Source organism: Canis aureus, chromosome 1 (assembly GCF_053574225.1).
Source record: "Canis aureus isolate CA01 chromosome 1, VMU_Caureus_v.1.0, whole genome shotgun sequence".
Taxonomy (NCBI): domain Eukaryota; kingdom Metazoa; phylum Chordata; class Mammalia; order Carnivora; family Canidae; genus Canis; species Canis aureus.
Window position 1 is genome coordinate 7,311,233 of NC_135611.1, and position 72,089 is coordinate 7,383,321.

At 34.9% G+C, this 72,089-nt stretch overlaps 1 pseudogene; it reads left to right on the plus strand.

Annotated features, from left to right (window-relative positions):
- Positions 1–22,233: 22,233 nt before the first annotated feature.
- Positions 22,234–48,284, plus strand: LOC144296357 (high mobility group protein B1 pseudogene; annotated as a pseudogene).
- Positions 48,285–72,089: the final 23,805 nt, after the last annotated feature.

A 72,089-nucleotide genomic window follows, 5' to 3' on the forward strand; every position in this document is an offset into this window, starting at 1 on the left:
GAGGAAGACATAGACATGGCCAACATGCACATGAGAAAATGCTCTGCATCACTTGCCATCAGGGAAATACAAATCAAAACCACAATGAGATACCACCTCACACCAGTGAGAATGGGGAAAATTAACAAGGCAGGAAACTACAAATGTTGGAGAGGATGCGGAGAAAAGGGAACCCCCTTACACTGTTGGTGGGAATGTGAACTGGTGCAGCCACTCTGGAAAACTGTGTGGAGATTCCTCAAAGAGTTAAAAATAGACCTGCCCTACGACCCAGACCCAGCAATTGGACTGTTGGGGATTTACCCCAAAGATACAGATGCAATGAAACGCAGGGACACCTGCACCCCGATGTTTATAGCAGCAATGGCCACGATAGCCAAACTGTGGAAGGAGCCTCGGTGTCCATCGAAAGATGAATGGATAAAGAAGATGTGGTTTATGTATACAATGGAATATTGCTCAGCCATTAGAAACGACAAATACCCACCATTTGCTTCAACGTGGATGGAACTGGAGGGTATTATGCTGAGTGAAGTAAGTCAATCGGAGAAGGACAAACATTATATGTTCTCATTCATTTGGGGAATATAAATAATAGTGAAAGGGAATATAAGGGAAGGGAGAAGAAATGTGTGGGAAATATCAGAAAGGGAGACAGAACGTAAAGACTGCTAACTCTGGGAAACGAACTAGAGGTGGTAGAAGGGGAGGAGGGCGGGGGGTGGGAGTGAATGGGTGACGGGCACTGGGGGTTATTCTGTATGTTGGTAAATTGAACACCAATAAAAAATAAATTAAAAAAAAAAGAAAGAAAGTACTAATTGGTAGCCTCAAGTAAATTTAGGTATTAAACAAAAGCATCAGGAAAACAATTACGATTATCTAATTCCAAAATCAAGATACCAGCCTAAATCACCTGAGTAATTATCAAAATTTTTTCTTGAGTCCTTGACTATATTTTGCCTACATGGAAGTGACAAGAATAACCTGATAAATAAATAGCAATTATATCTATAGAACAATGATTTATTAACAGCCTGAACTGTGAAAATCAGGATCTTTTGGATGGCTCATCTGGAATAGAGTTGATTTTAATTTGAGTTACCATTAAGACCCACTAGGACAACTGGATTTATTTTTGCTTACTGCTATCCCAAATTCACATACTTCCAACTCTGCCTAAAGCACTAATGAATACTACAGTTGCTGTTTCTCACCTTCAGAACTCAGAAAAAAAAAATATGAAGAGAGAGTTCAGAGAAATAAATTTAAGTTGACTCTAATTTTTTGGTACCTGATAAACTAAAGACTACTATATAATTATCGAAAACGATATAACCATCCTATATTTAGAAAGCATGGACTATCTAGCAGGTTTCCTAATCCCTTTAAAAATAAGAATGGTACACTGCACTATTTAAATTCAACTCTTGTAATATGCTACTTTTTTTTTTTTTTTTTTAATTCGAAAAGAATGAACTCAGAGAGGTCTAAACTGTGGGGGAAGGGGTGCTTTTTGGGAAGGACATGAGAACATGAGCTTCTCTTAATACAACAGCATTCTCAATTTTCTTTTTATAATACCTGATTGTTTTCATTAAAATTCCAGAAAGAAAATGATGAAAGTAAAAGCAACATTTATAGACTGTCTACTATGTTTCAGACATGGTGTTTGTTCTTTCCATGTAAAATCTGCTTAAGTGTTCTCCCTCACTTTCTGTGTTAGCAGGCACGGCTTTAGTTTTCATATGTGAAACAGATTCAGAAAGGTTATATAATTTGCTGAAGGTCACAGAGAGTACATTTGCTTATGAGAGTAAGTTTTGTCAACCGGGAATTCAATCTAATTTTTTTAAATTGTAAAACTCATGTTCTTTTTAAACAAACTATGCATCCCGCCTCTGATCACTCCTAATGAGAGTAAAATTTAAATTATTTTATAAATTTTAAATTTCTATGAAACTAAAAAAATAACAGACTAAGGAATCAATTCATCTCAACCATTCCATAACTAAAGTTAGAATCTTGAACACTTTTTTTTCAGATATTTGCCCCTTATTAGGCACAGGAGAATTTCAAATTATAAATCATTACCACATCAAAAGTTGAAATATTTAAGATTTTTTTTGTATTTATTTGTTGAATAAAGTAGTCAGCTGCCATAAATAGAAAAGTTCTATGAGAAAAAAAAAATTTCTATGAGAAAGATATGTCATAAAACAAATCAAGAAAATTTCAAGTGTGGACAAAAGACTTAAAAAAAGTAATCATACAAAGATGCTTTGCTTTTAGAGCTGAATAGTTTCATGTGAAGAGAATGAATATATATTAAGAAACTCTGTTATGTTATTGGGGGAAGCAGAGCTGAAATGGTTCTCCTGTGGGTGTGACAGTGTAGAGATGAAGCCTTTGCATTTTTCAGAGAAGGTGGGGGTAACTCCATATGCCTGCCTGTTCATACTGGGATGCCAGAGCTTGGACAGAACTTTGTCTTGTTGACAACCATGCAGTTGTGTGTACACTCACAAGTCTCTTAAGTATAAAATCTCTATCCTGAATCTCTGAAGCTGTTGGTTAGTGGCACTCAGGAATGGTGGTATGTCTTTATAGTGATAACACTATATTCTTTCTAATTGTCTCCTTCATTAGGAAAGTCATGACAATTGAGAAAATAACCAGGATGTGTTCACTGCTTTCTTTTCACTTACCCAAATATAGTACCCACTGAGCTGTTCATAACTCCCTCCTTTCAGAGACATGTTGGGATTGGATTTCCCATCAGATTGTTGAAGTTCCGGGAGGCCATAGCTACCGTGGCCAATGAAATATTAACAGAAGTGTCAGATATCACATTTAGATGGAGGAAATTAAGAGCCAACATGGATTCATCGTGTACACTCCCCTCACCCTCATAAACATAAAAGCATATGTCAAGATAGAACTTCTATAACTTAGTTCTCTGAAAATAGAAAAAAAAAAACCCTGCATTTTTGCGTTAAGCTAATGAGATTTTGGCACTATTTGGTTTTGTAGCACACCTAGCTTATCCTGATTAATACAGTAATACAATAAAGATAGGACACCAAAGCAACAGTAAAAGAAATGTTAACATTTTGCTTTACATCTTCTCTTTGATTGTAACACACTGCCATCATTTTGAAACTATTTTTCAATATATTTATTTGTATTTACATGCATATAAATATATATAATTTCATATGTTTAATATATATATATATATATATATATATATATATATATATACTGCAAATTAAAAGGGCATTCAACTGGTTGACCTAAAAACTTGTAAATTCTAACTGGTGGTATAAGATGAGTCACAAGCACATTTTCCACCTGGTGATATGTGTTTTTCACATCTGAGGGCCTTCTCAGAGTAATATAGTATGTGAGTTTGGCACCTTGATTGGATATATTATGCCCTACACATCTGATATTTTTTTGTAATATATTTGTGTGATGCTTCCTAGACAATTAAGACCGTATATCTATAGAATAAGGGAATATTTTTTGAAATGTTTCATTCTAAAAACCATCTAGGATTTAATCAACATGTGATTTTATATTATATAAAAATATAGGTGATCCCTGGGTGGCTCAGTGGTTTAATGCCTGCCTTTCGCCCAGGGTGCGATCCTGGAGACCCAGAATCGAGTCCCACGTCGGGCTCCCTGCATGGAGCCTGCTTCTCCCTCTGCCTGTGTCTCTGCCTCTCTCTCTCTCTCTCTATGTCTATCATGAATAAATAAATAAAATCTTAAAATATATATATAATATATTATTTATAATTCACAATTCTGCTGTTATCTTTAATTACTTTACAGCCTCTGAAGATTGCTGAAGATTGTGTTTTCAGCTTTAAAATGGGAATGAATAGGGCAGCCTGGACGGCCCAGCGGTTTAGCGTTGCCTTGGGCCCAGGGCATGATCCTGGAGACCTGGGGTTGAGTCCCACGTCAGGCTCCCTACATGGAGCCTGCTTCTCCCTCTGCTTGTGTCTCTGCCTCTCTCTGTGTGTGTCTCTGATGAATAAATAAACAAAATCTTTTTAAAAAAATAGGTATGAATATTTGCTTTTAACCTACCTACTTCCCAAGAAAAGTGAGCGGATAGAAGTTCCGGTACCATTCTTTCAGCAAGGCATCTCTCATGATACATTGTTGTATAGTACAAGCTCAGAAACCATGGGAGGATTTTTAAGCAGCACAAATCTATCAACAAGTACATTACCTACTAAATGAAGCATAAAATGAACAGATAGTCTTGAGTCTGTTATCCATATCATTGTTGCTAATACAGTCAGCATGATAATGAAGAGTACATGGCTGAGCTACATATACACTAGATAATATGAAAAAAAAAGAAAGAAAAAAAAATAAATCTAAGGAAATGTTGCTGCCAATGATTTACTCATTTAGACAAAAGCCAAAATCTTGAGAGGATAAATAGTCTCACATATTCTCCAAGAGCACATAATGGCACAAAACAGAGCCACTATTGATCTTTTTTAACTTGAAAAGGAGAAAAAAAAGGAGCATGAAATAAAGTCTACTCATCAACCAGCAGGTGGAACTTGGGCAGGGAATATACAGGATGAGCCAGAAGCATCTTGTAGTGCCAGAAAGTGAGGAATTTCTAACACACACAGACATACACACACACAATAGAAGTATGTTAGGAGCATAAGAACTCACCTAAAGACCTTCCAGTAGCCATATCTGAAATAATTAGAGAACGGATTAAATAAAGTGGTATTGGTTTATAAACCCCAAAGTACAAAATTAATATTCATTGATCCATATTGATATAAATTACTAATTGAATCAATAAATAGAAAAGAGAAAAATATCCCAGGAAAATTCCAAATAACATTAATAATAATAAATATTAATTTTTTTTTTATTTATGATAGTCACACACAGAGAGAGAGAGAGAGAGAGGCAGAGACATAGGTAGAGGGAGAAGCAGGCCCCATGCACCAGAAGCCCGACATGGGATTGGATCCCGGGTCTCCAGGATCGCGCCCTGGGCTAAAGGCAGGCGCTAAACCACTGTGCCACCCAGGGATCCCAATAATAATAAATATTATACAGCATATATTCTTAATTCATAAAAATATATTTAAAAAGAAAAGGATAACAAGGCAACTCTTATACATGTATATACAGGAATACAATGGGAAGAATGAGGGTAAGATCATTTAATTCATTCCTCAGCTACTAATGGCCCACATTTTTGTGGTGATGATAATATTTGCTATTAAAACTCTAAAGGAGGGGGATCTGGGTGGCTCAGTGGTTGAGAGTTTGCCTTTGACTCTGGTTGTGATCCTGGAGTCCTGGGATTGAGTCCTGCATCAGGTTCCCCACAGGGAGCCTGCTTCTCCCTCTGTCTGTGCCTCTGCTTCTCTCTCTGTATCTTTCATGAATAAATAAATAAAATCTTTTAAAAATAAAAATAAAATAAAATAAAATAAAATTCAAAAAGAATTTTTTTTTTAAAGATTTTATTTATTTATTCATGAGAGACACAGAGAGAGAGGCAGAGACACAGGCAGAGGGAGAAGCAGGCTCCATGCAGGGAGCTCGATGTGGGACTCGATCCCAGGACTCTGGGATCACACCCTGGGCCGAAGGCAGGCACTCAACCACTGAGCCACCCAGGGATCCCCAAAAGGAAATTTCTTTGGGCATACTATCCTAGGAATATGACTTGGAAGTCATATGTCTACCTGTAAAAAGTTAAAAAAATATACACTTGAACTATTAGAGAAGCAGTGGAGACTAGAACTATGGACTGGAGACTTGCTAAAGGCAGATGTTTCCAAAGCAATTTTTATTGAAATTGAAGATGGTTTAAATAACACTACAACTAAAAAGGAAATATTAATGTTTAAGTTCTGTATCCATTTCAAATATACATATATATATATGTATGTATATATACTGAGATAAAATATACAGAAGTCTAATTTCTAGTACAGATAAATTCCTCCTGTCATATATTTTTGGCATTGCCATTTGAAATGTAGATCTCGGACTACGCTCTCACAGCAATTTTTTTTTTTTTTTTTTTTAATGAAAAAGACATCACAAAATAATTAGTTTGGGGTTTTACAGAATCAGGAATCTAGATTTCATTTCAAATGGAGATCTTAACCAAACAGATTTATTTCAGATAAAACTTACTAGGAGATCTGTGGATTCATGATAGATTCACATATGTCTATTATTCAGGGACTATATTTCTAAAGCTTTTTGAACATAAAAATAGGACACATTTATTGGAGTACTGCAAGTCAACGTTTTGGCAGGAAAATACAGTGTACCAACTTGATTCAGAGTCAATAGAGCAAAGATGAATTATGTTTAAAAGTGTTGCTTCATTGCACAGAACAATTTATTTGTGGTACAAAAAACTATTTAAATGAATGAGTTTTCAAATGATATTTGAATAACTGTAATATTAATAGTTTTTAAATGACAGGAAAATCATCTAGGGACTTACATAATCCTTGGTAAATCTCCCCAAGAAATACATGGGAATTGAGAACATTAAATGTACTGCACATTTTCCTTAGTTGTCACGTATATTAAACTCAAAGAAGTATTTTGCTTAATTCAGAAACAAACAGTACACATAAATTCCTCAATAGAATAAACATTAGTAATGGTCTAACCCCATGATATTGGCTTTTAAGAGTCATCAAAATATTAAGAAACTTTTTGAATAAAATGGCCTTAAAAATAAAATTTATTCACATACACATTTTTTTAAAGTATGCGAGTCATTTCTCAAAAGCTATATTTACAATTTTCTATTGCAGACTGAGTTTGTATATAGTGATCATTTTTAGGTGGAAAGATTCAGGAAGAGAATGCAGTTTTATAGGTGATAAATTATCTTCAAATTCATAACATTTTAATCATCATATTCAGTGATTCATAACCTCCATATATATCTAAAAGGAGCCCCAATTGTGAAGTAATATTTTCAAAAAGATTTCCCAGTGCTTTTGGATTCTTGCCAGATGTTCATAAAAAGGACCCAGATGAGCACAGAGTTAGACCACAGAGATTTTATATGTATGTTAGAATGTAAGTCATGCGCCTGGTGGAAGAGGAAAAGAATCACAAGAAGCAATCACGTTCAAAGAGGCTTGGGAAGCAAACATGGCAACTCCATGTGGTCCCTTCTACAGCATCAGGGAGGATGTAATCCCAGGCATCAACAGAACACTCGGTCAATATCACAGCTAGAAATTCTAAACATCTATTTGCTAAACTAGTCATTCTTGTGCAGCCTTACAGAGCTCCAGTAACAGAAATTCACCCATCTCCGTGTGTGATACCAGCTGCCATATGTTATCATTATCATGAATTTCCTCTGAAAGGCCATATGGATTTTTTTTTTTTTTAATGAGAGCAGTTTTTAGAAGAAAAAAATTTGATAGGTTAAAATAAAATCCTAATTTTTGACTTTTTATCTACTATGATAAGTCTGTCATGTACAAAATCAAGTCTCTATTTTAAAATGCAGCAGTTGGGTCTGCAGTTGGGTCTGTGGCCAATGTGACTCAGAATCCCCTAGTAGGAGAACTAACACAGCAATGAGGGAGGGGGATTGCATTTTTATCAGTTTACACTAAAATCATTCAGATGGGGTGAAAAATAGAAAAGATCAAAGTCTATGATATCTCTAATGAATACTTTTTAAATTAAATATTAGACCATTTGAAGTAGGGAAAATGTCAAGTTCACTTTCAAAGAATTATATTTTGAGACTAAATAAAGTTTTGCCTTAGAATAGCATATAAAACATCCTTCCTTAAAAACAAAACAAAACAAAACAAAACAAACAAACAAACAAAAATACCCGCTGGGGAATTCCATACTCAGAAAGAGTGGTAAGATCTTCCTTCCATCTGCTCATGATCTTGTAATCACTTCCATCTTTCTCTCAAAACTGTTGTCTAAATAAGGACTAAGTTCTCCTCATCAACTTTGACATTGCTGTGACTCTCAGGACCTCCTTTGCTTTCATTTCTGATATGGAAATAAATAGACCAAACCCAAATAAGAGTATACAGAAATCATTTACTCTTGAGCTTTCCATGACAAGGGCAAGGTACACTATCACTTTGCACTTGGCAGATAGCCTTAGAAAGCTTTATAATGAAAAGAAGGAAAGTCTTCTTGCATCTCCTGAGAAATTCAGACTCAGTGGTGGTGGTGTGCTCACTGGAAGCAGATGCTGACATGGAGATTTGTCTTCAGGTGATTTTTAGGATTGCTCCCAGAGGTGGCGTGAGAGACGATGGTGCAAAGGTGAGAAAGCTGATCCAGGAATGTGATCTCAGAGAAGGAGAGCTGTGGTGTGGTCTACTACTGAGAAGGTGTACAGATAAACTGCACCTACTGAGAAGGTGTGCAGATAAACTGCACCTCAGAACTTTCCAGGTTGACACAAAGGTGAGAGTGAGGCTTTAAACCTCCTTGTCAGTCAGTTACTAGAGAAGCATTGCTCCCGAGAGGGTATAGTCTATGGAGTGGGGCTGTCCTCTTTCTGCCAAGGGCCTGTCTAGAGAAGAGATGATTTGTCAGCAGTCCAGGACAATTGCAGCAGCTGGGGGATGGGTGTGCCAACATGTGAAGGGTTGGGGGGGGTACCAGCCCCATCTTCCACAAGAACCCCTTGCAGTCATCTGAACCCCTAGCTCAACTTTCATAGCTCTGATTACTTGCTATGAAATAACCATCATTTACTACAATCTCTTTACCATTTTGATAGCAATTAATTTCTGTGGCTTAGCTCTAGCCCACATCCCTATTTGTTTTGTTTTGTTTTAAAGATTGTATTTATTTATTTGACAGAGACAGAGCATAAGCAGGGGGAGAAGCAGAAGGAGAGAGAGAAGCAGAACAGGAAGCTCTGGGATGTGGGACTTGATCTCAGGACCCTGAGACCATGACCTGAGCCGAAGGCAGAAGCTTTAAAGGACTGAGTCATCCAGGTGCCCCTATTTTGGCTTGTTTTTAATAATTTAGATCCAATTCCATTTTTTCCCCCCGCTCTGCCTTTCATTGTAACGATTGGCTTATATAAATAACACCACTAGCCAACACATTCTACTAAATTAAACTTACTAATACAGAAAATGCTGTGTTCAAAATGCAATTTACCTTTACCAGTATCTGCAATAACAAAAGTGGTAGAAAAATTAATGCTCATCTCATGGTTTTCAAGGTCATTATTGGTTAAAGCATTCCTAGCACCTACTATTTTACTCATTGTGTCTATATCACATGCCAAAAAACCAGAGTACTCCTCATTTGTCAAATATAGACAATTTTTTAAAACAAATTGTTGATCTATATTTTTATGGTCTTTGCATATTCTATATTAAATTAATGTAGCCATGTATTTAATAACCTCTAAAAGCATATTAAGTATTGTTTGTGATTGCATGTCAAAATAAGTTCTCCAATATCTATGCTACCCTATCAGTTTCTATGAACAATTTTTTTAGCATTGATTTAGCATTGATTGCGTATGATACATGTAATATACATGTATACATGTATACATGTCTTATATTTTAACTATGTTATAATATCTTGGAAAATAAGGGAAATATCTAGGCTCCATTTTTAGTCTCCAAAATAGAAAAACAACACTAACTAATAAGCTCTCTGAGTACTTAATTAAATTAAATTAAACTTTCATTAAAAATTATATCACCATTGAGTTAATACAGCGAACAAAATACAGAAAGGTAGGAGTCAAGGGTGGTAAATTAATAAATACTATAACTATGATAAATATTAATAGTGTAAGGCAATAGGGCAACAGCAAATATAAATATGTGAAATATTTTAGAGGTGGAATGTGCTGAGTTAAATACTACCATTTCCCCTATTTGTTTAATGTGCCTGTTTGAATGACTTTACCTTAATTTAGCAAATGCAAAAGATTAAAAAAAAGTCACTTTTTTAATGCAAGAGTGGACTCCTACTGAGATCAGTATAAATATGGAAAGATTTATCAGAGAGAGATCCATTTTTGGGAACAAAGTCATATGTATACTTAAAAATTGCATTTTCATGCATTACATTCTACCAAGGCTGGCTTGAAACTGTATTGTTTAAGGAATCCTATAAGACTCCTCCAGAAGCTAGCTTTTACCATAGTTAAAATCTCAGGTTAACCAGAAATTTCATGTTATTTTACTATGAAACTGAGTAAGAGCATCCAGCGTAACGAAACTAAAAAAAAAAAAAAAAAAAAAAAAAGAAAGAAAAGAAAAAGAAAAAGAAAAAATCCACCTGCAATTCTATCATTCTTTGTGCTGAAATTCCTTTTTGCCAACCTCTGTATTTAACTTTGTTTTAGTTTTAATATAGAGATGTGCATGATTCCAAACTGTTTTTGTAGCAACTCAAAGAAAATAGATCTGAAATTGACAGGGACCCCATATGCTCATCTTTATTGAATGCAGACAGACCTTTTTCCTTTGCTAGTTATGCATGAGAGAAGAAACAAAAAGGATACCTCTAATATAATATTCTCAAAAACTTGCTATGGAAAAGATTACCAGCTAGTAGAATAATTTTCAACGGTGAAAAGCTGATCATAAAATAACATCATTCTCTGTTTCTCTCAGCATCCCAATAAAACTTGCATTTTCATGCATTACATTTTACCAAGGGTAGCTTGAAACTGTATTGTTTAAGGAATCCTCTAAGACTCCTCCAGATGCTACTTTTACCATGGTTACCTTGAGATTTCATGTTATTTTACTATGAAACTGAGTAAAAGCATACAGCATAATGAAACAAAGACAAACAAACAAACAAAAACAAACCCCTGGATTTAAACCATCTTCTACAAAACTACTGCAAAATTTATTCAGAATATTTTTACGTCAATTGTATAATGAGCCTGCAGATGGAGGGGTCTCATCGCATGGACATGTGTGTCTGTGTATGTAGTTTCCTTTCTCCTGCAATTTCTCTCTTCAACTCTTTTTCATCTATTATATCTCTAGAGTAGAACAAAAATATGATGTTACCTGAAGAAAAGAAGCCTTAAGAAAATATAATCTTACTATTTAAACTTCAAAGAATATCACATTTGCTTCAAAATACTACAGAGAAAACAAGAAGGGGAATATGGATTGGAAGTGTGGATGAGGCCAACCGATGGTTTTTATTTTCTGTTTGTTTTCATAGGCTCCTCACAGGGATTGCTCAGCACTGAGCTTCTAACCCATACCCCCCAAGCAGAGAACAGACAGGAGGCTTCCCTTTCAACAGTGAAGCTAAAATGGGAAGCAAACGATATTTCCTGTATACTGTGTCCAAAGTATTTAAAGACTCCTGACCTGAATACATTCAAGGTACATGAGGTCAAATTAACTATTTGTAGTGCAAGAGATTGGGGCTGGCAGGCAGTCTTTAGAATAAATTTCCATTAGTTATCCAAATCCCCATGCAGTGTCTCAAGCTTTCATCTGGAAGGTAGGAATTCGACTCAGGTTTGGGTCAAATTTTATATTAGCAGACTTCTGTAAAAAAGAAAAAGATATCTTTTTCATACCAAATGCATTTGTAAATATTAAATATGTATACACATGTAAGTAAAACTATAATTGGTGCAAAACCAGTAAATAAATAAAAATACAATCGATGCAACTTCCAATTCTGAGAAAAACTTGCCTGTAGAATGAAACTCACAAGTAATTCATAATAGAACGGGGGGAGCCGTGCTAGAGGCTAGAGGTTTTTCAGCTGATTTTCCAATAACAGAACAACTTATACTCCCCTCTTTACTAAAATACATGCATAGGATATAATATACCAAAATTTGAAGATTTGCTAAACACCTCAGGATCCTTCAACACAAGCATTGAGTAACATATTTCCCCTTTTGCTTAATTGCACTAATAATCACAGAGTCGAAAATATGGGAAAATTCAATAAAAAAATTATAGAGTAGAGGTCTAGAAGATTGATTATATACGGTTTTCAAATTTTGTCTACCTACATTCCTGTCAATTCTCTCTCCTTTCCTCCTTGATGACCTTCTCATGCTCCTCAACTCTGTAGTGAACCCACTGTGAATAAAAGGAATGAGCCATGGAGAATAGGAGGACCTCTCTGGGACTGTCTTCTACTATGAATTACTCAAGAGGAAACAGTATGAAAATATTATCAAATTTAGCTCTATGATTTGCTTAAGACAATTAAGGGAGTAGTTGATAAATTGAGGTAGCACAACTTATCTGTACTATCTTGAAGGACTTACCTTCTAAAAATACCTTTTTTTCATTTTTTTCTTTGTTTAATTACTCCTATGAAGATGCATCTCATGCAGATGTTTGGTTGAGACTGTCTTCTGACCTTATTCAGGTTTGAACTGAAATTTATTTGAAGTTGTTATGTATGTATGTTCTTTTCTTTTCTTTTTTTTTTCTTTTCTTTTCTTTTCTTTTTTCTTTTTTTCTTAGAGGATTGTGTAGAAAATAAAAGACATATTATATTTTTTCCACTTTTGCCAGGATGGTGACCTGTTAATGCTCAGAATATCCTAAGATACTTATTTGGAACTATATAGGGAGAAACCTTCCACTAAGAGGTTTTTATTATAGTGGTTACTATATCTGGTGGAAACAACTATCAAAACAAACATTTTCATACTCAGAATAGTATCTTAAGTAGTCCAAGCTTCTTGAAAGCTCATATTTTTCCTGGCAACTGCTCTTTCAGGAGGTCTTTTTCTTAGCGACCCATCTGTGTATTTAAGATCTCATATATGCATGGCCCCCTTGAATTTCCTATTTCTTGCTCCTTGCTGCTAAGCTGAATGAATTCTCACAGTTAGAAAAGAGAATCTACTCTCTCTTGATAGTAGGACCTTAAATTTTGTTCTGGAATCAATCCTGAGTGTTTTATACTACCTCCGCATCTCTCCAGTCTCCCAAGGAACCAAGGCTCATTTAATATTTCAACATAACGAATCAGTGTTCTTTGCAGGAATTCCAATGTCCTGCGCCTTTCTTTCCCCAAGATGGTACAGTCCCTTGTATCTATGTTTGTCCTAGTTGGAGAACCGCATTTGGTTATTTCTGATTGAGGGATGTTGCTGAAACGTCCAAAATCTGCGTCCTCGGGAGCTTCTATGTCTAGAGTATTTTTGCTCCTTCTCCCCTAAAGCTTTGTTTTCCGCTACTTTTGAATTTCCTAGGACTGTAATTGCCAAAGAAATCCCTCTCTACCATCTGTACTCCAGCAGCAGTGAGCCCCCAATGCTACTTTCTGTGATGTTCCATTTCCATTCTGCCTTTCTTTAATGTAGACACTGCTGAATTTTGAAAACCTTGAACTGCTCACTGGATGGTTTCCTTTTTTTCTCTACCACATGTTGGGATGAAACTGTTATCTCTGCTTTCATTTGTTTTCTTACATATCCTTCCAAATTGAGCCCAGTGAAACTCTTTATGAACCCGGGAAATTAACATTTCTGATTCTGATAAAATTAAATATTTTTTTTTTCCAAATAAGCATTGCCATCATTAAGAGCCTTATATCTCTAAGGTAATCTCTTCTAATGGTCTATTACTGCATCCGAATTCTTTTGTTATGTTCCTCTATGATTTTCTAAGCAATAGTCCCCCAATTCTCTGACACCCACCAGATGTTCTAGAATTCAGTTAAGTTCTGACTTAAGTTGATGCAGACCCAAAAAGGGTTCAGTATTACTTCCCTCACTTTGGATGACTACCCAGGCTACCATACTTCTGTCTGGACAACTCTAACTTCAGGTTTCCCATGACTTCCTCTCAAGTTTAATAAAGTGCTACATTGACTCATAGAACTTAGGAAAATGCAATCCATACTATTAAAGTTTATTATAAAGAATAAAAAGGAACAGGCAAGTCCAGAAGGGTTCCAGGCATAGGAGCCTCTGTCCCTTTGAAAGTGGAATATGCCATCTTCCTGGCACATAGATGTGACCAATCCAGAAGCTTCCTTCTGCTCATTGTTTCAGAGTTTTTAATCTAAGTTGCATTATATACTCATGACTAATTAAAGCACTGGCCATTTGTGATTGAACTCAATTCTGGTCCCCTTCCTTCCCCAGAGGTTGTGGATAGGGCTGAAATTTCCAACCCTCTATTCTCTTGGATGTCTCTGGTGACTAGCTCCCACCTTGAGGCAATCTAGGAGCCCACCAAGAGTCATCACATTAGCATAAGCTCAGGGATGGTCAGAAAGGGCTCATTATGTATTACAAAGGACTCATCTATCAATCATTCATTCCAAGATGTTTAGGAGCTCTGTGCCAAGAACTAGTAACAAAAATGGAAATATACATCGTTTTTACTGTATCACAGTTCCTTAGAGACTTATTCCATGTTTCGTGGAATACACTAGTTTTATAAATTGGGAGAGATATGCATAGATGTCAACACATCTGGAAGAAAAGTAGTCAGAAAGAAGTTGCCCTTGAGCTCTTCTCATGGAAGGATTAAATTAAAATGTACTGTACACCTAAAATGCATCAATAAAGGCAACTATCCTTTCAAATTAGTAAATTATTTCATGAGAAAATAACAGAGACAGGAAATAAAATAATACACACTTTTATTTTAGCTTGAATGAAATGGCAGTCAATAATCTGTTGTCCAGATATATTGTTTCTATTATAAGAGGTTGTGGGCGACCACGAACTAGCTGGAGTAACTGAACCAAACCAGGCCCGGACTTATGTCCCTCATTCACTCAAAAGGCTCGAGAGCCTAAAGGGTGAATAATTGGTAGACGCTTGAGAAAGGGCTTGAGCAATAGTTCTCAGGGCTCGCTTGTACGTGATCGCCCACATAACACAATAGATAAAACTTATTCTGACCTGGTCATAAATGTAAATAAGGGTCTGTCTGTCCTTGCTGGTCTGTTTACCATACCTAATATTCCTTTGAAGTATGCACATCTGGAGCAACAAGCTTATCTATTTACCAAGGTCTTCTGGCACCCGTGAGTCTGTCTTACATGCTGTAAAAGGGAAAATTTGGAGGGTTTCACAAACCTGCTAAAAATAAACACCTTCTTGGCTTTGTTTTGCTTATGCTATAAAATGTTGTAAAACCTTGAATAAAGCTGGCACTGCTTGGACATCATCCACTGTGTCCCTCCTGTCCCCATCTCTTTACTTTTCTTTTATTTTCCTCATCCTCTTATCCTCAGGACCCTGATTGTGTTGCCGCAGCGCGTGAAACAAGAAGTGTTGGTTAAAAACAATAGAAATACAAGTAATTTCTTTATGGATTCCAAATATTAACATTTATCTATTACACATTAGTTCTTCAGGTCTAACTGGTTCACCTCTATGAGCAGGTCAGCTTGAAAGGGAAAGCCTTGAACAGCAACATTGTTTTTTAAGGTGAGTAAGGGCAGTTACCCCTCACCTTTTGAGTTTGATGTCCATAGACGAGCTCTTTCTCAGGTATTGGTTTCTTGCCAATCTACTGTACTATTCAGACTTATTTCTGGTGTCCATTAAGTCCCTGCATTTTCTTGTTTTGCTGTTGGAGTTTTGTCTGTACATGTATTGTGATGAGACATGGTATTTTTGTTTTCTAAGGCAGCTCCAGGTTTCATTTATAACAAGCTTTGACAATTTCCAATCACTCATTTGGGAAACTCCACAGTGAAAAAAATCCCAATAACCTAGCCAGAGCATGACTCTTCCTTTGATACCAAGTCTTGGGCATAGACCATACAGAAATGACATTTACATTAAATTGTGCTTATTTATTGAAATGACTTTTCACCATCAGATAGGAACTCCTTGGAGGTAAGGTTATATGTTGGTTATTTTAATACACCAATCTTAACATAGAGCTTGGTGCATAGTTGAATAAACCAATAGGAGAGCAAATGCGTAGATTTCAAATATGAGAGAGTCCTATTGTGATATATTTACTTTTCAGTGGAGGAATTAACTGAAAGCTTACTGGATTGGAAACACAATATTGTTTTCTCTCTTTTTTTTTTAAGATTTTATTTATTTATTTGAGAGAGAGAGAGAGAGCACGCGAGCACAGAGCTAGACAGAGCTCTGTCTTGTGTGACAGAGCATAAGTGGAAGGAAGGGGCAGAGGGAGAAGGAGACTAGAAGCGAGGCTTTATCCCAGGATCCTGGGATCATGACCTGAGCTAAAGGCAGATGCTTAACCCACTGAGCCAAGCAGGTGCCCACAAAATACTGTTTCAAACTTAATTGTGGACAAGATGATGGTTAGGTAAGCCAAAAGAAATAAGGTACATAAAATATATTAGCCTAGGTAATATTCATGCTACTTAGGTGGGGCAAAGCAGCTTTGCTAATTATATTTGAGGTTTTTGTTACCTAGGAGAATATTCTTTTAGCCAATGAAAGTGAACCTCATGAATGAATTATGTGTTTTTCATGATCCAAATTAAAATGTTAAAGCTAGAAGTTATAAATTCCCTCCCTTCCTTCATAAATATATAAAAAAATAAAATCCAATTAGCACTTGAGTAAGTGGATCACTAAAAATTATAGCATATCCAAATTGCTTGGAATTGTGAAGGATGCTAATTCATATTTTGGAATAAATTTGAGGTTTGCCAGTATGAACTTAAATCAATCTTCATTTTTCCCTCTATATAGTGACTTTCAAATCATAGGGTATTATCAGAATAATTTTCATCAAAGATAAAATTAATCTTTATTTTTCAGTTTAAAGTATTGCTGATAAATAAATCGTATCCCTTTAGATTAACAGCTAATTATTTCACAAATAAAATTCAAATTATTACTGTCTGTGGACATACCATATAAATTAAATTACTCATTGCTTTTGAAAAACTTAAGTTATTAATGTGCTCATCTCAGCGTACTTGTTTATTTCCCTTCATTATAAGTGATTTATGCAATTCATTAGATTGTGGTAATTATCATTTAAGACTCATAAGGCTTTTATTTATGCAAGCTTTGCTGGTGTTGATGAAGTGTACACTGATTTACAAGACAGGTTTGATAAGTTGTATATATAGGATAATGAAACCATTCAAATTATCTTTACAAGATAACCAGATGCACTGTATTTCTGGTAAAACCATAACTGGAAATGATCTATAAAACAATTATTGGGTACTGGGCATACTGGGAGTTTGAGAAAGAGAAAAAGCCTGTGTGGTTTTGGGTTTATTGCCTCCAGATTAAACACAATGTTAGAATAGGTAGTCAGGGTTTCCAAACACAAAACCCAAGTTAACTGAAATTACCTTGGAGTGCTGTGGTTTTTCAAGTGCTGTGATTATCATCAGGAAACCCTACTTCTTCTGTAAGCTGAAAAAAATGTAGGAAGTTACAAAAGATAAAAAGTAGATTTAAAAAAAAAGATTTTATTTCTTTATTTGAGAGAAAGAGAGAGTCGAGCAGAGGAGGAACAGATGGGGAGGGACGGAAGAAGGAAAGAATCTCAGACTCTGAGCTGAGTATGCAGCCCAAGGGGGCTTGACTTCACACCCTGAGATCATGACCTGAGCCTAAACCAAGAGTTGGAGGCTTAACTGACTGAGCCATCTAGCCACCCCTACAAAAGATAGATTTTTTAAAAAATATACCCTAACACAGTCATTTACTATTTTTTTGATTCAATGTTTGAAGTGGTTTTTTTTTTTTTTTTTTTTTCAAATATATACTCCTTGGTGTTTTCAGATGTCCTGAAGATTGCAAAGCAAGAGACCCCAGCCTCTGTCTCCCTCTCCCCGCCCCCACAAAATCAGGTAGCTATCCATGAGCAACAACCTGCTCTGAGAGAGCTCAGAGGTCCACTTAAGAAACTGCAGAAACAGTGGAACAGGGAAACTCAAGAAAAACATCACGAAAAAGGAAGAACAGCTTCGTTTTGCCTGCATCAGCAAAGTTCAGTGGTTTTATTTTTACTTATTTATTTTTTAGTTCACATCATCGTCTAATGCATCATCTAATTTCTCTTCTGATCCAATTTAACTCAGCAGTGTGTTCCTTGTTTTAAACACATTTGGAGAGTTCTCAGGCATCTCCTTGTTATTGATATAAAATTTAATTTGTTTATGGATAAATGATATGCCATATATGATTTTAAGTATCCTTTTGGTTTGTTGAGACGCATCTTATGGCTTGGCATATGATTATCAGAGTGATTATCCTCTGTTCTCTGGAAAGAATGCATGTAATGTATGTGCAGTGGTTCATAATGTCCATTAAGTAAATCACTTTGTACTGTCATGCCTTCTGCATCGTTATTGACATTTGTTTATGTCTATTTTGTGTTCACAGTCTTCCAATTACTGAGATTGGGATGTTAAAATCTCCAAATGAATTGTAGGTTTGTCTACTTATCTTTAATTTTGTCAGCTTCTGCTATTGTATTTTAAATGACTGTGATAAGGTGTTTAGATGTTTAAGATGACTCTCAGTGAGTCAGCCCTTTTTATCAATATGTAAAACTGCTCTCTATTTGTGGTAATGTAACCTGTCTCAAATCTACTTTGTCTGATACTAATATAACCACTTCAGCTCTCTTATTGAGTTAGGGACAAACGGGGGTAGGCAGGGCTAGGTAGGGGGCCACGGAAGCAGGCTCATAAAAATTCCCAAAATGCTGAAATGTAAGGAAACCAGAGATAAGGGAGTAGGCCAGACCACCCTGACCTACGTGTGAGTGGGGAGAGTCTTTTATGACAGCCTTCTGCGACGAAAAAATAACCAGACCCCAAAAGAGGAGCGAGCCTTGAAAGATGTTATCATGAGTCCTTACTCAATAGTGATACCAGTAGATAAAGGATTTAGGATCTCTCAGTGGCTTCCAGTAAAAAAAACAACCCTATACAAGCCCTCAGTGGCAACCCTGTTAGGGACCCTCTCACTTCTGAGAGCTTTCTTTATATCCTCACTTAATAAACTTTTATTAAAATAAATAAATAAATAAATAAATAAATAAATAAATAAATAAATAAATAAACTTTTATTGCTTTACTCACTTTCCTTTTTCTGTGAGATTCATTCTTTGACTCCATGAGTCAAGAACCAAGCTCTCCCGTATCATTATGATTGATATTCCATGGTGTATATGTTTTTGTCCTTTACATGTATATTATTTATCTATTGCTGCTGTCACAAATTATCACAGATCTTTGTCTTAAAGCAACACAAATGTATTTTCTCACAGTTTCATGGGTCAGGAGTTAGGGCACAAGGTAGCTCGGCCTTCTCCATTCGGCAGGACTGAATCCTTTTCTGGAAGGCCTGATGGATAAATCTGCTTCCAAACACATTCCGTTTTGGGGCAGAACTCAGTTCCAAAAAGCTGTGAGGCCAAGGTCCTCATTTCCTTGCTGGTTTCTGAGAGGGGGTCATTCTCAGCTTCTAAAGTTTGGACACACCGCTCTGCCCATGGTCCCCTTCTTCCAACTTTAAAGCTAGCAGTGCAGACCAAGTCTTCCTCACATTTTGGTCTCCCTGCTGCCTCCCCACTTACCATATCCCCCTGGCTCCAGCTGGAGAAAATTCTCTGCATTTCAGGGCTCAAGTAATTAAATTGGGCTCACCTGAAAAACACAGAATAATCTCCCTATTATAAGGTGTAGAAATTTAATTACATCTACAAACTTCCTTCAGTAGCACCTAGATTACTGATTAATTTAATATCCAAGACAGAGGAATCTTGGGACGAGCATCCTCAGAATTCTTCCCATCGTACATGTGTTTTTTGTGAATTCTTTCTTGTGGAAAGCATTTGGTTGAGAATTGTTTTATATACACCCAATTATCTCTACTTTTCAATTGGGTTGTTATAGCGATTTACTCTTTTATGTAGTTGATGTACTTTCATTAAATTCTCAACTTTGATGTTTATTACTTTTGTATTTCTTTTGATTTATTATTATTAGAATATTTTTATATCAATTATTGCCCATGATGTGTAGTGATACCTTGTTTCCTTTGTGTTTTTAGAGAGGTCTCTAAGGTTTATTATTTTAAATTTATTTTTAATTTTTATTTATTTATGATAGTCACACAGAGAGAGAGAGAGAGAGAGTGAGAGAGGCAGAGACACAGGCAGAGGGAGAAGCAGGCTCCATGCACCAGGAGCCCGACGTGGGATTCGATCCGGGGTCTCCAGGATCGCGCCCTGGGCCAAAGGCGGGCGCCAAACTGCTGCACCACCCAGGGATCCCTCTCTAAGGTTTAAAATAGAGTGTTCACCTGAGTACAGTCCACCTTTAAATGTTGTTAACATTATTTCAAGTATGATATCATGCTCTGATTGCTTGCCTTTGTGGTTTTGTGTCACATATTTATTTCTAGATATACTATAAATTCTGCAAAACACTGTTATTTTTTGCTTCAACAGTTAATTTTCTGTGAAATATATTTCAAAAAGGAAAAAATGTCTTTTATATATATATTCCATTTTACTATTTCTCACATCTCCCCATGTTTTGTTTAGATTCAAGTGCTCTTGTAGAATTATTCTTTTACTCAATGACTTCCTTCAATAATTATTGTCATTCAAACCAACTGTTGAAAATTCTGTTTAATAGTACAGTAAACTTGTCTAGGGAAAAAAAATAAAAAGTGAATGATTCAATACCATGAAAGCCAAAAGAAATATTCCTCTCAATTGCTAATATTTTGTGTTGCTTTTTTGCTCAAAGCTGCACATGAATTGCATAAGCAGTAAATCCACCAGGGATTCTTCTTGTAAAAATGCTGATTATTTTTTATCCTAAATAAGCACCAATATCTACGCATACAAAGATTTCCTACCAAGTATCATGAATTCGAGAAGTGACAAGAGCCAGCTAAGTCTAATCACATGCACACATACACACACATACAAATCACCCATGAATTATTTTCTTGTCCTTGAAAGCATTGTTATATATATTACATTAAAATATTCAGAGAAATGTATTTGTAGACTAACTCTATATAGACATAGTGTGCTTATGTTAATGATGTCCTCTTTCTAAACATTTTTTTTTTAAATTTTTATTTATTTATGATAGTCACAGAGAGAGAGAGAGAGAGAGAGAGGCAGAGACATAGGCAGAGGGAGAAGCAGGCTCCATGCACCGGGAGCCCATGCTCCCGGGATTCGATCCCGGGTCTCCAGGATCGCGCCCTGGGCCAAAGGCAGGTGCCAAACCGCTGCGCCACCCAGGGATCGCTGATGTCCTCTTTCTAAATTTAAAATCTGTTATCATTCTCAACACATATGAAATGTATTGAAAAATTACATGAAGAAAAAAAGATGTGCTTCAAATATATCCCTATATAATGAATTCCAGATTATTATTTATAAAATAATAACATATGATGTTAAAGCAGATTTTTATTAGGCTAAAATAATCTGTTTCAATATATGGAAACTGTGTGTCAAATGGATGAATAACTGGAACTACATGCTGGATTCTGACAAATGTCGTTTTTATTCCCCTGCAGAACTGCTGGAGGGTACTGATGGAAAATAAAATGTAAATCATAATTTGATGTTTAAAATGGTACAACTTTTGTCATAAGAATCGTCAGAGTGAACAACTAGAGGAAAGAAGCAAAATAGTCACATTCTAATGAATATATTTTAAGAGACTGAACTTTATCATGAAAAGAAATCAATACTGACTTTATATCTGTTTTAATCTCCTAGTCTTAATGCCCAGTTAAAAATAGAAAACAGGCTTTTTTAGAACATATATGAATTCTAAATTTTCATTTAATCAATACTGATTAGATTTACAGTTTAACTGAAATTTTTATAGATCTTACTGGAGCATTTTCTTTTTTATATTTTGTTTCTGGACAGATCTATACAATAGGAATTGTTTTAATCTCATTTTCTGGCAGGCCAACTATGATTGTGCAATTTAATTTTTCTCTTTCAAACACCAATATTTTTTATATTCCTCAGTTATGGCAAGTCTAAGTTTTGAAATAAATGGCATTGTAATTCTCAACCACAGGTTTTCAGTTGGAAATTTCCTTATTTTACTCCCATCTGGTGAGACAATATTTGTCATCCTTCTGAATTGCCAGGCTTTCAGGACTAAGTGAATAATAAGGATATAATCTAACCATTCAGTAAGTTTCAGAATCTATATATGTGCCTTTGCCTTGCTAACGGGCTCTGATAAAACTATGGGCCTTAGGATTATAGATGAGTCAGAAGATGTCATCAATCAGAACATTGTTTGCAGTAGTCTAGGGACAAGGTGAAAATATGGTTTAGTGCCATTCTATAACATCTGTGCCAGAAGGTCACAGAAATCTGAAGAGGTGAAGTTTCCTGGCATTTATAATGCTGTAAATCTTGCTAAGGCAACCTGCTTTTATACTACTATTTCCATCTGCTTTCTATACAGGGGTTTCTGATTGATGAGTTACTATTGTAGTTCCTCAAATACTGTGATTCAGGTGACTGTTCAAATAGCTCTGAATACTAACTGTATAACATACTTGCCTAAATTTCAAGGGACAGTCCTAATATCTAAAGCAACCAAACAAAAATCACACACACACACACACACACACACAACACACCATGGCATTGAGAATAAACCATGTGCAGAAATATCAACAACTAGATAATTGTTTCAAATGAAATCAGAGGTAACATGAGAAAGCTAAAGTGATAATCTGAATGAAGATGGTCAGCATCTCTATACATAATCAATATTTGATTTACTCCCCCTTTTTTTTTTTTTTTTTTTTTACAAAAGCAAATGGTTTTCATTTTCTGATACCCAGGTGTAAGGTAATAAGGTACTCTGGATATGAGGAAAGGACATATAATATCATCAGCAGGCATTTTAACAACTTTGAGCTGCCCTTTTAAATTATTTATGATAGAAACACGTAATATACCCACAGGGAATTCAACAACTATTTAGTCACACAGGGTCTCATAAGAGGAGTAATACAGTACCATGGCAGATCATAGAATTACTCCGAAGTAAAGGCTCAAAGTTGATCGCAAAATTTATTAAAACATTTGTAAAAATTGTAATATATAAAACAAATATGTTTTCATTTTTACATGTTTCCACATGTTAGTCAAAGGTTTCCATGACTATTGTCCTGAATTTTGAAAACTAGATTTTTCTTGTTGAAACAGATAAAATATTTCCCACAAGAGTTACACATAACCACACACAAACACGCACCAAAGGATATCTCAAAAAAATTTTATATATGCTTAATACAATCTTTAATATAAGTTTCCTTTCAATACAAATAGGAAACATCATTTCAAACATTCACATTAGTACTTTAGTAATTCTGTGTCAGTGGTCATCAGTGTCTATGCATAGTGAAATATCTAAGCAATGCAATAAATTTACACTAGTTTAAAAATAAGGGCAAGACCTCTATGACCCTCCATCAAAGTGGAGGGGAGAGCATGTGTCCATCTGATGATTATCATTGTACTGGAAATGAGTGATTGTGTAGGTTATCAATAAAGTGTGATTTCACTAGCGTAGAATATTCGAGTTTATCTATGAAAGCAGACTTCCTTTGTTCACGTCTTGGGTTTAATGTATGCTAGCTGAAGACTTTGGTCAATTAACTTAATATCCTCTTTTATAAAATGGTAGAGGAATATGAATAACCTCATCTGGTTTTGTAAGAATTAAATAAACTCATGTATGTACACTGGTGTGGTGCTTGGTGTGTCTCAACAAATACATGATATATGGCTACAGGGTACTCAAGTACACTGAGATTAATCCATACCTCATTTCTTTGGTTTCTTTATTAATCAAAAGCAATTTTGATAGTAAGCATCGGGTAAGTTTTAAGCACATGGCTGAAATATCAGCAAAATTTTTCCATCAGCTCTGCGTTTCAGCTCCCCACATTGAAGGGCCAGATTTTAGTCAGTTTCTGCCAATGGCAAATGTCTAAGATGTGCCTTGACAATTTAATTCAGCAAAAAGTTTTAGTGTGCATTATTGTGTGCTTGGCACTCTCATCTAGCAGAGAGGGATTCCTCTAGTTGCCTGGGGACATGGGTCGGGGGAGGGGGTGTGGGGTGTGATGTACTTTGTGCATTTCAATGTTCACCAAGGATAATATCTTCTTTTTTAGGATTTTATTTATTTATTCATGAGACAGAGAGAGAGGTAGAGACACAGGCAGAGGGAGAAGCAGGCTACCTGTGAGGAACCTGATGCAGGACTCCATCCCAGGACCTCAGCATCATGACCCAGGCCAAAGGCAGATGCTCAACCACTGAGCCACCCAGGTGTCCCCAGAAGATAATATTAACTCATCTTTTCACTTCCCTGATCTCAATTTTTAATATATACACATGGATTCTTTGAAAGTTTGTATATGAACTAATAACAATTCTGCCTTACATCACCTCCATTTCCCCAAAAAGTCACTTGGATAGATCAGTTATTCTTAAATAATGTGTGTGTTCAAAATTCTGCTTGACATTACAAGCAAAATATCAAAATTCTTCATGCTTCTGATTTGAATTTGAGTCCAATCTATTCAACTTTAATTCGAAGATACTTAGATCTTTTCAATATATATTAAATATACGAGTCTACTTTCAGTAGATACTGGTAAAAATTGCAAAAAGCTAACCTGGAAAACAGGGAAATTGAAGCCTGACTTCTGGAATGGAAGAAAGAGGAGTAGTGGACTCTTTCTCAAATAATTATCTAACCAGAGGAAATTAATTGATTGAAAACAAGAATAATGTAAAGACTGTAGAAATGTGTCCCAAGGCATATAGCAAAAAAAGAAATACAAATTATCAAAAATTGCCTAGCAAAAAAAAATTGACTAGATCTTGGTGAGAGGGTAAAGTCTGGCAGCAGGCTTGCTTTCTCCTTCCCCTTCTGCAGCTCACCAAAATGGGGGCTCCCTCTTCCAAAGCTCCTAGTCTAGGATAGAAGATAGAAGTGGGGAGACAGAGGACTAGGCCAGGAGCATTCCCAATTACCCAGCTTCCTATTGTAGAAGCTCTGTTCAAGGCAAGTGAGCTCAAACATCTGGTCCATAGGGCAGTATTTTCATCCTGGGAAGGGCAAACCAAGAAGACCAGAGTCACCACCACCCCTCCCCATGTCCCCCCAGCACCTGCTCGTAGAGTAGAACTGGCACTCCCAGAGCAGCCGCCTGCTGTCCTCATCCCTAGGTCTTATTTTTTTTTTTTAATTTTTTTTTATTTATTTATGATAGTCACCCAGAGAGAGAGAGAGAGGCAGAGACATAGGAGAGGGAGAAGCAGGCTCCATGCACCGGGAGCCCGACGTGGGATTCGATCCCGGGTCTCCAGGATCACGCCCTGGGCCAAAGGCAGGCGCCAAACTGCTGCGCACCCAGGGATCCCATCCCTAGGTCTTATAAAGTGAATTGCCATGAAGTTTCTGTTGAGGAGGAGAAGCAGACCTTTAAAAGCAAGAGCTCCACAGTGTGCCTGACTTACTTGCAATAGAGCAGGAGAATCCCACACATGGAACATCATGAAAAACTACAGAGATCTTGCTGGAGAGCAATTAAGAGGGCACTCATAGGTCTACAATACAAGCAGCGACAAGAAAAAATGATAGAACAATCAGAAGTTTAACAAAGAATAGAAAGAGAGAGAGAAGGAGAGAGAGAGAGAGATGGCTAGGAAGGCCACCTGGACCTCACACTCTCCCGGACGACAGTCAACCCCAGGGATTAGGCAGGTAACACACAGGTAGTAGGGACCTCCACTCAAGGAGGAAGCAGAGAAGGACATGGGAAGACCTAACATTTCTCAAGCTAAAGTAGCATACACAGAGATTTATAGGTGCACTCGTCTATGTTAAAATAGCTCAAATACATAATACAACTGTTGACTCCAAAATATTGGGAAAAGGAGAGCAAAGACAAATAAAAACAAATAGAAGGTAGAATAACTTTGCTGTATCCAAGTCCTATCTCAGACCTTCAGTCCAGGGAAGGGTGGCAGTGTTGCGTTCAGCCCACAGATGCCAGAGAACCTGTTCCTCGAGATGGCAGTAGAGTCCTTCCTTCCAATGGCTCCCCAACCACTCCTGACCACTCAAGTAATCCAAGTATTTCACAGTCAGAAATGAAAACCATCCCCAGGTCTTCTTATAGATTTCATGAGTTTGTTGCCTCAGGCAGTAAGTGATGGTGCAGTAGTAAGGTAGTTATGCATGGCATGCTGTACAGTAACCAGGGACCATTTTCCCTAGTTCCATGGATGGTTAATGTTTCTTTAGACATTTTTTTTTTTTTCTGAAATAAGAAAGATCACAGAATTGCTCTAAACCAGGGACAATCCTCCATGTTGATTGGAAAAGACATAGACCAGCTGTCTCATCAGGTAAACACGAAAAAATAAAGTAGGATTAGTCTTATGTATCTAATGTAGTTATTTAAAAGGTCTGCAGATCTTTCAATGTTTGATTTAAGTAGATGCCATGATCTCCTATTCATGGTTTCTGTTGTCCTTATAACAATGGATGTTCTTACATATGAGAAAGCCCCATATGTTCTGTGTGTTTGGCTGTAAATAATGTAGAGTGGAGGTAGCTTGATGAAGGTGTTGCAGTCTCTAATTATCAGTGACACATTTCAGCCACCAGAAGAGAGTGAAAGGCTATGGGGAGACTCTCTGTGGATCAGCTTCAATGGAAGAAAAGTCTTAGACTTGATAAGGTCAAATTTTATTTCAAAAATCAAGGTTAATTTGTGTTGTTACTAATTCCAAGGGTAAAATAACTAATTATCTCAGTAGCAAAATAAGTCTTCCCACTCAAAGGGACCAAAAGTCAAGTATATTTGCTTTAAGGTGAGTATTTCTAGACAATTAAATGTCCCAAATATAACAGTTGAGGTCATATATCTTACCCACTTTCTGGCCAAAGATGGGTAATGAAGTTCCAACAGAGGCAGGAAGGAGCAAAGCACACTTGAGCACCTATAGTAAATCTTGTGTGATTGGAAAACTGAGAGAGGGTAGGAAGCAGAAGCTCTTCAGGAAGGAGGATTGTGCTTGGAATGTTCAAGATAATTCAGGTCACACTCTGGAGAATAAATTGGAAGTGAGGAGGATGATTGAATGTGCGCAAATCAAATAGGAGGCTTTCACTTAATCCAGGTGAAAGATGACAGCGGATAGACGTGACGTTTGACGTTGATCTAAGAGGAATATGATGTAGGTGAGAGGTGCGAACTGCACAGGAGCAGGGATTAGGTACAGGATAGAAGTCAGTAAAGGCTCACTTACTGGTTTCTAACGTAAGCAACATTTTGGATGTGATGCCTTTGAAGAAAAAAAGTCAGTTAATCTGTGTTTTTACCTTAAGAAACTGAAGATCTACTTAAGACAGACAGACAAGAGGAATATGACAAATTAATGCAAACTAGAATAGAAAAACATTACTATTTTTCTGGACATTTTACTTCTACAAATGCTTCCTACATTTGATTTTATTTTCCTGGAAACTGCATTGTATTCTGTGATTTTGTTAACAATTTTCCTGCCAAGGAAATGTATTCTTTGAATTCATATTATTTGCAATTGGGCACTAAAATGTTATTAGGATTTCTTTACTTGAAGTATTACTTTGTAAGATACAACTAACCAAATTCACAATCTCATATCAGCTGCAAATGCATTCTTACTACTTCATAAAAATGTTAAATAACATCATTCCTAGGAATTAATTGCTTTAGATTATCTAAATTCTCTTTCTTGGCATTAATTTTTCTAGTTTCATAAAATAAGTGATATACGGTTGATTCCTTTAAGAAAAATCTAATTTTCTAGTAGCAATTTATATGAATGACCTTATATTTGCTTTAGAGTATATAAATATGATATGCATAACTATGATAGTTTTCAACAGTTTTTTCTTCCATTTTAAGGCAGTCACTATTCACTGAAACCAGTCTGTTTTCATGATTTGTACAACTTCAATATCTACTTCTTCTCTGAAAAGGTTTTTATGATGCTTGTGAATATACTTTGCGAACATTATAAGAAATCTAAATGTATACCATAGAACTTAGCAAATTGCTTACATATTAGTAATTGCAGGAACTAAAGTTCAAATTTGTGTCTGTTTATTTACATGCCTGTGTGTAGTTAGGCTTTTTACCAACAAATTTTTCAAAAAGCAATTTTACCAATATTTCTAGGTATGTTTTCATTTATTTGGTATTTATTAAGTCATTAACTGGTGGTGATTATGGTATAATAAAATCTTGTTTTCTAAATTGTAAACTGATAGAGTTGATGTCATATTAATAATATAGTTGCTTTAAGTAGGGAAAACCAATATATTAAAGAGTTTGCTGATCTGATACATTAAGGCTAGTTTTACGTTTTAATATCTAATTACATTTAGAAAGTCTAAGGTAGGGAAGGAAACATCATATATCCATGGTTCTGGGCAGGTATAAATTTGAAAGTGGAGGATTATATAAGTAACAAGAAATGGAGAGGAGATATTGCAGCAAAATGGAAAGATTGTGGGGATCCCTGGGTGGCTCAGCAGTTTAATGCCTTCCTTTGGCCCAGGGCATGATCCTGGAGTCCTGGGATGGAGTTCTTTATCGGGCTCCCTGCATAGAGCCTGCTTCTCCCTCTGCCTGTGTCTCTGCCTCTCTCTGTGTGTCTCTCATGAATAAATAAATAAAATCTTAAAAAAAAAAAAAAAAAGGAAAGATTGCATCCTTCCTAAGTCATTAAAATTTAAGTAATGAATATGAACTTTACAATAGTCAATCAGAGGCTATTTGAGGGCCAATTTAGTCTCCTGGAAGGCTGTCCTATATTATCTTCACTGAAACTCGATATAACAGAATAATTTTTGTGTGTTTTATTGTTGCCATAGTTGCTCCATAATATAGATCTATATGATTTGCTTAATTAAGAGATGGGGAAAAAAAGTCATGGGCTTATAAAAGTTGATCACTTAGTAAATTCTGATATAAAGTCATGTTTAATTAGTTTAATGTACTGCCTATTCAGGACTTTTTAAAAAGAATCACAAAATACCCATATCAACTGACACACCTACCTTCTTTTCCATCTGTTTCATAGACCAACATCTATAGTCACAATTCTTTATAAGGCATTCTTCCCCTTCTAGATTTCATTTTAATTGCCTCGAGCTCATCAGACTTTCCTGGGAAAGCTGCATTCACCACTCCTTTCCTCCCTCCCCAAGGCATGGAAAGAATTTAACAGGTGTCAGCTTAATGAATTAAGATGTTTGAACAAAGCTCTTATCATGAAGGCAAGCGTTAATCAATGATTGTATCTTAAAACACTTCAATATTCTCCTTTAGCTATTTAGCTGAGAAGCCAATGAATCTTTTAACTCTGCTTACAAACCTGGCAATCATTTCTTAGCTCATGTAATTTCATGTCAAATTAAAATAAAAATAACAAAGAAACACTAATAGCATTCTGTTTCCAAACCTCTTCACCTAAGACCAAAGACTCATTAAGAACATTATCAAGCTTCGAGGTTATCACATTTGTCGGTTTTACTAAATGCTTCACTGAGCTCCATGTTGGCAGATTTCAATAGCATTTTCTGGCCTGCCTACTACTAAGCTGCAGAGCCAATGTGACATAATTTAAGCTTCTTTTGTTGTGGCAATACCGCTGTTTCATGTACCAATTTCTCTATTAGTCGATTTTCTTATATTCGGCTACAGTGATATAACAACCCTAAAATCTCATTGCCTTGCAATAACAAATATTTTTTCTTCCATTTTCGTCACATAGTCTTTGCAGGTCAGCTCTTGTGCTCCTCTATGTTTTGTTCTTTCCAGGGCATAGGATAAGTAGGCAATTGTTATTTGAGGTTTGCCAATCTCCTGGTGGGATGAGGGGAGGACTAATTCATAAAATTTCTTCTTGGATAGGACATAATCATTTCTCGCAGTTTATTTACCAATCTAGGTCTTTTGGTCAAATTTCTTGCTAATGGGATAGGAAGTATAATGCTTTCACAAAGAGGGACAGTGAATGTTCAGATACAATGAAATACTTTAACACAAGTGGCCTTTTGTGAGAAAACAGATTAAAGAATAAGCATAGGTAGGAAGATCTGTTAGCAGGTAATTGCAGTAATATAGGTGAGAGATGATGGTGGCTCAGACCAGGATAACAGTAGAAGTGAGAAATGGTGAGATGGAGGATATACTTCATGTAGAGCAAAGAGTATGTTCTAAAAAATTGGATGTAAGACTAGAAAGATAAAGAATCAAGCAAATGTGGAATGTATAGTTTGACCGGGACAAAATTACAGTCCACTGAGGTTGGAAAAGAAGAGAGGATTGTAGGATGGATTGAGGAGAAAGCACAGTGTGGCATGAGCATCTGGGCCTGAGACTTTGGGAAAGTGCCATTGCAAATGGACCAAGGAAGGACAAGACGGCTGGCAGTATTAAGGGCCCTCTCGATTTTTTTTGTGATCGCATATTTTAAATGAAACCAATCAGTGTGCCAATAGATTTTTCCAGCTGCATTCTATGGTATAGAGATGGATTTAACCATAAATGCAACTTTTTGCCGAACTAATAAAGCTGAAAGAGAGAGATGCAAAGATTCCGGCACATACATGATGAAGTGATTATAATGCCTGACCATGAAGTTTAAATAGGATGAGGACAGGGTGAATGTGTCAACTGGTTAGGCAGAGCCAAAAGCTAATAGAATTGAAGATTCCAAAGCACTAAAAATAAATAATAATAATAATAATAATAATAATAATAATAATAATTGGAACTTGGGTACCAGCACAAGAGAACTGGAACTCATGGAATTTACATAATTGGATAAGCTGTTCTTAGCAGTTATAAGAATATCTAATTTATGCTTTTGACTGTAGGTAGTATGAGTGGAATGAAGACAAAGTCATTGAAAATGTGCAATTCAAGACACTGGAGAATTGTGATGTTGGAAACATAATCTACCAAATGAGAATGATGGCTTTCCTGTGTCTGTGGCTTTTCCCCATTAGGGCCTAGTCCACTGCACTCTGACTTGTGTTTATTATTTAGATTACTCTGACCAAAGCAATATTTCCAAAATTTTAAAATAAACTAAAAAACACCAGTGTGTCACTCTTTTTGCATGAGCTCCTGGTAGCTTACTTTTTCTTGCTTCTATTCAGTGCCCATGAAAACACAGACATGTCTGGCTTAGCAGGTGAATTTGTCTTGACTCAACTACAGATAGGAATGAGAAAGTACATGGGAAACTGATGAGTCATCTGCAACCTACACTAGCTGACTGCAAACCAATCCCAGGCTACTGAATTGTGCGAAAGAATTCATCCATGTCAATACAGCTGCCTGGCCAATGGGAGCTGCCCATGGCACATGAATATCCCAGATGAGACTGGAAGAAGCACACAGTAAAAACATAAATTAATGAGAAATAACTGTGTTGTGGTAAAATATTGAGCTCAGATATGGTTAATTATATTGCAATAGCTAACTGAAATAATGCATATTGAAAATTTTGAAAATTAAGACCAGTGTAGTATTAAAGAACAGATAATTGCTAAATTCCTCAAAATTACATCTGTGCATGACAGTAAAAGGAGAAAGAAGTGAGGACAAAATCTGAGTGTTCATTGGCCATTTGTGTTTTCTAATTGGCTTTATCTGAAGGTGAAGTAAACTTTCTCATGATAGGAGGTAGTTTTGAAGCTTGGAACAAGGCTCTCAGGGAAGTTAGGTCCCTACCTACCCACAGAAATTAGGTGATGGAGAACTATCTTCCTTGATCACATATTTCAAAGGGATGGTTCCCAGGTCCCTGAGAAACAACACCCCTGGGTTGTGAAACTAGCAAGAGGCTTTAAAAAAATAAGATTTACATCACAAAAGGATGGAGAGAGAATTCACAATTACACTTTTAAAAATGTGTAGTCTCTATACTTTAAAAATAAAGAAAATAAAAGAGAAACTTTTCTATAAAGAAAATGGAGGGGTGCTTCTGATCAGGTCATCTGGATTCTATAAGAATCTCCCTCTGTGAGGGGGGACTTGATAGGATGAGCCTTGGCTGTTATGCTATATGTTGGCAAATCAAACTCTAATAAAAAATATACAAGAAAAAAAAATAGAGAATCTCCCTCTCTGAGAGGGAGGTCAGGGCCTTGTAGGCAAGAAGCCTGTATAAAGCCAGTTGAGACTTTGGGAAACATTAAGGCCTTCTTGGTCAGTGGGTATTCATTTTGAGTTGCCTACCTTGGCCCAAATGTTTGAATTAAATCTTTATGTGCTTTGAGGTGAACTAATGTTTCTATTTTAAATGTGATAAAAAATTTATCACCAGAAGACGGTATTATGGATGGAGGGCATTCCCTTAGGAACACATGTTACAAAATCTTTAAAAACTGGAAAACAAAATGGATAGATGCTTTCTCTACACACAAAATCAGAGGCTTACAATCAAAACTGGCAAAAAAGAAAGAGACAGAGGCAAAGAGAAAAAGAAAATGTTTCATGAAGCAAATTGACATGGTGGGTGTGTGTTTGTCTATATAATATTTCAAGCTATTAATGAAGAGTCAACTCCTTTGATTTACTGTGTTATCACAGACATCCTCTCATGATATTTAATGATAATTTCATACAATGTATCTATTTGGTCAATAATTATTTTATTCTTTCCTGTTTTTTAATATAATTTTTCCTCCTCTTTCTTATTCTTTTCATTTGTTTACAGTTCTACCCCCCCCACCAAAAAAAAAAAAAAATCACAGTATCTTTGAATGAAAAATAACTGGTGTTGATCAGTATTTTCCCATAAGCCTTCAAAAATTGTGCTACAGTCTTGGAAACTGAGGGCAGATTATTTTCATCTGTTTTTCTAGGACACCAGTAAAAGTACACTGAGTTAACAACCCCTTCCTGCACATACCCATATTGTTATATTTGAGGTCTTAAATATTAGAGTTCTGAATCATACTCAGAATATGACTATACCTACAAAATTGCATACTGCAAAGTCTCTAGCACAAGTCAGAAATCTGACTAGAGGGTGAAATAGGAATCAGTGCTCACATAGATTGGGCTTCCAAATGGTAAATGGGGTTCAAACAACATAAAACTCATAACAATGTCTTGGTGAAAAGTGGGTTCAGGGATCTTAAACGGAAAAGACATTCTCAACCAAACATTTAGCACAAAGAGAGCTAGGTACAGACAATAAATGTAAATGCCAAACATGCATAGTTGAGGACAGCAAGCAGGGGCTGGAATTTGTGTAAGCATGAAGACGTGAGGTCCACATAATAGAGATTTGTCTAAGCTTCAGATTCACGAAAGCCTCCTGCCTGCTCAGGAGTGAAGAGACAACAGATAGGATGAGTTAGTCAGAGAAAAATACTTTAACATCAAAAGTGGCACCAGGCAGAAACTAATGTCTTATAAAGACTCATAAATCAATAATTTCTGGCAGAAAATATACCAAACTGAAACACTATCACAATAAGCTTCCCTTTCCAAGAAAAAGTAAGCATAGGTTTCACGAACCATAGACAATGTCACAAAACTTAGTAGCTTATTGTTAGAACTTGACTCGTTTTATTGAAAGCTGTTGAGGAAGGAAAGTATTTCTATATACAAATTTATTTCTGAAAGAAATCTTTTTTACATGAATTAATACATTTCTTGGAGAACAATTTTATGTTTCAGAAAACTTCATGCTCTCCCCAAAAGAAAGCTTACATTTTCACTTTTTCACACATTTTATTTTAAAATTATCTTATTTGTAACCAAATATGTGCAGTTTTATGAATGCCTTAATCTGAGACTGAGAACTACTTGCTGTGAAATGTATATTTTCTACAGAATCCTTAACATAGACATTTTATTTTCAGTGATGAGAGCTGCTTTTGTGTGCTACAATCCACAAAAATGCAGTGTGTGTGTGGGAAAGACCTACGAGAAAGCTAATATCAAGACAATAGAGTCTGCAGACAAGTGATGATGATATTTGCCACCCATATATACTGGTTTCCAAACTGAGGAGGTGAATTATGCTGCCAGACTCTCAGTTACATTTAGTCAGGGATTCTGGCTATGTCACACACTGCTCTATGCCCTAGCCTCTAAGGAGGGGAAATGGAATACATCTTCATTAAAGATGGGTTTGAAGTTTGAGTATCATGTAAAAGAGTGCAAAGAAAGCTGGAAAATTATCTATTTGTGGGCCTCAGAAGATACATAATACATGGAGGACACATGCTGGAAAGAAACACATTTAGGAAAATAGTATCTTCAGTTGTAAAATAAAAAAAATTGTATAAAGTCCAATTGATATTTATTATTTATTTTTAAAGATTTTATTTATTTATTAATGAGAGACACAGAGGGAGAGAGAGGCAGAGACACAGGCAGATGAGGAAGCAGGCTCCTCACAGGGAGCTCAATGTGGGACTTGATCCCAGGACTTGGGATCACACCCTCAGCCAAAGGCAGAAAAGCTCAACTGCTGAGCCACCCAGGTGTCACTCCAATTGATATTTAAATAAATAAAAATACTTTCCATGATTTAGAGTAATGTTTATAAAAAATAGAAATTCAATAGCATAGAGATGAGAATGAAAATATACTTGAGGGGAAAATTGCAGACTACCTAGTAAGTTAGCCTGTGTTAAATTGGTCTATGTAGAATGTCTTAGAATTCTATCCCATAATAAAATGATTGTTTCTTTTAATAGTTATTCAGGAACTCTATATTAAATCAACATATATTGTTCTGACCCATCACCAATTGTTCTTCCCTTCTGACAGATATTAACTTGTAGATCTACCATATGTGAGTAAATTATCAAACAAAATAGCATTTGGGATGCCTAGGTGGCTCAGCAGTGGAGCGTCTGTCTTGCCTCAGGGTGTGATCCTGGGGTTCTGGGATCGAGTCCTATATGGGGCTTCCTGCATGGAGCCTGCTTCTCTTTCTGCCTCTCTCTGTGTCTCTAATGAATAAATAAATAAAATCTTTAAAAAAATTGCATTTAAGCAAAGAGTATTACTAGAGGTAAATGGAATCATCATTTCATAATGAAAAATTAAATTCATAGGAAAAGTACAGCAATTTTAAACTTATATGTCCCTTGTATGTTATATGTGATATGAACGTTATAACCTTTTAGTAATTTTAGTATTTATGTGATCAAACATAAAATGAGAGTAAAGCTATAGAAATATAAAATGCAAAAATAACACATTTGATATGTGGTATATAAATAGAATATTGTAGCCATCTATAAACACTTATATAATAAATCATAGTAGAAATTGTTATAGGTTTCAAAGGTTGATATGTAGACCAAATAATCCAGGAATCAATTTTAAAAATATATAGAAAAATACTGCAAGACAGGACATTAAGAAATGAAACCGAAGATAGCTTGTTAACAGAGGAACTATAACCACTACACATAAACATATTTAGAATTGAGAAAAATAAATAAAAAATGAGGAAACACAGCTAAGACATTGTGACTTACACTATAACATTCATTGAAAATGAATGGCTGAAAATTAGTCAACAAAGAAGTTACAGGATTTAGATTAAAAAGAACAAAATGAATCCAAAACCATGTAAGGTAGAACATACCAGAAAAGACAATAAATTCAAACTATATAAACAACACCAATCCTGCTTAACACACTGATGAGAATGACATATCTATTATGAAATTTACAAAGAAGAAAAAGACATAAATGAGAGCTCCGATGAAATTGGGGCATAATAACAGATGTCAACAATTAAAAATAATGAGATGCTATGATATTTTATGCCAGTACATTGAAATTGTTAGAAGAAATGTAAAAAAAAAAAAAAAGAAAAGAATAAAAAAGAAGAAATATAACTTCTGCATTCATTAAGAACAACAAAAAAAACCAAAAAAACAATTACCTAAAACAAGTGGTCTTCCCACTTGAGATACAGTATTAATAAATACTTCCTTTAAAGAAAACCTTTTAAAAAGGTGATTTTAGAATCAGTTTTACAACAAAATTAGAAATTATTCTAGTCATATGGAAATACGCTCTTAAAAAGAGATAAAGAAAAATTGCATAATCAAGGCCAGCATAGTTTGACACCAATATGTAAGTAGGATAGTATGTAAAAGACAAATCACAGGCCAGTTGTTCTCACAGACATCAATGCAGTACATATTCAGATTGTATGTATATCTCAGTGTAATGTTGACTTACCAGTTGAAAATAAATTAATACATGATTTGCTACATTAAGAGATGAGAAGACAATGTGATTATATATAAATGCAGAAATAATATAGAGTATGATAAATTTAATTTTTATGTAAAAACATTCTTAGCAATTAAAAATACAAGGAAACTCCTGGAGTCTAATAAAGTTATTTACTTAAAAATAATAGCAAATATTCTTATTGATAGTGAGATGCTAGAAGCAAGCCCTTCAACATTTTAAATATATTTCTGGGTGTATATGCAGTGTATAAAAGCAAAAGGATTAAGTGCTATATATGATTGGAAAGCTGAGAATTTCATTATTTATACACAATATGTTGGTCTTTGAAGAAAACCAACTTAACTTTGAGATCAGTAATTAGAATTAGCAGTAGGGTTTTGCAAGTGTTTGGGATTTTTTTAAAAAATCAGTTTTTGTTTATATCTTTTACACTGTGAACAATTAGATAAAATATTTTTAAAGTTCCTTTTGCAATCAATAGATGTAAATAGGCTAGTTAATATTGACAGTGGTTATAAATCAGTGTAACAAAACATAGGTAAGTTCTGGTTGGGGCAATTGCAAAATTATATTGAAATGTGTTACAAAATTATAAGTCAAGTGGAGGCACATGTCAGCTTCATGAATAAGGAGACACAATACCATACAGACAATCCATATTCCTTAACTGATCTGTAGATTCAATAGAAAATCAAAAATTTTGTGGTAAAATTTGACAAAAATATATACAATGGAATAAAGAACAAAAATAACCACTATATTAATGAAAAAGAATAAAGAAGAGCCTCCCTAATTAATATCATTGAAATTTTTGAAGTTACATCTATTAAGACTGAGATAGAAATTTTAGATTATAGAAAATGTATGAGATAATAGAGTCCTCAAATATTCCATGGAATTCTCCATAATACTAACATCATACATCAGCATGGTACACTTGTTACAGTAAATGGACCTGTATTGATAGACTGATAGTAAGTAAAGCCCACACTTTTTGTTCATATTACCATAGTTTGTAAAATCTACTGTTTTTTTGTTGTTGTTGCAGGATCCAACCTAAGGTATGATATTACACTTAGCTATTAGGTCTCTTGAGGCTTCTCTTGGCTGTGATGAGTTTTAGACCTTTATATTTTTATTTTGTTAAAGATTTATTTATTTATTTATTTATTTATTTGAGAGGGAGAGCAGGAGTGGATGGAGGGGCAGAGGGAGAGGGAGAGAGGCAAAGAATCTCAAGCAGACCTTCTGCTGAGTGTGAAGCCCAACATAGGGCTTAATCTCACAAATCCAAGACTATGACCTCAGATGACAGCAAGAGTTGATGCATTTTAACTAAAAAAACAAATAAAATCTCAACATGTATGTATGAACAAAATCTCTTGAACTTTTTGAACAAGATTTTTTTTTGAAAAAAAAAGTTTTGCTCGTAGTGCATAATCTTAGAGAAATGAACAAACTTTTATGAGCTTTCCTTCTACTATGTTCAGGTTGGAGCATCTGAGGGATATTGGCCACCCTCTGAAACATGATGCCCTGACTGTGTGACCATTGCTGGGTTTCACAGCAGAGTCCATTCATAAAATACAGAGGGCTTCCCATGTATTTTTATTCTACAGGGAAAGGCAAAAAGCAAGTAAGTCCACAGATAAAAGAAGAATCTCAGCATGAGCAGGCAAGATCCGCTTGCTATGTGCAAATGAGAAATTGTCTAGTTTGCTATTGACTGCCCTAGGCTGTGTTTATTTTAGAGCAGCAAACTGATGTGACTATTTAAAAATAGTTTAATTTTTGTATGATAACTTTATTGCTAACAACAATCTATATCTCCCAAACTACCTTTGACAGGTCTTCCTCTTTATAAGAAAAAGAAAAGAATATAAATTTATTTTTTGGTCTTTGTAAAGAAAGGTAACATTAATATAAAATTAATTATATTTCATTTTTAATTAAAATGCATCAAGATAATATTTAGAGTAGTTTTTAATATTGATGTGCATAAGTAGTTTTTAAATATAGATCCCTGGAAATGTCCCAGATCTACTGAAGCAATCTTCAGATGTGGCTCTTCATGAAAACATTTTAGTATGTTTCATAAGTGCTTCCAGTGTGCAGAGATACCCTCAATCCATAGGTCTTATGCCTTTTCAAGTAAAAAGTCTTTGTAATATACTAAGACATCATCAATTAAATAGCAAAATTATAATTAATCAAGACTTAAAAATGTGAGGTGTTTAAATGTGGGAACAATACTAATGTTGTATCTCATCCAAGAGTTCCCTGATGTGTTTTAGTGCTGACATATAGTCACTGTGAAAATGTGACAAAGTCAATATTGCAAGGAGATAGTTCACATGCATTGGCTTATAACTTTTTATTAATGTTGTTTCCAGAAGTACATAACTTAGCCAATGGGATCTGAAAAAGAGATGTGTGATTCTTTCTTTATTTCATCAATCACCAAGTTATAAGAAAACAGTAAATCAGAGGATTTTATTGTAATTTTGAGAAGGGTTATTTTTCTTTACAACTTTACTAATACTACTATGAGGGATATATTGGACTAGTTAAAATGATAAAGCTCCTCCTGCAAAGTGTTTACTCTGCCACACTAGGTATGTGGTATAAGACACATCCTTTGATCTATAAAGCATTTTGTTTTCCCCACATAAACTTTTGATACTAAAAATAAATCATGTTACAGAAAAAACTCAAGTTCTTTATTGGTGCTTAGCCAGGTCTCTAATTAGCAAGAAGTCACTAAATATTAGCCTCTGACATAATAATTAGTGTTTGTAAATTGATTGGAAAATGTAATCATATATGCCATCAAGAAATTTGGAGGTGTGATATTAGATCTAACAGAAAGATAAAGAAGTTATTAAGTAAATCAGAAGGAAATCTGCTATGGTGAAGTATACATTGTGGGAAAAGTCCAGAGACTTTCATTAATTAATAAACAAAATGAGATTCAGAAGCAGAAGATAAAGGAGATTAAAACACCAGAATATTAGGTAAAAAAATTAAAACGTATGTTTCTAATTCCGTGGATGGAAAATGTTTATATTCCACAAAGTTTAAATACTAGAGTTAAGAAATAAGGTAATAACAATGAAGGAAACGGGTGGTTAAAGAAATGATGATATTTATAGACTATTCTTTAAAGGAAGCATTAATAACCACAGGAGAATTAAATACTCTTTACACAGGAAGTTAGTAAGAAGTGTTGATATCTGTGATATAATAATTACAGACATGCAGAAAAATCACCGCATGGTTTATACTAAATCTTCATCTTCCTATAGCAATTATATAATCATCACTAATAACTATACTGTAAATTTATAGCAACAATGACTAATGGGGAAAGGATGGACAGATAGGAAAACAGTGAATTGTCGTTTTTTAACAATGTAATTCTTAATTTCATTAGACTGGTTGAGACAAATACCTGAAGTGCTCCATGGTATTCAGATTAAGAAACAATACTTCAGCCATTTAAAGTTCATTTAAGCTTTTGATTAACCACTATTGACCATTATTATATGAATAATTTATGTACACTTGAAAATAAGGTATAATATTTCATCAGGTGTTGTTTCCCATGTCAATCAGGAAAATCTGGTTGTTAATTATTTTAGTTATGCTCATGTATCCTGTAGTCTTACTGAATGTCTATATCCTTTACCTGTCATCTCCTGAAAGAATACTGTTAGAATATTTGACTGTGATTGTAGATTTATATCTGTGTTACTTCTGCTAGGCTTTTGCTTCAAGGTTTTTGGTGCTCTGTTATCTGTTGCATATATGTTTAAGACTGTTATGTATTCATAGGACATTGCTCATTACATTGTTCCCCTGTGAAAATGGTCTTTGTCTTAAAGTCTACTTTATCTAATAAACACACCACTTTCCTAATGATTTGCGTGTGCATAGTATTCACAACTCCCCCCACCCTCAGTTTTTTTTTTTTTAAGCATATGTTCTCTTGTTTCATCTTACTCTAATTAGCAAAATATAGTTTGGCTCTCTGCCTTTACACAAGCTGAAAAATGTTGCCTTTTAATTTGAATGCTTGGGACACCTGGGTGGCTCAGCAGTTGACCATCTGCCTTCTGCCCAGGGTGTGATCCTGGAGTCCTGGGATTGAGTCCCACATCAGTTTTCCTGCGTGGAGCCTGCTTCTCTCTCTGCCTATATCTCTGCCTCTCTCTCTCTCTCTGTGTCTCTCATGAGTAAATAAATAAAATCTTAAAAAAAAAAAGAATGTTCATTCAATTTATGCTCAATTAAATTTTTTATTATTAAATTTACCATATTGCTATTTATTTTCTACTTTTCTGTTTTTGTTCCCTTGTTCTTCCTTAATCTTGTCTTTTTGGTTAATTAAATATTTTTAGTGTCTACTTTTATTTCCTCTATAGCTTTTTAATTTATATTTTATTGTTCCAGTAATGCTTGCTCTATGCTAGCAATATGGGTTCTTTGTTTATCAGGGTCTATTTTGAGTCATTTTTGTATCTGTCCAATTTCACGCTAAATACTACAAAATTCTGATTTCAACCTTCCCCTTCAATCTTTATAATTGGCATTTTTTATTTCCTACTTGAAATTCCCTAATTTTCTCTTTAACATTCCCACTTTCTAAGCATGGTAACCTTAGTATGACATAAATCTATTTACCTGTCCTCCCATTTTTTGGTAATTGTTACTATAGTTTATATGAACATACGTTATAAATTTCATCTTACAATTTTCATTTTTCATTGAAGTCTTTTGTCTTTCCAAAAATTTTAAAAGGAATACATAGGGTTTTTTTTAATATATGCCTACTTTTTTTTAACAATTCATTTTGTTTGTGTGTGCATAGTATTCACAACTATTTATATTTATATATAAATATATGCAAATATATGTGAATATATGTGTGTGTCCATACTTGTTTTAAACTATTTTTTTCCTTTATTCATCTCATATGTAAGACCTTCACATAGGTCTCTAAGTCACTGATTATTTTTATTCTGGGATCTGTATCCCTCCTCCTAACTCCTAACCCTCCACCCATCACTCCTGTTACTTAGATTGCATAATTTCTATTCATCTGCCTTTAACTTTACAGGTCTTCTTTTATTCCATCTCCACTAGGTAAATTTTTATTCAGTTATTTTATTTCTTAGTCTGAGAATTTCCATTTGGCTTGTTGTTTTATTTTATATTTATCCGGTTTCTCTATCCTCATTCACTAAAATCATATTATTTTTTTGGTTTTAAAAATAAATCTATACAAAACTTGTAGTCTTCTAAATTCATCATCTGAGACATAGTGGGCATGATTTTTGTTGATCACTGGTTTAGTATAAACTGCATGTTTTGAATTTACTTGCCTAGTGATGTTTGATGAAATATTTAGCACTTTGATTATATCTTACAGATATTTTCACATTGTGCTTCATCCTCAAAGAGACAATTTCTGCTTTTCAGGAATTTAGCTAGTGTTTGAACAATTTGAAATCTGTAAAGGTGTAGGTTAAATCTAGAGAAACTCATAGATATTCCCCAAGCAGCTCCAATTTAGCAAGATGTATATCATATGGTGTCACCCTGCAGGGCTTGACAGATATTCCCTAATCTAAGTTAGGATGGTTGTAGGGCAAGTATAATTTAATGTAGCAATTCTCAAAGTGCAGTTTGCTGCATTCCAATATGCTTCCTAGAGATCTGTTAATTTAAGCCCATTTTCATAAATATAATGTGTGGGATTTTTCTTTTTTGGTGTTTTACTATGTTAACATTTATAAAGATGGTGCTTAAGCATTGGTTGATAAATCTGCTTGTGTCTTCACAGAAATCAAAACAGTGGCACCAAAATGTGCTGTTAAATATATATTCTCCAACTTTACCTATTTACATTTTAAAAAGCCACTTTTAAATACCTTAGATCAAGAAGTATAAATCACTAATTTATTAAATACTGTAACTTTGAGCAAACTTTTGAATATTCAGTATGAGAAAACATAAGGAAGTATCGTTCTGAATACTGGAGAATGATGGGTTTGGAGAAAATCTATTGGATACAGAGTTTGAAGCTGAACCAGTCACTTTTTAATTTTTTAATGCAACATCAATATGACTTAAGTGGCTGAAGGACAAATTATATTTATTCAGACAAGTTTCTCAAAAATTAACAAAGTGAAGGCTCACTTCACTGTCATTCCAAAGAAAATAATTGACTGTATTTGTTTTTATTTATGTCATTTGAGATATTTGAAGAAAAGACAGAAAGAGAGAATTTTGGAAAACTTTTCAGCCAGAAGTTTGACAAAACTTAAAATATTTCTCATAAGATCTAATAGGGCTGTCAGTTTTTTTTTTTTTTTTAATTTTCATTTATTTATGATAGTCACAGAGAGAGAGAGAGAGGCAGAGACACAGGCAGAGGGAGAAGCAGGCTCCATGCACCAGGAGCCTGATGTGGGATTCGATCCCGGGTCTCCAGGATCGCGCCCTGGGCCAAAGGCAGGCGCCAAACCGCTGCGCCACCCAGGGATCCCAGGGCTGTCAGTTTTTATTGTTTATAACGGAATGTGTCAACATTGGAAATATCTCTGTAATTCATTGAACCCAAGTAGACGATGCTTACTTGATGTTACAAAACCACATACATGGAAAAGATCCATTAATTTATATGATTCCAGCTTCCCCATTTGCAGCTAGTTACTAAGAAACAACCAATTTTTTATTTGAAATGTAGAAACAAAAAGACTATCCAAAATTATTAGAAAAAATATAATATTTCTCCTTTTAAAACCACACGTCTATGTGAGGTCATATTCTCCCTCATATACTTCCTTAAATAGTATATCAAGTCAGACTGAATGAAGAAGGCAGACATAAGAATCCAGCTGACTTCTATTAGGCTAGTCATTTAGGTTATTTGCAAAAATGTAAAACAATGTACTTTTCTCACTACAGTTTGGTTTGTTTTGGAAAATATATTAATTTTCCTAAAATTATATTGTTAACATTTCCATTTAGTGTATTATTATTGCTATTTTAAGTGGATTAATAAGTTAAACATTTTAAAATTTTTTCAGTTTTAATTTTGAATATGGCAACTCTTTTACGTCTCAGGTATATGCTTAGGTGTTAAAGATGTGTTAATGAGCATCCCTTCACTATGAAAGCGATCCACTGACAAGGCGCTTCACCAACCCTGCTCAATTTCAAATATCCCCACTTTGTTCTGATCCCTGTATTATGTGTTCTCTGATAAACCCTAGGAGGTTGTGCCCAGCTCATTTAGGACCCAGCCTGCAGCCAAGAACTAATGGGTAATCCCCCCACCAAGCTTCCTTTTCTACACAGCTAACTTCTCTACAGTACCTACCACACATACTCCCACTGTTTCAGCTGACCCAAACTTTGATCTCTGTCTCCTCAGCTCAGCAAGATTCCTATGCTCTGTTCATATTCCAGTTTTCATTCTCTTTTCACCCTAGGTCAGAAGTGGTTCTGAGGCAGAGAACTGAGTGAAATTCTTCCAAGTAGTGCTAACACGAGCTAATATTAGCCACTGGCTAATACCCAGTACATCATCTATTTTGTCTAGTTTTGCAGTTGATTTTGGTGAAAGGAATTTTCTGGTCCTTTAGCAGAAGTTATGAGTTTTTCATTTATGCCTGATGCATAGCCTCATTCTTGGCACATTATATTTTGAGAATCCAATATCGAATAATGCATGAACATGAATGAATAAACACATAGATAACAAACAAACAAGACAACCAAGATTCCATAGGTAGGAATACTTTCTCCTGGTCTGAAATTATTACTATTTCTAACTACAAAGGAGAAATGGGTGGGGGATTGGAGAGTCCAACAGGTTAAAACTCCTTATTTTGTGTGTGTGTGATTGATTCTTCTTAATTATGGTAATAACTTTCATACATTAAAATTCATTTTTAAATGTCTAGGTCCCTAGATTATAACAAACTCATACAGCATCATAACCACCAATGCAGTCAATATATGGACATTTTCATAATCAAGTTACCTCATGCCCTTTGTAGTCATTGCCTCTCTGTCCCCAGATCCAAAAAATACTGATCTATTTTTCCATCCATTCAGGTTTTTTTTTTTAAGATTTTATTTATTTGTTCCTGAGAGACACACACAGAGAGGCAGAGTCATAGGCAGAGAGAGAAGCAGGCTCCCTGCAGGGAGCCCAATGTGGGACTTGATCCCAGGACTCCAGGATCACACCCTGAGTCAAAGGCAGATGCTCAACCACTGAGCCACCCAGGTGCCCCTCCATCCATACAGTTTTGCCTTTTCAAAACATAATATAAATGAATCATACAGTCTGTGGTCATTTTATTCTGGTGTGGTTTTACTCAGTATATTGCATCCAGTATTTATATTGTATTGGTAGCTTGATCTCTTCATTGGTAGGTAGTATTCCACTATAAAGATGGATTACAGTTAGTTAATATTACAAATGGAAGGACATTTGAATTGTTTCTATTGGTGGATGACTATGTATAGATATCTGGAATATAAAAGCTTTATTTTTATGGGTGAACATATGTTTTAATAAATATTTGGGAGTGGAATTTTTGGGTCATATTGTAAATACATGTTTAAATATCTAAGGAAGTTCTAAACTGTTTTTCAAGTTGACTTTATCATTTTGTATTCCCAGCAGCCTATTTAAAGAATTCAGTTGTCTTGCATACTTTGCAGCATTTTTATTATCAGATTTTTAATTTTAGGTATTCAATACTGTCTAGTTCTGACTTTAATTAGCATAATTAGCATTTCATTCCCTCACTCCCCTTCCCAGTGGTTCAAGCTCTTCCACAGGAAGAAGATCTGAAAAGGGATTTATGCTTTTCTTTTAGCAGGGGCCAATAGCCTTGTTCAGGCTGTAACACTTAATTCTCCTGCCCTTTCTGTAGTCTTTCTTGGAAATGCATCCTCCCTACTGTGGAGAAGAGCTTGTGATTGTATACAAGCTTCCCCTGTGTTTGTAGATTCCAGAGGCCCTATACTCTCAAACTACATCACATTTAATCTTTAGCAATTTGTTTTAGAAATTAGATAAATAAATATAAGTGTATCTTACAAAGGCAAGTGAAACTTCATTAATAGGAATTAAGGAACCAAAGATGAAGACATATACCATGTTCATGGATTAGAAGTCTTAATATCATTAGGATGCCACTTATCAATTTGTACTACAGATTCAATATTATTCTTATAAAACGACAGTGGGTTTATACATAAAACTTGACAAGATGATTCTGAAATGCATTTAGAAATGTCATAAATATATAATAGTGGAAGCATTTTTGAAATGGATGAGCAATGTTGAAGAAAGTATAGTATAACATGTCAAAACATACAGAAATAGACCTAAACTCTTCCTTGATTTTCAGACAAAGGGCTCATGCACTACAACAGAAAAGTTAGTATCATTTCAAAATATAGAAAAACAATATTATATCTGTATGGGGAAAAAAGGAATTTCTGTCTACACTATAAGGGGAAAAAGAAAATTACCTGGAGTAGGAGCACAGACCAAAATGTAATAACTAAAGCTCTATGACTTTTTTTTTTTAAGAATTTATTTATTTATTCATGTGAGACATGGAGAGAGAGAGAGAAGCAGAGATACAGGCAGAGGGAGAAGCAGGCTCCATGAAGGGAGCCTGACATGGGGCTTGATCCCGGTACTCTGGGATCAGGCCCAGAGCTGAAGGCAGGGAGGCTCAACTGCTGAGCCACCCAGGCATCCCAAACTTTACAATTTATAAAAATGAAGGTAGTAGAAAATTTTGAAGACTTTGAAGTGGTCAGATATTTCTTAAACAAGACACAGAAATCACAAAGAGAAGGTGGAATTTTTTCAACATTTATAGTGCTGATTTAAGGCACTGTGAATTAGAATCTGTTCCCAGAACATAAAAAGAGCCTTTACAAATCAGCAAATAGGAGACAAACAATCCAATTTGAGGGGAGGGAAAGAGTCAGAAACTTGAACAGTCACTTCAGAAATGAGGTTATCCAAGAGGCATGGGAATTAAAATACATTCAAGACTTACTTTTCAAGGAAATGTAAATGACAACTGTAAGGAGGTCACTGTGCATAAGGATGGTTAAGGCTCAAGGATGGGAGAGGAAGAAGCAAATGGAGCTCTCAGACATTGAGTGTAGGACTTAAGATGGCATGCCATGTCTAGGAAAGTGTGTAGTGATTAACAATGTTTAAATATATATGTCTCCCCAACATTTCACTCCTTCTGCTTCTAAATACTGCAAACAAGAAAAATTATTTCCAAAATGATTGTATACAAATATCTATGACAGCTGTATTAACTTAAAAGTCAGGAAAAAAGGTTCATACATATTTTATACATTCATAAAAATATATATATTGTTAAACTTTGAAAGTCCAGATTAATGCATATTTTTCTTATAAAACTAAAAAGTAATGGCTTTGGGGTACCAGGTGGCTCAGTGGGTAAAGAGTCTGCCTTCAGCTCAAGTCATGATCCTGGGATCCTGTAATGGAGCCCTGCATCAGGCTCCCTGCTCAATGGGGAATTTGATCCTCCCTCTTTTTTGCTTCTCCCTCCTGCCTGTAATCTCTCTCTGTGTGTCTCATACTCTCTCTCTCTCAAATAAATAAAGCCTTTATTTTTTTAAAATATTTTATTTATTTATTCATGAGAGACATGGAGAGAGAGAGACAGAGACATAGGCAGAGGGAGAAGCAGCCTCCCTGCTGGGATCCTGATGTGGGACTTCATCCCATGACCCTGGGATTACACCCTGAGCCAAAGGCAGACACTCAATCACTGAGCCACCCAAGTGCCCAACAAATAAAATGTTAAAAAAGAAAAGAATAAACAAAATAAAAAATAGGGGCTTCAGTACAAAACAGGAACAATAGTGATGCAAATATCCCCCTGAGCCACAAGAATGGCAAGATTGAGGATGCAAAAAAGTAAAACATATGGATTGTGAACATTTGTTATGATTGATTAAGCACAGTAATACCATTTTGGGTTAGTTGAGGAAATAGAATGTGATATTCACTGGAAAAGTGCAAAAGATATGGCATAAAAGTTTAGGCTTGTCCATCCAACAAAACAAATTTGAGTTAATTATGTCAAAAGTTAGTATAATAAATATGCAAAGTACAATGAAATAGAGTCATGTGGTTGTGAGAGTATGATATTGCTTTATAAGTAAATATAGAATTCTTTTGAATTAGCCCTGAGATTCTATGGATAATAAGTAATGGATCATTGGAGTACCTTGAGCTCCACAGAGACAGAGCTTGGGCGGGTGAGTGCCAGACAGGCACTGGGTGACTCTGTGCCTTGCTCAGGAAAACAATTAAACACGGGCAAGGAAGATTCCAGAAGCTGAGAGGCAAAAGGTCATCATATGCATTCTTTGTGCCAAGAGGAGTGCCCAGACACTTCAGTCAACTTCTCTGAGTTTTCTCAGAAGTGCTGAGAAAGGTGAAAGAACATTTAAAGACATGGCAAAAGCAGACAAGGCCCATTATGAAAAAGAAGTGAAAACTTATATCTCCCCAAAGGGGAAACAAAAAAGAAGTTCAAGAACTCAATGATCCCAAGAGGCTTCCTTCGGCCTTTTTGTTTTTTGTTCTAAGTATCACCCCAAAATCAAAGGAGAACAACATGGTCTACCCATTGGTGATGCTGCAGAGAAACTGGGAGAGACAAGGAATGACACTGGTGCAGATGACAAGCAGTCTCAGAAAAACTCTGCTAGGCTGAAGGAAAATAGGGAAAAGATATTGCTGCATACCAAACTAAAGGAAAGCCTAATGCCACAAAAAAGAGAGTCATCAAGGCTGATTAAGCAAGAAAAAAAAGGAAGAGGAGGAGGAAGAAGAAGGTGATGATGATGAATAAGTTGGTTCTAGGATAGATTTTTTCTCTTGTCAATAAAGTATTTAAGCACCCTGTGCGCAACTTATTCTTTTTAAAGAAAAAAAAATGAAATGGAAGACTGTGTAAGATTTGTTTTTAAAGAGTACAGTATCTTTCTTTTTCTTTTTCTTTCTTTCTTTTTTTTTTTTTTTTTTTTTTTATGGCTAACACACTATGGAATTTAGAGAGCCCTCTCCTAGTGGTATTCTCAGTAGCCAGTAACTTTGCCTGGGACTAAAATGGGAGTTATAAATTGTCCCGGATATTTACTTTACTTTATTTTTTTTTAATTTTTTTTTTTTTTTTTTAATGATAGTCACAGAGAGAGAGAGAGAGAGAGAGAGAGGCAGAGACATAGGCAGAGGAAGAAGCAGGCTCCAGGCACCGGGAACCCGACGTGGGATTCGAACCCAGGTCTTCAGGATCGCGCCCTGGGCCAAAGGCAGGCGCCAAACCGCTGCACCACCCAGGGATCCCCTGTCCCGGATCTTTAAAGCAGGTCCAGGTTGGTGCCCACCACAAATTAGTTATATATGAGGATGGCAGTTTGTTTTTGTTTTTGTTTTTTCATTTACAGTTGTCTCTGATGAAGCTTATGCAAAAAAGTTGCAGCAGTGTGGTTGACATTCTGAATGCTTCTAAGGAAATACAATTTTTCATTTTTTTTATTTTTTTATTTTTTTATTTTTTTATAAGTTTTTTTAAATTTTTATTTATTTATGATAGTCACAGAGAGAGAGAGAGAGGCAGAGACACAGGCAGAGGGAGAAGCAGGCTCCATGCACCGGGAGCCTGACGTGGGATTCGATCCCGGGTCTCCAGGATTGTGCCCTGGGCCAAAGGCAGGCGCTAAACTGCTGTGCCACTAAGGGATCCCAGGAAATACAATTTTTTAGTTAGAAAATTAAATTACATATCTTTATTTATTTAAACAGTTATACTCATACCTTTTTAAAGTCTATTACATTTTGAATTCTCTTTCACTGACATATAAATGATAGAAAACTGTTGGAATGCACCTTAAAGTCTAAGCAATTTACAGAGAAATTTATTATTTCTGAATATGCCCATAAATATCATTGTATGCGTTCTTATTACACGGGAGCAACTACTACTTTATAACTAATTTTGGAAGCATTTCAATAGCACATGCAGTCTTTGGAAATGGGCTAAATGAGAGACATGGTAGGACTTTAGAAACACTATAAGGAAATCTTGTCCCTCCCATGTATAAAATATCTACAGTGTGCTCTTGCCAAAACCCTGGCAGACTCGAGCTACAACTTTTACATTGATTGGCCAGGTTTTTTACTTCATTCTGTAGCAATCATCTCTTGGTTTCTTTTCCCTAGCCTTCTGTCATTTTCATTGTTTCTTCTGTTTATCTATCTTAATCTTGCTTTTTTTTTTTAACCTATGTTCCATCTAGTTTTTCATCTTCTCTACATTCATTTTGGAATTGATGCAGCACAGTCCATATGTAACTGCTAATTTGAAAAAGGAAAAAGTGAGTCTACTATAGTTCTGATTAATGTACATAGACAGAAAGACAAATATTATTCTTGGAGAATAATGTCCTTTGACATCCTATTCATGCCCCAAAACAACATTATATTATGACAATAAAGTAAAACTGCCAATGGAGAGAAAGAGATAAAGCACCTGGCAGTATGTTTTACAATTTTCTTAAATGAAAATGACTGAATTTTCACTCACTTTCTCCATTAACTGTAACCCTTTTCACTCTATGGAATAACAAGTACTTCAAGAATCAAACTAGAAAAAAAATACTTTTGGGGTATTTTAAGGCTCATTAAAGCTGTTTTGAGCACTTTTTCCCTCCTCATACTGCTGTTACAGAAGTGGAAGCTCCAGAATGTTGACCCTTCCTCTAGTGAATGGGAAGCATTTAAGAGAGTTTTGAATAAAGGAGTGACATGATATGACAAATTTTTTAAAAGGCTCATTCTATCTGCTAAATTGAAGATAGATTGTAAGTCAGGAGAAAAGAAGCAAAATAATTTTGGGGTAATTCTAGTAGATGGAGGGCACCTGGGTGGCTCAGTGGTTGAGCATCTGCCTTTGGCTCAGGTCATGATCTCGGGTCCTGGGATTGAGTCCCGCATTGGGCTCCCTGCAGGAGCTTGCTTCTCCCTCTGTTTATGTCTTTGCTTCTCTCTGTATGTCTCTCATGAATAAATAAATAAATAAAAATTCTAGTAGGTGGAAAAGAACATGAAATGGACAGATACCCAAGAGGTAAAATCAATAAGAATTATCAGGGCTGCAAGAGAAGGGGGTACATAATGTAGCTACAAAATGGTAAATAAAATCTCTGTCATCCTGGATCTATGAATTAGTATGAAGTGAAGGGCCCACACTGGACACATATAGTGAGTAAATTAACCTTTGTTTTGTTCATCCAGTCGCCTTTCAGATTTCTTCTTCTTTTTCTTCATTTCTTAATGTGGCATAATCTGGCCTACTGTGACTATTATAGTCATTGTCATTATTGATAGACCTGATTGGTTAGCCAAAAGGGTATATTTCACTTAGTATTTAAAAATACCAGGTATCTTATTGTATAGGGAGTTGTGATAATTTTTTTTAAGATTTTATTTACTTATTTATATATAAAGAGAGTTTTAGCAGGGGGAGGGTCAAATGGAGAGGGAGAGAATCCCAAGCAGGCTCCATGCTGAGTGTGGAGCCAGATGCAGGGCTCAATCTGATGACCCTGACATCATGACCTGAGCTGAAATCAAGAGTGGAGATGCTTAATTAACTGAGCCACTCAAGTGCCCTGTGGTAGGTAAAATTCTACGATGACTCTCCAGATTTGCAACCTGAGCTATATACCCTTATGTGAGTGTAATTAGGTTTAGTTTATGCCAGAGGTAAAGGGATTTTTTTTTTTTTCTTTTTTGATGTAGGTAGTGCTTCACATTAGCTGGAGCCAGTTTATCACTTGGTTTTGAGTTAGAGGGAATTAACCTGAGTTGGCTTGGTTTAATCAAGTGATTAAACCTCTTTAAAGAGGAACTGGGCCCTTCCTGAGAAAAGAGACATTCTTATTCTGATCTTATAGGAATAAAAGCTCATGATGTTAAATGGAGTTGTCTGTGGTCTTTAGGAGCTAAGGGCCCCAGTCCTACAACCAACACGACCTGAATTCTCCCACAGGCAAGGCATCTCAAAATTTATGTAAGATGTCAACTGCTTCATTGTAAGATTTAAATGGATTAATGCCATATATGTATGGTGATACTCAAAAAAACAGGATGTGACATCAAGCATAGAATGTTTAGGAGACAGAAAGCCTAAAAATGTACAGAGTAATTTTATTACAGGCCAATTGTTTATTTCCTCATTATCTATTAATAATCCAGCTTATTGACTCTTATCTAGACTAATTGGGCTTAAAATCACATACACTTTGATATTTTTTTCATATATCTACCTAGACTTAGATATATATAATTTATTTGATAGTGTTTCTTTAGTGGAAATGAATCTACTTGTATATTATTGTAATTTCTTAAGGACTAAAATGCACTACTGAACCTAATACTGCAAAGGATGTGGTCTTAACAGCACATTGGGGATGACTCGAATATTAAGTTCAATGAGTTGTATAATATGTTAACTAAAAAATAAGCAAAACAAATATTTGAGCAAATTGCAGTTTTAGCATGACACATCCTCTGTTAAATCACAATTTCTCACTTGCTGGTACTCTGTGGGACACTACACAACATCTTCAAAGATAATCCCTCTGAAATTCTTTAAGCCACATGATATAATTAATTTACATCATCTAAGTTAATAAACTTTTTGAAAGATAAGCATTGTGCTTTGAACTTTAAAAAAGTCATGCAGTTTGGTAACATCATCCTAGGAAAATAATTCAAAAGGTATTTTTCAAAAATAATGTGGTTTTCCTAAATAATGTATATAAATACTTAGAATTGAGACAGACACCCATGTTATTCCATTAAGAAAAAATATATAGATTTATTTTCTTAATTTTATTTTCAGAAAATTTGAATTAGTCAAGCAGTTGTTAAAAACAGTATAAATTTTAGTAGTGTACATGTTTATAAAATTGTTAATGTTGGCTTTTTGTCACTTCAGCAAGTTAGTAAGAAATTTACCTGGGAAGAGCTTCAGTTTTCTCCTAACAGTTAAGAGGAATGAACCTAATCTCATAGGATACTTTTTAGGTAAATGTGTGTAAGTTGAACACAATTTCTGTCATATACTGAACATAACATGTTCAACATCTTCCCACAATTTCTCCTTCCTGCCTGCCTTCCTTTTTTCCTTCCTTCCTTCCTAACTTCCTATCTTCCGTCTCTCCTCCCTCCTTGTCCACATTAGTAGCACAGGATCATCGATGTGGACAATTGAAAAACACGTATTGGGCCAAATCCTATACTTGTGGAGTTTTACTGTGTCAAAATAGTGTAATTCTCCACAAATTCAAAAATAATAAAGGTTTCTAAAGGTAAATATTTAATCCTTGTAGTTAACAAAATTAGTCTGATAATAAAAATAGTTATTATCACATCTAATAACTGAAAAACATTATTTTGCAAATTTTTATAAAACAGTAGGTGTGTCTCCTCTTTATCATTTATCAACCTAAATTAGCCTAGCCAGAATAAGAAGACCACATGTGTTTTATCCATCAGTAGAGAGTTTAGTAATGTCCGTACATTACTTTTGCCGTACATTGGCAAAGTCTATACATTAATTCCTCAATGCTGAGGACATAGCTATAGTTAATATCTTTCATGAATTTAAATAATTGGACTATAATAAATAATATTCTTTAAAGCATTTAGATCAGCTCAACAAACATCTCAAAAATATCTGGACTGCATGCATCGATCTGAGAATTCACTTTGCGAGTGCTGTACTACAGACCTTATCAAAATCTGGCTGTGAGAAAAATAATGGAATATGTTTTAAGAATACGTAATATGTGTTTCTCAATAAAGGTCTATTCTTAGTTTAATATGAAAAGAAAACCAAAATGTTTTATATTCTGGATATGTTATTAACTTCTCAGTAAACAAATACAAATAGTTAAAAACCTGCATCCACCACAGAATTAGTTATATGTATCATTCACTTCCAACAACTTCAAGGACCTGGGAAATATTAAGTACTAATGCCCGTAGAAAAGCACATGGTAGAGAGTGAGGAAAACCCTTCCTAATGTAAGCTGAAGCTCAGCTTCCACTATAGACAGAGTGTTGAAGTAGGGGAATAGCCAACATGATTATAGCAACTAAAGAAAGCATTGGCTGTCTGGATTTGAGTAGTGACTTTGGGAAAAGGGGTAAGTACAGAGAACGAATTCATCATTGGATAGTCTAAGAAAGAAGGAGTAGGAAAAATCTCTGAACTCAGTTTATTGTTAAAGCCCTAAATCAGTTTATATATTAAATCAGGAAAAAGGGTAAATACTTTAGAGCAAATGGCATTTGGGAAATGGGTCATTCAGGGGGAGCTAACCAAACGGTATTACCCCTCTACTCCTCTCCTCTCTATACCTTTATGTTCTTCTGGCTCCCTGGAGAGACTCAGTGGTCACTGACAACTGACCACTGGAGAGCCCATGTCAATCCACTGCTGGGGTTTTAAACAAGCCTAATTTCAAAACCTGTAACGTGTACCTTATGTAATTTAGTGGAACTTTAAATAATCATTTAGGATATAATTACGATGTTGAATCCATCTCTCTAGAGTGGAATTTCCCTGGCTTAACCAGACAGACCCCCAGTTTTTGAAAAGTGGGCAAAACATTTTAAGGACACTTCATCAAAGACAGGTGTGAATGCAATAATCCTATGATACTGCATCTTACCTCTTTAGTCATAAGGTGAATGTACATTAAAAAACAATATGACACAAATATTCACATACTTGAGAACAGTTAACATTGAAGGTTGGCAAAATCAAGTGTTTGTGTAAATATTGTATGACTAAAATTCTCAAATATTACTTATGGGAATGCAAAAAATAGTATAATTATTTTGAAACTCTTTACACTGATTTATACAAAGATAGTTTCCATAAGATCCAGCAATTTCATTCCTAGAAAACTACTCAAGAATAATAAAAAATATATATGTTCGCACAAAATCATGTGCTTAAATATTTTTGTGACTTTATTTATAGTATCCAAAAATAAAATGAGATTTAAAAGGCCAACTAATACCATCAATAAGTTGATAGATTCACAACAGAAATAAATTCTAGAAAAAAGTAAAATTTTAGAAAATATAAAATGACAGTGACAGGAAGCAACACAGATGCCAGGGTGGGAGAGGCGATAGACTGTGCAAAGGTATACGGGGAACTTCATAAGTTATGGAAATATTCTGCCTTATGTTGGCAAAACTCATTTAATTGTATATTTTAAATTGTTGACTTTTATTTTATGACAGATTTAAGAATAATAATAAGGCAATATTATCCAGGCTAAAATCAATATCCAGTAGTATTTAACACAGAAAATTAAATTGTTCACTTATGTACTTATTAGTTCTGATAGCTAGATTAATAGAAAAGCCTATTTATACTTTATTCATATTCATTTCCCTCTTATCATCACTTTAAGGATTATGATCAGTAATAAGCCCTATGCAAAGAGGTATTCCTATTAAGACCCTAAGCTAGCCTCCATAGATCAGAGGCCATTGAAAAGTAGGAAAAGAAAATAGTTTAAAAGTCACATACCAAACACAGGTAACATGGATCAAACTAACAGTCCAAAGTTAACACACTGGGTGTAGCTTTAACAAAACTTTATCAGTGTGGAAATTATTACAATGAACTCTCAAGTCTTCTTTCCCCAAGGAGGTGTAATTGCCTCCCCCACTGACAATCAACACCGTAAAAATTATGTAACTGTGACCATCACTGTAAGTATATAAACACACACACAGCCAGATGTGTAAACATACACATGCATGTAATGTGTGTGAGGTGGTGCTGGTAAACCATAGACAACTCACTTCTTTACTCTTCTATATGACCCTGTGTCAAATATAATTCTCCAAGATGACCACAGGGACACACTATCATTCAGAAAACAGAAAGGAGGTTGTATATATAGTCCAGGAGCAAATAAAAGACAACTGACACACTGAGCAAGGACTTACCTTTCCTCTTTGAAGTCCCATCTTAATGCAAACACCACACTGTTGGTTTTTGGTTTCCCAAGAAAAGCAGCCGAGGGATGAGATTGCTAATTGAGAAAAGAGAACTGTCAGTGATCATGCACTGTGATCTACAGGTGGCCCTTCTTTTGACGGAGTTGTCAAGAAGTCAGTGCACAGAAAGAGGAAATCCTGAACTTGAGTTTGGAGGTAAATAAAGAAAGGAGCTGAACTGCAATGCAAAATTAACTGGCAGGAATATTTCTGCTGTGGCTCCAAGAAAATAATTACACTTTGGACTGCCTCCTGGGTTTTAAGAGACAAGGAGACCTAATACTCTGTTTTAGCTGACACTATTGCTTGTTCTTTTGTTGTTAACTTCCTGTGTGAGATCACAAGACATTTACGTTCTACATTCAAGCTGATATAAGAAAGAGAGATGATAAGAAGCTTCCATGATAGATGAGATAAGAGTGACATTGAGAATCAAGATGGAGATAGAACTCCTATCCAGAATCATTTCTGAAAACAGGAACTTCCTTGAATATGGAGAAATAATGAGGAGGATGTGATTTAGAAGGCTTGAGTTAAGATATGTTTTTGAAGTACCACAGTGATGATAAGACAGAGATAACAAATTTTCATTGAACTCTTGGTAACAGTATTTAGGCATCTTTTTAGTAGCAAGGAATCATTAGAGTCCACAAAGCACTTACTGATGGTGCTCTTAGGACAAACAAAATCATTTACATTTAATATTTAATCAAAAACTTGCTTGGCATAATTCCTGAAGGGTACTTTCAGGCAGATGAGTAAAGAATGATTTTTAACTGCATGATATGGTAGAAAGAACATTAGAAGCCTTGCTTGTAGAAATTTGGGGAATAAAAGAAAAGATTAAATTTGTCGAAAATTATGTTGATACAGCTTACATTAGAATAAAATATCTGGAATTTTTTTAGACTGTATGTTTTATATTCTAGAATCACTTTTTTTTTTTAGAATCACTTTAATTAATTTTTCTAGTTATCCTGAAAATTAATCCCTACATTATAATTCCAATTGCAGTATTTTATGCCATAGTTCTAAACCTGAAACAAATTTCAATCCATGGAAGAGTAATGTACATATAATCTAAATTTGATTTTGTGTTCATCTGTATCATTATCATCATATAAAGATTTTTTTTCCTTTTATATGATTTTGAAATTTTTTCCCCAGTATTACTATTAAAAAAAAAAAACTTTTAGTCCTATAAATCAGCTGACAGAAGTTAGTGTTCTTCTTATCTAATTACTTAATAAATAAAATTCACTGATTCTTTTCTGATTTACATTCAAGCATACATTTTGCTGAATCATCCATGGGGGGAAGTCTTATGACCAATTAGCAGGGAAATTCCATATTGATAGATATATTCACTTAATTTAATTTACATTAAATTATAATTTCACATGTATTGTCTGATATTTTTAATGGAAATCACAAATCACCCTGCTGTTGACTTGTGAATAATCTACCATAACTGAGTGTACTGTCTTGATTTACAGAAACCGTACAAATTACATCAGGACACAGGGAAAACAGGAGAGATATATTTTTAGAAATATTAAATGAATTCAAGAATGTTTAACAATCAAATCCAGATGACATTTGCGGATTTCACTACAAGAAAGTTTATAGGATATGACCAAGGAAATAAATACATTTTAGATGAAAAGAAGGAAAATTCTTTTTCAAAAACCATCGAAGACTCGGTATCTAGAAGCTTTGTTAGGATGCTTTAATAGTTTCTATAAAAGGTCAAACACCAACTTGTGCTGTTAATTTAAAAAAATAAAATGTGCTTCATGTAGGATAATTAAGTAATAGAGAAAGAAATATATTAATAGGGCATTTTATTTTAGAAATAACACAATAATTTAAAATGTTCTCTTTTACTATGCATAATCAACTATGTTAATTTAATGAATAGAGAATAAATCAACCTTTTAATATATGAATATATAAATTATTGAATATTGTATTTTCTACCATAAAAAGAAAAAGGAAAGTATTAATTGCCTACCTTTTATGAAATAGTTGATTAGTTCATTTATTATAAATTACTAAATTAAAAGAAGCTATTACAGTGTTTGGTATTTTTATAGTTGTGGTTGGTCTACTGTATCTTAATTTGTAATAGCAGTAACGTCATAATCGAATAGCAGCAATTAGGCCCACACATTAATATCGTACAGTGTTTGCTACACAATGTAGGAAGACATTTGCTAAACGATAAACTCCTTAAATTTCAGTTTCTCCATTAATGAAATAAACAGGTCACTTTTAGCTGTAGAGTTTAATGACAATTTATATTCTTCTCTTTGTTGAATGGGGTAAGGGGTATGATTTCCACATGAAAAGAAAGCAATATTATTTAAACTATAGAACTAAGTACACTTCTAAGTTTACTATGGAGTAAGGTAAATCTCATTCAAGTTATAGGGCATTAGTAACCTATGATTTAATGTATTTAAAGTTATTAGCCTGTAAACATTTATAAAATTCTACTGATACTTATTATTTCAAAAGTTGATTTTTATTTTATGGGCTGAAAAATGAGACATAAAGCTAGGGTCAATAGAATTTTTTTAAAAAAATCAACTACTTGTCATAAACATATTGTTGGAAAATACATGGACAGAAAATAAATGGCAAATGGGCATTTAATACTATTGGATTTCTCTAAACTACAAATGATTCAATTATTTGATTATCTGCATGAACTTAAAGATAGAGGCAAAATATAGTTTGTAAAATCCAAAGACCAAACTCCACAAAAACAGTTCATCAAGGACCATGTTACTGAAAGTGTGGGCCTGAAGCCTACATCATCAGTACCTCCTGGGGTGGAAAATGGCTGGAAATGAAAAATCACTGACCCCATCCAGAATCCAAATCTGATTTTGGAAAAAGTTTTTAAATGATTCCAATAGGGGATCCCTGGGTGGCGCAGCGGTTTGGTGCCTGCCTTTGGCCCAGGGCGCAATCCTGGATACCTGGGATCGAATCCCACATCGGGCTCCCGGTGCATGGAGCCTGCTTCTCCCTCTGCCTGTGTCTCTGCCTCTCTCTCTCTCTGTGACTATCATAAATAAATAAAAATTTAAAAAAATAAAAAATAAATGATTCCAATATGCAGCCAAAGTTAGAATCAGTGGTCAGTATCTGGTTGTATGAGTGGCCAAAAATTGACATTTGAATAAGCATTATGGGAAATATTCTAAAATAGCTCTTCTTGGCATGTTTATCAAACATGATTATCATGGAATTTGCTGGAAAAAGGAATAATTTGCCTCTGAAAATATAGATGTAAACTGTCGATGTTGAATATTTTATTATACTACTATAGAATCATTCATACCTGTTTGTTTTTATTTTTTTTATTTTTTTTTACCTGTTTGTTTTTATAATACGATGTGATGTGTTCAACATGTTGCTTTAAAAATATAATTGCTGGGATCCCTGGGTGGCGCAGCGGTTTGGCGCCTGCCTTTGGCCCAGGGCACGATCCTGGAGACCCAGGATCGTATCCCACGTCAGGCTCCCGGTGCACGGAGCCTGCTTCTCCCTCTGCCTGTGTCTCCGCCTCTCTCTCTCTCTCTCTCTGTGTGACTATCATAAATAAATAAAATTAAAAATATATATATATATAATTGCTAGGGACGTCTAGGTGCCTCAGTGGTTGAGCATCTGCCTTCAGCTCAGGGCGTGATCCTGGGGTCCTGAGCCTGAGTCCCACATCAGGCTCCCCACAGGAAGCCTGCTTCTTCCTCTGCCTATGTCTTTGCCTTCTCTCTGTGTCTCTCATGAATAAAGAAAATCTTTTAAAAATAAGTAATTTCTAAATCATCTGTAAGTGAATTACTTTATACTGGCTTTCAAAGAAAAGAGATAAAGTTTCTTTCTTTTTTTTTTTTTTTTTTGGTTGTTGAAAAATTTTTGTTGTTGTGTGAAAAGTAAGCTGAAATAGAAGTATGGTAGGGAATTTAGGGTGTTAGTACTAGGGAACACAAAAAGGAAATATGGTCATATTATTACAAATTGTGAGCCTTATTTAAAAAATAACTTTGAATAAAAAAGGAAATTACATATAATTGGTAATCTTGAAAAAAAAAACCATGAGAAAATTTTAAAACAGTAATCTGTTTTAAGGTTTTGAAAGAAGTTTTAATGCATGTATAATTTTAGAATGAACAATTTTCTGAGTCTGAATAACATGCATTTATTTTTTCTTTTTTAAAGATTTTATTTATGTATTTATTTGAGAGAAAAAGAGCACATGTACATGGGGTAGGAACAGAGGCAAAAGGACAAGCAGACTCTGTGCTGAGCATGGAGCCCAAAGTGCGGCTCTAACCCAGGACCCTGAGATCATGACCTGAGCTGAAACCAAGAGTGCATTGCTTAACCAACTAAGCCACCCAGGTACCCCTGACATGCATTTCATAGGAAACTTTTTATTAATGTTTAATATATGGTCAAGAAAAATACTACCTAGGGAGCCAAAATATGAATCCATTGCATATAAATAAATGATGGTATAACAATTTTTTTGTGACAGAAAAGCCAAAATTATCTGTAAATAATGTGCATGTTACTGAAAGATTTAAAAACAAGTTGATAAATACAGGAAATGTAATATCTTGGTAAGTTCAAATTATCTTTCTATGGAAAAGTAGCTAACACCATAATTCCCAACTATGTAAGAAAATAGGATTGATTATATTTTCTTTTGATTTTCTCAAATCAGTGTTTAGATTAGATTCTGGCTGCCAATTAAGATTCTCACCACATTAGTATTTTGTGTAGTATAAATGTTGGATCTTGGAGAACTCAAGAGTTTAGCATATATTTTTTACATAAAACATGAACGTTAACTGTTTTTAATCAGTGTGACCTGCGTTTGTCCACAACATAGTTTTCTTGCCTTATTTAATATTTGTTGTTAAACTACCTACCTTGATAAAGACTGAATTTTGCCTTTAAGAACATCTCTGTTTTTACATGCACTAAAAAAATTATTGCAAAGTTCATCTTAAAAAGTGCAAAAAGTGAATTTGAGAAGTTTACTGATCATTCAAAATTACAATGTTCTTTGTCATATTTTAAGGAAAGCTCAGAAATTCATATGTCTATACCTTATAAAGAGATGAGGATGTAATTCAAAGATATTTTAAACCAGGAAGACATCAGTGACATGAAGCAAATATAAACCCCTCAACAGTGTAATTACTGCAGGCATCTTGTAAACAAGTTGAGAATTATTATTTTTTTTAAAATTTTTTTTCATTTATTTATGTTTCCAGGATCGTGCCCTGGGCCAAAAGCAGGCGCTAAACCACTGCATCACCCAGGGATCCCACAAGTTGAGAATTAAAGTCCCTTAAGTGTTAGGAAGACACTTTAGAATAAATCCACGATAATTAATAAACCAATACAGATTGTGAATGGACAAAGGTTGTTATGCTATGATGTCTCAATAAAAGATTTAGAATATTTCAATGTGTTAGTTTAAAAACAGACTTTCTAAATCACCTTAAAATGACTTAGTTAATAAACTTCAAAAAAGAAATGTATTTTCTACAGTTTTCTTCTGAAACAGTTGCCAAGGAAAGGAGGAAATGACATGAAATTATGAAATAGAAAGGGGCAATGGGAAGAATGGAGCTACAAGATTTTCTGCCAGATTACGTTGGCAAAATTTATGTGAATTATGTCTTTGCTTTATTTTCTAGTATTATGATCCAAATAAAATGCCTTCCTTATATCTGCTAAAAGTAATTTTAGAATTAATTCATAAAGGTAGATTTTAAATGAACAAGGATTGCCACTGACTGTATAACATGGACAAAAGTTCTGCTGCTGCCTTTTTTCTTCTCTAATCTTTAGGAGAACAATAATTTCAGCCCTATACAGTATATGGTTCATTATGAGAAAAAAATGATTTAATGCTTTACACACTGGAAATTGGTGAATATGTGTTTTATTACACACTTATTTATCATTGGATATGTAAATGGCAGAATTAGGTTATTTGACATCTGTTCAGCAAATTAATGTCAACCTAATCCTGGGAAAGTGGAATCAGACTTCTGTCACAACCAAAGTAAATAGTAAGATCTCATGCAAAATAAACTAATGATTACTTTGTTTTGGATAGTGTAACTTCCTGCCTGAAACCCCCAAGAGAAACTATATAGAAAAAAAAAAAATTACAGGGTCTTAGAGTTTGGAAGTTGGTTTAAAGTTACCAGGATCTAAAAATACTTTCAATTTTCAGAATGGTCAATATTTAACTATTTCTCTTGATTGCTCATGGTTACTCGGATTGGCTGGCAGATCCTATTCTCTCCATAGTTAGCTGAAATTTATATGTCTGTCGCTTGTGGGGATGATAAAGTAATCATGTTTGTACATGTGTCTTTATAGGGGAGTTGGGAAGATAAAGTGTAATGCAGGTACCAATTCAGGAAGGCATTAATAGGGGGCGGAAGAAGGAAATCGGGATGGATCACTGCCCCCCGGAGGTTCTAAAATGGATTTCACGGTATTTTTCCCCCTCATTGGGAACTCTGCAGTAGCATTTTGGATCCGTAATAAAGTTTGTGAGAGTCTATATTTAGCTAGTTGAGCTTAGCTTATAAACAATTTTCATTCATAGAATAAAAAGTTGTGAAAAGGTTAAAAACAATAGCAAATAATCTAATATTCTTCATGGTAGTCTTCTCCACACAGTATCAAACATGAATATAATTGAATGTGGTTTACAAGCTATGCTCCTTATCTGTAATACGGACTGAGGAAATCACATAGGCACTGTTTCAAGTAAATGCTTAGCTTCACAATGTCCACAGAGCTCCTCAAACTGAGAGGTACGGAATCTGAGGTGGACTCATTCAGTTTTGGATAGGAGATAAATTGTAGAGCAAATTTAAATGAGACTTTACTCAAAGTGTTAAAAATGGGAGAACAATAAAGTGAGTGTTTTCTATTTAATTTTAATCAATTAATTAAACAAATATGTAGAGCTAGGATAGAGAAGTGAAAAAAAATAGTTACCTTTTCTGCCCTCGTTGAGCTTATATTCTAATGGGAAATGCTTTACTTAGTAGCAATAAATGAAAGAACATTTATGATATATCAGTATGAAGAGCTAATGACAACAAAATCAGAGTACAAGATTAGCAAGCTGGGCAATACTGAAATTTCAGGCAGTCTTTCCTGAGAAGGTGACTGGTATATAGAGCTGAATGATGCCAGAGAGTTTTCCAGTCAGAAAGAAGATTGTCAAGATACTGGGTTCAAGAAATGCCTTATGTGTGGAATAAATAGCAGAGTAATAAGGAGAAAATTACTTTGTCAGAGTAAAGTAGAAGACGGAAAACAGCCTAGTAAACACAGAAATGGGAGATCATGTAGTTATATCACTAACTTCAGCTTTAATCTTTTCTGAGTAAATTTAGGAGTTTTGAACCAAGACAGAACATGATTTGGTATATGTTTTGAAATGATCACTTTTAATGCAGTCTTGAGGAAAGACAGAGGGGAAACATGTATTAAAAGCAGAAATACTCTTTAGGGAGGTTTCACAATTTTCCAGGCAATAGCTAGTGGTGACTTGTACCAGGGTGTGGGTAGTGTTGATAGAGATATGTTCAGATTTTGGGTACACTGTGAGGGCATAGCCAAACAAACTGTATGTGGGATGTGAAGGAAACAGAAGAGTTTAGTTCTAGAGATCTAATGTACCCGGGGAAGACTATATTTAATGATGCTATATTAATATTGGAAATTTGCTAAGATATTAGATTTCAGGAGCTACCACACTACTCTCCAAAATAATGACTAGTGAGGAGGGAATATGTTAATTAGCTTGACTGAGGCAATCATTTTACTGTGTATATGTATATCAAATCATCATGTATTTCTTAAATATATGCAATTTTTATTTAAAAAAGATAGAAATGCTAACACCATCTTGTATGCCAATTTGAATAGTTCAGTGAGAGAGAAAATGATAAAGCCATAGAAAAAGGAGGTTTTCTAAAACAAGAGAAAGTGGATCGATGCACATGAATAGATATAGATCTGGGGCACTGGGGTGGCTCAGTTAAGTATCTGACTCTTGATTTCAGATCATGATCTCAGGGTCATGAAATCAAACCCCCTGTTGGGTTCCATGCTCAGTGGAGATCTGCCTGATATTCTCTCTCTCCCTCTGTCCCTTGTCCCTCTCAAAAATAAATAAATAAATCTTAAAAAAAAAAAAAAAAAAAAAAAAAGGACATGTAGATCTTAGTTGGGTGCAAGAAAAATTTACCTGGGCAAGAACATAGAAAAAGTGGGCTCAGATGATTAGTTGCTTCCCAAAGTTTTCTTTAACTGCCTTCAAATTTTGAGTGAAGCAGGAAACATGACTGCCATCTGAAGCTAAGTGTGGAGAAGTCTGAAGAAAAGCTGGAATCATTGAAATGTCATCTGGTAGTGTGAGAGAATGGAAGTGCTGTGGAAAGATCATAGGGTTGCCAGGGAACCTCAAGTGTCTATATTGAAATTATTGACCACTAATTGAAACAGAGCAGCCACTGCAGTTACCCATATTTTGCAACCAGGTTCATCGAGTTCATTTGTGAGGCTACAGACAACAATAAGCAAAGGATTACACCTTTTTTTTTTTTTTTAATTTATGATAGTCACAGAGAGAGAGAGAGAGAGAGACAGAGACATAGGCAGAGGGAGAAGCAGGCTCCATGCACCGGGAGCCCGATGTGGGATTCGATCCCGGGTCTCCAGGATCGTGCCCTGGGCCAAAGGCAGGCACTAAACCGCTGTGCCACCCAGGGATCCCAAGGATTACACTTATTAAGATGTGTGGCTTCTTTAGGAGAACACAGTAGAGGAGTAAAGGAATAAACCAGCTTAGGTTGCTTGCAAGGGAGTGATTACAATGATGTTCTATGGATTTTAAGCTTGGAAATCTAGGGAATTTAGAATATAAAGGGAATTTAGGATTGCAGGGGTGATAGAGTGTGAAAAACAAAACAGATGTTCTGATGGACTTGAAGGTGAGCTATCAGAGAAGTTTTACTGGAAGTTTAGCAGAAGATGAATAGAGAGTGAAATGTTTGCAACAGGTTATGCTGGGGTCCCCATTATTAGTGAGAAGCTGGAGTGTAGCCTTGGACATGAACATCTGACACAGGGTAGAGGACATATTCATCAGTGAAGAAGAGGTGAGGACATGAGAAACCATTGGAAGGCTTATCTAAGTATATATGAAACACATGCACATGCAGATGCCCACACAATTCTTCCAGGTGGGTACTTGTGTGGCTGGGAGCTTGGGATTGACTGATATTACATATTGTGGTTGAAATTGATTGTTTTTACACAGAGGAAGCATGTGCAAGAAGGAGAACCCTTATACTCCTCAGGCCCGGTTAGGAAGGTTGCCTAGGGGAAAAAAGAACATCCGTGGGTGAAAATCCGTCTAAGTTATGGCAAAAAGTGCAAGTTCACAAGAGTGGCTGTGGGGAACTGAGTTCCTGAAGGGGGAAACACATGAAAAGGTTTCAGAAGCTTAGGAAGTATGAAGGGTGGGCAATATGGAGGCATGTGGAGGTGCCAGTCTGTCAGTGAAGGGTTAAGAGGGGTCCCTGGGTGTCATAGGGTAATCAACATGAGCAGAAAGTAGGGTGAAATGATATCAGTTCGATAGTCCTCTGGAAGATGGTGGAGCAGCTGGTGTACTCAGGGGGTGAATGGCAGCTGGAAGTTTTTCCTAAAGCAGGTCAATTTCTAGGACTTCTACTTGACTATTGCTTATCAAATTACAGAGTACAGAAATCACTTCATTATTTCTAGTTTTCGCCTTTTCACTTGCTCTCACTACTCATTCTTCTTAGATTTAGAACTTAGCATTTGTCAGGTTTAACATATATATTTAAAAAAATATTTATCTAAATGTCAGTATAAATATATGATGTGTGAGAAAATCACAATTATACTTTAGAAACAATTGACATCTTTAAAATATTTAGTCTTTCCTTCCAGGGTCATACTCCATTTTCTAGTTGTTTTTTTTTTTTTTTTTTCTTTTTTAATAGGACATTTTAAAGCATAAGTTAACTAACCTGTAAATATGGTAAAGCACAAATAGATTTATAAGGTACAAAATGTTTGAACTTCAGTAACAACACATAAAAACAGTTTCAGCCTGTGCTCTTCATAATCTGACTGGAAATATCACATCCCTTAGCAGCTCCCAAAGAGTTGCGCAGTTGGTTGTACTCTGCAATCTGCCGGGCTTACATGGGAGAAATGCCAAGTTGTGGCTGCCTCTGTATCAGTTACATCAATACTCTGTGGGTTTATTGGAAAAGATTTCCAAAGTATTTTTCCTTCTAGATGCTTCTGCTGCTTCCCCCATAACAGTCACCTGGCATAGAGTATGTCAATGTCTACTTACTAAAAAATCAAACAAAACCAAAAACTAGGTTTGTTTCCAGAGAAATAAACTGATTTTCTTATCTGATAGTTTGTTCTAATAAGCATGATTGTCTTAAGGGCCTGAGCTAAAGTCCCTGTATTAATTCTGATTTATTTTACAATTGCTAATAGAGCCAAATGACAAAGTTCAACTGCTTTTAAAATCACTGCATCAAACATGATAGTGAAAAGGAATATTTATACAATTTGATACCATATTTTAATGCAAAAAGACATAAACTACACCTGACAGTAACTGCCATTTGAGGCATTTTTACAGGTTTAGATGGTGTTGATCTCTTTGCAATTTTTGTGATTCACCATATTTCTTGAAAAATTAAATTGTCAAAATTGTTACCAGTCTAAGATTAGCTACTGGATATAATCTTCTGCTATAAATTTGTGATGGCATATTAAATTAATCACAATTGCTCTTTATGAATAGTGATGATAAAAAATATAAGCAGCATATTTATCCTCTCCTTCCGATGTAGTGGCTGGGTCTTTTATTAAATTATAAATAATGGGCAGACTGGGTGTCTCAGTGGTTCAGAATAAAAATGTATGTGTTTGGGGACGCCTGAGTGGCTCAGCAGTTGAGTGCCTGCTCAACTGAGCCCCAGGGCATGATCCTGGAGTTCTGGGATTGAGTCCCACATCGGGCTCCCTGAAGGGAGCCTGCTTCTCCCTCTGCCTGTGTCTCTGCCTCTATTTCTCTGTGTCTCTCATGAATAAATAAATAAAATATTTTTAAAAATGTGTTTGTATTTATATCTATATATATACATGCAGACATATATACATGCATATAAGTGAAGGAAGAGTACAGATAATAAAGCAAACAAAATTATAATTGTTGGATCTGGGTAAAGTATATATGGCTGTTTGTCTTATTCTTATTCTTGCAACTTTACTGTTGGTTTAAAATTCTTTGAATGTAAAATGTTACAAAATGTTTTTCAAGTGACTTTTGCCTATGCTTTCTCAGAAGAATTACAATTATGCCAAAAGTTGTAAACTGATATTTTATCTGTGACTATATATCTTTTCAAATCAGCAAACTTGCTATTCTAGTAGATCATTCAGGAAAAAGCAGGCCTCCAGAGTTTCAGAGCTATTGAGTTATATGAAACAGTATTTGTCAGATAGGTCAAAGATCACTCCATTGCCCCCACTCAGAGTGTCCCTACTGACAAGTATTAGTAGTTTTTGAATAGCATACATTTGACATCAGATTGTTGAATTTTGTAGGTTAAATGCAAACACTTTAATTTTATATTATAGTCAAAATTAATTTGGTCTGAATTTTTCCATCTCCTCTACTCCATCATAATTTCAAAGGCAGACATGCAAAATTTTTACCTGAGTTATCTATTTCCCAGTGGGTACCTGCTATCTATCGTTGCATTCCATGATGGCATAGATTCCCGGTGTACCCTGCCCTCTGCTCATGAATTTCTTACTTAAATTCACATAGGTCCATTTAAACTGACTCTGAATTGCACTATCATCTTCTAGTTACCTCTTTGGACTCTTGTCCTTTGTAGACTATGTTTCTCTCTTTTCTTGTGCATTTCCTCAAACATGCCTTCAAATTGCATATTATCTGAAACCTCTACCTCCAAAAAAAATGTTCAGTCACAGACTATAGTCTTCTCTTCTATATAAGTCCAAAGAAGGAGGATTATATTTTTTGCTACAGTTCTGCTTCTACTCAAAGCTTTTATATCATCAATAGTTTTATTCTTTCTTTTAGTTGTTTAAAATCTAACTCCATGCTTTGCATTTTTGTGTTTCCCAACACACTGAATAAAATTATGCTTGTGTAAGGTCCATCTGATTGATAGGTTAATTGATTGATTAGAATCTCCTTATTATCCCCATGACCAATTGCCATGTGCCTATTTGCCATAGTGACTGATTTAATGCATCTGGTATGTATCAGTGAAGTTATGTTCTGGGTAAATAGTGTAATTTTTGCTCAACTACTTTTTTAAAACCATCTATGCTTCTTAGTATATATATCTAATCTGATACTTCTAACCTCTGAATAGTATCCCACAGTGTATATGTACATCATTTTAATAATTATCCCAACAATGATGGGCACCTGAATTATCCCTTTTACTATAATCATCCCCACAAATATAGTAAGATCAATCTTTTGGATGGATCCTCATGAACCCATGACTATGAGAATGGCACAGTTACCAAAGGATCTATTCATAGAATGTTAAATACAGTTTAACTTAATGTTTTTAATTAATGCAATCACTTAATCAAATTAATCAGCAAGTAACCACACAATGCAGGAATATGTAAAAATGATCAGAAAGTCCACCCCCCACACCAAAAATAAGAAAGAAGAAAAGAAAGAAAGAAAGAAAGAAAGAAAGAAAGAAAGAAAGAAAGAAGAAAGAAAGAAAGAAAGAAAGAAAGAAAGAAAGAAAGAAAGAAAGAAAGAAAGAAAGAAGAAAACTGGAAGAATCTGCAAATTTTTTTCCAAAAGTTAATATTTGTGCGTTTGCTTTAAAGGTTTTATTTATTTATTAATGAGAGACACACAGAGAAAGAGAGGCAGAGACACAGGCAGAGGGAGAAGTAGGCTCCATGCAGGGAGCCTGATGTGGGACTTGATCCTGGGACTCCAGGATCACGCCCTGAGTTGAGGGCAGGTGCTAAACCACTGAGCCACCAGTGGTTAATGTTTGAATATTGTGTTGCCAAAAATAATGTTTAGTGATGAGTACAACCCACAAATCAGAAGTTCAGTCACAATACAAAAATCTGAAATCAGCTTTATGACTGTAAAAACTGTTTTTAAAAATCTCATTTAGCAAATACTAATGACTAAATAAAAAATTTCTTGTTTAGCAAGTACTAATGAAAAATCAATCACCTCTGTACTAAATATCAATTGAAGATATTTGTTAAAATGTCTATGCTATTATGGAATGGTATGCCTATTATAATTTTATTATAAAATGTATTTTAGTAGCAAACCTGTATTTATTTCTATTCACAAAAAAATTTATAAAAAATAAATAAATTCCCAAATTGTAGCAAAAACAACTTCATGCTTACTCATAAAAGTAAATGGATAAAAATTTTAAAATATACTGTAAACATTATTTGTTAATGTCAACATTGGTTTTCACTTTCCACAATGTCATGTAAAACTAACAATTCTATCAGATAATGTGCATATAGATATACATTTTGCAAGTAACCATATAATCTGTATGTTCTGCCCATTATAAAAGCCATGGTGAACATTTTAAAATTATATTGTGTGATTCCTACACAATTATGCTGAGCTGATATATTGGAAGAGTATGTTTCATGACTCAAAAATGCCTAGTTATGGCAGCAAGAAACAGAAAAAACACTTTATCAAACTTGTCAGAAATATTTTTTATGAGATTTATAAAAAGTGAAAAGTTTGACATTTTGTCCATAAATTTTCGAAAGGGCAAAAATAGTTCTTGAAAGTAAAAATTGTCTTTTCTCTTAGAAGTATATATCCAAAAAGAGAAAGGCAATTAGAAGTAAGAAAGGGGGGATTCCTGAATAGCTCAGCGGTTGAGGGCCTGCCTTCAGCTCAGGGAGTGATCCTGGAGTCCAGGGATCGAGCCCTGCATCAGGTTTCCTGAGTGGAGGCTGCTTCTCCTTCAGCCTCTGTCTGTGCCTCTCTCTGTGTGTCTTTCATGAATAAATAAATAAAATCTTAAAAAAAAAAAAAAGAAGCAAGAAGGTAAGTTTATGCTTTACTCTCAACATAGCCTTAAGTAAATACCGAATTTGCCAAATGTCCTCTCTTTTGGTGACCTTAGTTGATGGAAGCCACTTTTTGATTTATTCAAAATACAATTTAAAAAATATTATAGCAATACATATATAACATAAATGTAAGGTATGAAAAATAATATAACAAACACTTTTGAACCATATACCAAGCTAAAGAATAGGACATTACCATACATTAGCTAGTTGTATAGCATTCTGTAATCATATGCTCCTCTATTCCAGAAATAACCACTATTTTGTTTTTCTCTTGCTTTTCCTAATAGTTTAACTCTATGCATATTTCTTTATGGAGTATACTGACTGGTTTTTCCTGGTTTTATGCTTTTTAACTTTATGCAAATGTTATTATATGTTTTCTTCTATGACTTGTCATTATCTTTCATTAAACTCTCATCAATATGTTTGACAAATTAGCCCATACTGATTATTATTGCATATTTAGTAGAATTTTTACTATGTTGGTTAATAAAGAATGAACATCTGGTTAAATCTGTACTTTTTGTTTTTGAAATATGTGTTCTTATTTTTTTCTTTGTTTTTGTGGGGTCCTTTTCTATTCTGATTGATTTATGGGAAATATTTATTCCAATGCCTGAATGGATGAATTGCCAAAACATACTCAAAGAAACATAGATCTTACTCAACATAAACATTACTAATGAGTCATGGGATATAAAGCAGAAGCAGAAGCAAATATGGACTGACTCAACATCCCTCACCAAAGGGGAACCGATCCATCAGGCACAAGTCCTAAATAATGTCCATTTCTTTCATGCTGTGATACCTTTGGTTTTGAGTGACACATGAGTGCTGAATATTGGTGAAATGTTTTCAAAGAAATCTTGTTTGGTTTGGAGAACTTCCTAGGTTTATGCTACATCAATGCAATAGGTAGAATATATGTATGTGACTAAACATTCATTCTCCATACAGCCAAATTCATACAGTCCCCTTCCAAATTCATAGATTCTATTTTTTATAATAGAAACATATACCAGGCATCAAAAATGGATTTTTTTTTGTTTTTTGTCTGTTTGTTTTGTTTTGTTTTTGCTTTTATATAACATTTGCTGAATGATATTATTCTGTTAGTAAATATTTCATTTACATTTTTCCAAGAATGTCTGGTCCAGACTTATCATTCTGCATGTCCCACAAAGAAAAGAAGATATCATGGGCCTGATGTTGACTCTTTTCTCCTACTTTACATTTTAGGTTAGATAGATTTTCACATTTATATGTATTGAAAATATTTATTCAATCATTTTGGTAGCATATTTTGATTAACAGAAGTTCTTACTTTCAACATAGCTGAAACTATCAATCTTTTTTATTTTTTTCTATTTTATGAACTTGATTTAACAACTAAATATCCTTAAAATGTTAAAGATTTGCTTTCCACATCTGTTAATCCACTTGGGAGTTGGTGTTGGTATATTCTAGCAGAAGATCACAAGCGTGGGTGGACTGCAAGTTATCTGAAGCAGCATGGGGAGAAATGAAGACCGTGAAGGCAAGGTGCAATTGGGTTATTCCACAAGAGACCTAAGGGACACAGGACAAGGAGCAAGCTGTCCTAGCCACCATAGCACTGTGACTCTGGATGGAGTGGCCATCCTCATTAAATCCATATGGTGTCCAATTGCTATCTCTTTAGCAAAGAATGAAGTTTCCTTTCTGGCGCCTACAAGTTTATGACTTCTGTCTCCTTTGGAGGTCATCAATACCACTAAACAATAAACCATTGGGCAATAAACCAGATCTGCTATAATGATCAAACACATGGAGCCCAAAAGACTCATTGGAAATTGAGAAACTAACCAGATTACTGACCTAATGTTCTATGTATTTAAATGTGCTCCCGTCCTAATATCTTACACTCCAAACTCACAACTCTTAGGCTTATTTCTATAGTGAGAGCTGGAGCTGATGCTAGCACTACTGTTGGCATTACATAATGGAAACATATGTGTTATTTTAGAGTGTTCTTCTGTTGCTTAAAATAAAACCTTGATAAAGCATTGTGCTTGTTCAGTTAAGGTCCACTCATTACCATGTAGAAATGGTCCGCATCGGAATTCCTGCCAAATATTTCTGTCTCCCTGAAGCCTGTCTCCAACTGTGCTGCACAATAACACTGCTTTTATAATTAAATATTCTCCTGGAAACATCAGCTAAAGGGCATTAATATTTAATTACTTCATGCCCTATATTTTGTATGTTACAAAAACACTATACAAGTCCAAGAGGTTATTTTTTCTTTACTGGAATCTCA